The sequence below is a fragment of the Brassica napus genome, chromosome C2, assembly GCF_020379485.1.
Source record: "Brassica napus cultivar Da-Ae chromosome C2, Da-Ae, whole genome shotgun sequence".
NCBI classification, from domain to species: domain Eukaryota; kingdom Viridiplantae; phylum Streptophyta; class Magnoliopsida; order Brassicales; family Brassicaceae; genus Brassica; species Brassica napus.
Window position 1 is genome coordinate 9,205,247 of NC_063445.1, and position 67,794 is coordinate 9,273,040.

Genomic DNA, 67,794 nt, shown 5'->3' on the forward strand with positions numbered 1-67,794 from the left:
CATTAACATTCTTCATCTCGTTTACAAGAAAACAATAACAAAACCTCTCAAACCAAGAAAAATAAGCCCAAAGGTTCTTTCTCAATGATTCTAATAAAATCATTAACAACATCTTTCTAAATGTCTTTCTCGAGGCATTGTATGCATGAATTGCTCTTTTTCTTAGATAAATTTTATATAATGATCCTGCTCCTATTCTTGAGTGTGAGTCACCAATAAAGATGCATTGAAAACCTTTTTTCTTCACATTAGACCATCTTCTCCCACCAAGCCAAATGATTGAGATCAATTATCCATTTGCAAGAATTCATCTTGTATGTGTGTTTGAATAAATGTGAGGGTTGGCTAAGGAACTTGTTGGTTGAATGGTCATGTAACTTGTGTAAAGATAAAAGAGTCTTGATAGGCATTGAGAAGCTAGAGTGCACTAAGAGAGTTGCTCATGCTATTTGCTATGTTTTCCTTGGGATGTTAAGTTGAAGGTTAGAAAGTGTTCTTTTGGTTATGAGCTTCCATTTTCAAACTTCTTCTCTTTGGGTTCTTAAAAGTTTACTTGTTGACAAGTAAATGACTAGTGTGGCAGAGTTGATAACTTGTGAATTTGCATGATTTTAACATCTCTGTTAGCTCATTTTAATAATTCTAGGTTGCATTTAAGTCTTAATATTGCATTTACATACATAATTGCATAAATAGGGTCTAAAGTACACACTTGAGAAGTTTGGAGTCAAATCGCAAGGTTAATCGTGCAATTTACAAAGTTTATGGCCAAATTGAGAACTATCAAGAGGTGGAGGATCATTCTGCAAATGCGAGGGGTCTAATATGATCAATTGAAAGATTCTGGGTCAATTCGAGAGGTCCTTTGTACAAATCCAAATGTTTGGGGCTGAATTGAAAAGAGAGGAAACTCGACGGACCAAGGTCGCAAATTGATAGAACATCTCCATCAAAGAAGACGATCAAAGCTTGGTCACGGAGGAGGAGCCCAAGGTTGCGCCGGCGAAGCTTGTTCTCACGGCCAGGGAAGTCGGAGGTCGCGACGGTGCCGGTTTGTCGCGAGATCCTTGTCGACAGCGAGGGTACGAGCAACTTTCAGTGGCCGAGTGAGACGACGACCATGCAGAGAAGGTTGATTTGGAGCTTCCGTGCTATGGTTGCTCACGAATCGAACTTGTGACGGAGAAGGAGGCGTAGATGCGGGTTGAGCCAAGGTCAGGGTCGTCGGAGCTTGATACAAGTGACCAGACATTGTGGCCTGAGATCGTGAGAAGAAGCTATGAGTGTAAGTCAAAGAACACGTTTTTTTTTGTTGGCCGGTGATGGACAGTGAAGTAGAAAAGAAAGGCTAGAGTTGTTTTGTCAACAACTACTTCTCACCTACCTCTCAAACTCATCCTATAAATACATGGTGCTGCTTCACGTTCAATATTATCCCAAAAACAAAAGAAAGCGAGAACAAAAGAAGAAGAGAGTGCGAGAGAAAATAAGAGAAAAAATAATAATTTGTGAGAAAAAAATCTCTCTAAGAAATTAAGTGTAATTTCTTGAGTGTATTTGGGGTCGGGTGTGAGTTGAGAGCTTGTAAAAATTTCCCGGGTTGACAATAAAAGATCTGTAGCAGGTCCGCAGACGTATGCAAGATTGGCCGAACTCCGTTAACAATTTTGTGTGTGTTTTTCCGCTCCCGTAAATTCTGGTTTACCGCAAAATTTGACTGCATATTTCCTAACAACTGGTATCAGAGCTTGAGTTACGGTGATCGGTCAAATTTTTGCGGAGTTACTATTCACGTGAACAGTAATTCGTGAATAGTGAATTTTGTCGGTAACATTGGCTTGTCGACAAAAGTGTTCTAATACACGGTGGTTCCAGAAACGATGGGAGGCGAAGACGGTTCGGCGCACAGTGTCGGAAAATTTGACGGTACAGATTATGCATTTTGGAGAATGCAAATTGAAGATTATCTGTACGGAAAGAAGCTTCATCAACCGCTGAGCAAGAAGCCTGAGAAGATGGATAAGGATGAGTGGGAGCTCCTTGACAGACAAGTTCTGGGTGTTATAAGGTTAACACTGTCGAAAAACGTTGCTCACAACGTTGCGAAGGAAAAGACCACGGAAGGACTCATGAAAGTTCTCTCGGATATGTATGAGAAACCTTCGTCAAATAATAAAGTGTTTCTCATGAAGAAACTCTTTCATTTGAAGATGGAAGAAGGTGGTCTGGTTGCCGCACATGTGAACGATTTCAACACGATTGTCAACCAACTGTCATCAGTTGAAATCGAGTTTGACAATGAAGTGCGAGCACTGATTCTGTTGGCATCTCTGTCAAATAGTTGGGAGCCGATGACGGCAGCGGTTAGTAATTTTGTGGGTACTCAGAAGCTTAAGTTCAATGATGTTAGAGATTGTATCCTTTCGGAGGAAGTTCAAAGGATAGACTCTGGGGAAGCATCAACGAGCTCTGCTTTCAACGTGGAAAACAGATGGAGAAAACCAGATAGAAATAACCGGAGTAATGGCAGATCGAAGTCAAGGAATGGACGGGGTCAGTCTAAATTCAGGCAACCGGCAGAGTGCTGGAATTGTGGAAAGACAGGTCACATTAAGAAGAATTCCCGAGCACCACCGAAGAAGGAAGACAACACTAGAGGCGGAGCCAATGCAGTGACACGTGAAATCGCAGATGCATTGGTAGTGTCTGTTGATTCCCCGAGGAAAATTGAAGCTCGTGATGCAACTGCAAATACCACCAAAGCGTCAATCTCCTATATCGATAGTCCAGTCGATTCATGGGTGCTTGACTCAGGAGCGTCGTTCCACACCACACCGCACCATAACATCATTGAAAATTATGTTGCGGGAAATTACATAAAAGTATATCTTTCTGATGGATTACCTTTGGACATCGTTGGTATTGGAGATATCAACCTGAAGATGTCAGACGGATGTGTGTGGAAGATTACAAAGGTCAAACATGTGCCAAAGTTGATGCGAAATCTGATCTCAGTAGGTCAACTTGATGATACGGGGCACAATGTTAATTTTGGTGGTGGAGCCTGGAGAGTCAAGAAAGGTTCCATGGTGGTGGCTAGAGGTCATAAAAGAGGCACTCTTTATATGACGACGAGTTATCAAGACACTGTTGCTGTTGTCGAGAATGTCAAACAGATCAAGTTGTGGCATTGTTGGTTGGGGCACATGAGTGAGAAAGGGATGAAACTCATGGTGGGAAATGGCGCTCTTCCGGATCTGAAGATGGTGGATCATCAGATGTGTGAAAGCTGCATCCTTGGGAAAAAGAAACGAGTTAATTTCTGTAAAGGAGGAAGATAGCCAAAATCTGAGAAGTTAGAGCTGGTGCACACTGGCGTGTGGGGATTCGCTCCTGTTGCATCGCTGGGAGGTTCATACTACTATGTGACCTTTATCGACGACTCCACAAGAAAGGTGTGGGTTTACTTCATGAAGAAAAAGCATGAAGTGTTTTCGGTTTTCAAAATATGGAAAGCCACGGTTGAGATTGAGACGAATCTCAAGTTGAAGTGTTTAAGGTCGGATAATGGTGGAGGGTACATCAGCGATGAGTTCAAGAGATATTGCGCTGATAATGGGATCAAGATGGAGAAGACTATTCCTGGGACACCTCAACAGAATGGAATAGCAGAAAGAATGAACTGAACCTTGAATGAGCGTGCAAGGAGCATGAGATTGCACTGTGGATTGCCGAAGACGTTTTGGGCAGATGCAATCAACACCGCAGCCTTCTTAATAAACAGAGGACCGTCTGTACCATTGGGATTTAAGATCCCTGAAGAAGTTTGGAGCGAAAGAAAGTAAACCTTTCTTATCTAAAGGTGTTCAGATGCTTAGCTTATGTTCACATTGATGATGCTGCAAGAAGTAAACTTGACTTGAGGTCTAAGAAGTGTTACTTCATCGGCTATGGTAACGCAGAGTTTGGTTACCGGTTTTGTGATGATGAAAATGGAAAGATCATCCGCAGCAAGAATGTTGTGTTCAATGAAGAAGTGTTGTACAAGGATAAGCTAAGAGAAGGCTCGGAGAGGAAAGGGTCTGGAGCTGTTGACTTAGAAGATATCCTGACACCGAAGTTGCCACAGGATACCACAATAGCATAAGAAGAAATCTCTCAAGACGAGAGTGGTGAAGCTGAAGAAAGTGATGATTCTGAAGTGGTCCCATATACACCAGTCACGGAGTTACGACGATCAAGCAGAATCATCAAAAAGCCAGTAAGATTTTCTCCATCGCTCAGCTACATTCTGCTCACAGACAGAGGCGAGCCTGAATGTTATGAGGAAGCTATACAAGTTGATGAGTCGATCAAGTGGGAGCTTGCAATGAACGACGAGATGGACTCATGGTTATCCAATCACACGTGGGAGTTAGCAGATTTGCCTAAGGAGAAAAAGGCATTGCATAACAAGTGGGTCTACCGAATTAAAGAAGAACCTGATGGGAGTAAGCGCTATAAAGCGAGGCTTGTTGTGAAGGGATTCCAACAAAAAGAAAGCGTTGACTACACTGAAATCTTCTCTCCTGTAGTCAAGATGGTAACCATCATAACGGTTCTTGGGCTGGTAGCACAAGAAGATCTGCATCTTCAACAGATGAATGTGAAGACGACATTTCTTCACGGTGATTTGGATGAGGAAATTTATATGAAGCAACCCAAAGGCTTTGAGATCAAAGGGAAGGAAAGCCTTGTTTGCAAGCTGAAAAGGAGTTTGTACGGCTTAAAACAAGCTCCAAGACAGTGGTATAAACGGTTTGACAGCTTTATTAAAGGTGTCGGTTTCTTGAGGTGTGAAGATGACCACTGTTGTTACTTCAAGAGGCTTGAAGAGTCCTACTTGATATTGCTTCTATATGTCGATGACATGCTGATAGTAGGAGCAGACTTGCACGAGATAAATAGCTTGAAGACGAAACTCTCAGAAGATTTTGCGATGAAAGACCTTGGAGAAGCAAGACAGATTCTAGGGATGAGAATCAGTAGAAGCAAGGAAGGTCTTAAGCTATCACAAGAGGAGTATGTGAAGAAAGTCCTCAAGAGGTTTAACATGGATGACGCGAAGCCGGTCAGTACTCCCCTGGCAAATCATTTTCGGTTATCCAGAGAACAGTCTCCAAAAACGGAAGAATATATGGCATATATGGATAAAGTTCCATATGCTTCTGCTATAGGCAGCCTAATGTACGCAATTATATGTACAAGGCCAGACATTGCACATGCAGTGGGAGTCGTCAGCAGATTTATGAGCAATCCAGGAAAGGAACATTGGGAAGCCGTTAAGTGGATTTTCAGATATCTAAAAGGAAATCCAAGCTTATCACTATGTTTCACGAAGTCTGAGATGGGATTGCAGGGATATGTTGATGCTGACAATGGAGGTGACGTTGACAGCACGAAGAGCACAACCGGGTATGTCTACACCTTTGGCGGTACTGCAATTTGTTGGGTTTCAAAGTTGCAGAAAATTATATCTTTATCAAGCTGTGAAGCTGAGTATGTTGCGGTAACGGAGGCAACAAAATAGATGATATGGCTACAATCTTTTCTAGAAGAGGTAGGTCACGACCAAGGAAAAAGTGTGTTATACTGTGATTGTAAAAGTGCCATCGATTTGGCAAAGAATCCGGTTTACCATGCTCGCACGAAGCACATACATCGTCTGTATCATTTCATCAGATCGGCGTTGGAAGATGAAATGTTGGTGCTTGAGAAGATACCAGGAAGCAAGAATCCGGCAGACATGCTGACGAAGGTCGTGCCGTATGATAAGCTGAGGTTGTGTGCAACCTCAGTTGGCTTGTTGGAGTAACAAGCTGGGAAGACCTGCTACATTGATCAAGATGTGAAGACAGATTGAAATCAGTCTTCAAGTGGGAGACTGTAAGTCAAAGAACACGTTTTTTTGTGTTGGCCGGTGATGGACGGTGAAGTAGAAAAGAATGGCTAGAGTTGTTTTGTCAACAGCGGAGATTGACGAAGATGAAGAATCGTGGAGGAAGCTTGCACGGCTGTGGGCTACGGTGGAGAGCTTCCACTTGAGTTTGATTCAGCGAGTTCAAAGGAGCGAGGTGCTGTGGTCGCTGTATCTCAGACGCACCTTGGAGCGGACCTGCAACGCGGGAAGAAGAAGCTGCGCATACTTGGACAAACTCGATGTCAATATCAGAGCGGCTTAGTGAAACGGGATGCATAACCCGCTCGGGAGAAGACAAATACAAGAAATCAATTGGTTGACCAGTTATCTCCGGTTTGACCCGGTTTACTTCAACTGAACCAGGACGAATTTAGACCTCTTATAAATAGTTTTAGCCTCCAAAAACCCTAATTTATCTCATTTTCTCTCAAGACTTTGTCTAAACTTGTAAAAGCTTGAATCTTTTGATAATCTAAGGAAATACTTCATCTTATATTTGTGTTTCTCTTGCTCATTAACATGATTAGCCTTGATCCTTACATGGGTTTAAGGTTTCTCATGGAGATTAGTGAGTAGTGAACTTGTGATTCATGGGTTAGGTAGATTAGGGTGATTAAGTGGATATTTAGGAAGTTTATTGTTTGATTAACATTGTTCTATGCTTGATAAGTGTTCATAATGCTATATTAGACTTGATCACTCTCATCTAGACCTTAAGTTATTTTACGCCCGGAAGATGTTTGTTAAAATGCTTGAATGAACTTAGCATTGTCTTTTACATATTTGGCCAACGGCAGTTGATGTCCGAGATGTTTAATTGGTTAGTAGACTTGTGATTTTTGCATGCTTGAATGTGTTAGCCAACGGGAGTTGATGTAAGGGGAGGTTTGAGCGTCTGATATAGTATGTTGTTGTTATGCTCACAGAATCGTCCTCGTCTCCTTTTCACGTTCTATCTCAAAAATTCCTGGGAGAAATTCCTCTTCTCGGCTCCTGAATACGACGATGATAAATCCTCCAGTGTCTTGGCAAGATACGACATGACGATCTCGGATCTCGACGGTTTCGTCTGCTTTAGAAGTGTTGTTCTTTGAAACCCGTTCATAATAATAAGATCACCGTCTATATAATCCCACCACTGGACAGATTATGAAGGTGCCTGACGTTACATCCGACAGAAGATACGTGGACGCACTTATTGCGTATGATACAGTCGAGGATCAGTACAAGGTGTTATGCGTGAAGATGTTTGACCGTAAAATGCAACAACAACAGGAGCATTTCGTGTGCACTCTGAGTTCATCTCAGAAACAAGAGTGGAGAATGATCGAGAACAGGACATGAGATAATTACGAATGTGTCTTCTTCGGATATATATGCATTGATGGTGATCTATACTACAGAGTTGATCAGTCAAGAATAGTTAGAGCACGTACAACGCTGCTCCTTAGCACGTTCCTTAAGGTTAATCCTTAAGGTTTTGGATTAAACAAACATTAAAAAAACCGGACGAGCGAAGGATTAATCCTTGGTTAAGAGAACGAAGGAGCAAGTCCTTCATGCGCTGGCAACAGCTGATTGGTTCCGGTTTAGGGTTGGTTTGGTTAGGGGGTGGAAATAACGCGAGCCGCGTCATTATCGTTTCAAGCAGAAAAAAAAGCAGAGTCGAGAGAGAGGCGATAACATAGGCGATTCGCGATCGACTTTCTTGAAGGTGAATCCGAGCTTTTAGTTAATTTTTTTCCTTCTCTAGTTGATGCATGTCGATTTCATCACTCGAATGGGTTCAATTGTTTGGTTTTAATAGCTTTAGGGTTTCAAATCGGATTTGGGATTTCAATCGAAATTAGGGTTTTCTTCTGGGTTTAAAATTTTCTTCTTTTTCAATTCGCTTGTTTGTTGTTATCCTCGCGATTAAAGGTTAGAGATTGAAAAAATCGGATTGGGGATTTATATAGATTTATAGTTTTCTTCTCGGTTTGCTCTTGATTCTCATCTTCTATATCCTCTTGTCTACCATCTTTGCTGACCACTCTAGGTGTCTCTCTCTCTGTCTCTCGATTTTATTTGATTTTTTGATTTGCTTCTTATCATCATCGTTTATGTTTGATTTCGATTCGTCGTAGGTTTTGAACCCACTACCCGAGTTTAGGAATGTTTTAGTTCTTGTCTTTGTTACGGATTATAAGTGTTAGTTTTGCTTGTTGTAGTCATGTTTTACTTTTGCTTGTTGTGATTGTTGATTTTCTTTGTGATTGTTGTTGTGTATCTTCGCTTACATGATTTTTTATTTCAGGTTTAAGAAACATGGGCCAAGACTATAGCTACACCCAGCCTTCTTCATCAGATGAGTTTGATAATACATCACTTCTTCTTGCTGAAGCCGCTATGTACGCCGATGAAGCTGTAAGGATTCCAATTTCGGGATCACCATTGTACACATATTTTTCACAAGAATTCTTAACTATTAAAAAAAAAAAATTAATACTATTCTAATCCTAAGGATTCCACAATGGGTATCACCATTGTGGATGCTCTTAGATTCGATGTTAGAGCAGAGAAGATTGAGATTTTTAAAACACCCAAAAAGCCGCATCTCTCGATAGCATACAACTCAGCTCTAATAAATTACAATGGTAAATTGGGACGTTTAGTAGGTTCTTGCACAAACAATTTGGTGACATTGTGGGTTCTTGAGGATGTTGAGAAACGAGAATGGTCGAGCATGACACATGCCTTACCTTATCAGTGTGGATCTATTCATAGGGTTTTCGTAGTGTGTGAATTTGGGATGCATGCGGGCTCTAATATGATGTTTCGTCCACTATTTCGTGTTTGTTATTATGATTTTAATAAAAGAAATAGAAAAAAAGTGGAGATCCGAGGAATGGAGGATGGTGATCTCAGAGGTATCCATGGGTTCGGTGTACTAACTGGTTATACATGTCACATTGAGAATATTAGGTTCTTGTGAGCGATTTTTTTTTTATTATTATTATTATTATTAGAGATTTTTCATTTAAACATATGATAAGCTTCTCAACTGATGTCTATGAAGTGGATAGAAAGTTCCATACAAAACATATGCAAACTTACAATAGGTGTAAATATATTCTTTGTTTTTATTGTACAAGAGAAGAAAGAGAAGTGGGAGAAATCTGCCTTCGGCTTCTTATTTCATTGACGAAAATAAGGTTTATCCAAACAAAACAAAAAGACAAAAGTGTAACGGTGGATCATTCATTAAAGTAAGGGAAAACAAAACCTCCTACAACGATTCTGTGTGTGTGTGTGTGTGTGTCTACCTAATTTTAAATCTATAATATAGTAAACAACTGCCAATTCATTGGAGCTGTCTTAGATAGTGTCACATGGAAAAGCAATAGTGTTATATTAAGGCCCATTCGTTATCTGTTCTTTCCTCCTTTACAGATTATCCTTTGGACAATTTCATCAAAAAAAAAAAAAAGATTATCCTTTGGACCTTCCTGTAACCAAAACATACAATTAACAACATTATCAACACACATATTCTCAAATTGGTTATACATCCACTATATATGACTCACAGACTCCGAAAATGATAGTAACCAAAGCAACTTTAGTATTTAATAATCAAGTTACTAGTATATGCAAGTTGTTGGTCCGTATTATATGGAAACACTAGTATATAAAAACGATGAGGTGGGTTTTGTTACCTGATACTTGCAAGGAGAAAACAAATCCCAGAAGACGTTCCATTTAATACGTATATTTATATAAATATAACTGTATCGTAAGTATATATATGTACAAGTGTTGATAGTCTTCTAATATTAGCTATTTGAGTCTCTCTTGTAGAAGGATCTTCTGGTATCTGGTAAACACATTTTTACAAGCTGAAACCTGCCATTAGATTACCACAAACTAGCCCTGAGACGGATCCGAATATCCGGGAAATTTAGGGTATCCGGATCCGTGGATTTAATATCCGGATCCGGATTCGTGGTTTCTGAATATCCGGATTTCGGATATCCGTCTCGATATTCTATTATCCGCAGATATCTGGATCCGGATTCGTCAAAATAATTAAAAATAATTTTTTTAACAAAAAATACTAATTTTTTTAATATAATACATAAATTAAATATTTATAAACATATTTATATATGTTTATAATATTGTAAAAACTAAAATATAATATTATAAGATTAATTCATGTATAAATATTAATATATCAAATATAAATATTAATAAAATTTAAAAATTTAATGTATTTTAAAAATACGGATCCGGATCCGGATCTAAAAATTAAGATATCCGGATCCGGATTCGGTTTGCACGGATCCAAGATTTTATCCGGATTCGGATCCGGGCACCCCGGATATCTTATTTTCGGAACGGATCCGGAGCGGATCTCGGATCGAATCCGGATCTCGGATAATAAGTCTCAGGCCTACCGCAAACCCAACAATTAAAACCTTACAATTATATTTACTAGTCACAGTTCATTAAAAATAACCATGAGGCGAGTCTTAAATTAGGTGTTAGTGACATTGTCATGACCTAGTAGATTAGTAAAGCAATCCAATCCATCATTATTCACCTCACACGGTTCCCACTAGGAAACATTTCCATTTAGGAAAATGTGATTTATTCTTTTGAGGGCCCTATTAATCCTACTTATTCGTCACTATCTATTTTTAAGTAAATTATTTTAAGCATAAAAAGGTGTTAATCAAAATAAAATTTGGTCTTTTGGTTGGGAGTGAAAAATCAAACCTTCTAAATTGAGTAGTCATTTCCAAACCTATAAGCGACATACAAACTTCGAGAACCCAAATATGTGTAAATTTAATATATAAGGGCATGATTAGTGGAAGTCTCTGCTTTTGGATCATTAATACACATATATTTATATATATATATTATATATGCGTATATAATTGTGGGAAACCCAAACCGAAAGTTTCTTAATTAAGGAATTTTCGGTTTGAGTTTCCGTAAAGTTCTTACCCCGTAATTATAAACACATATATAGAATATATATATAAATATATGTGTATTAAAAATGCAAAAGCAAGATCCAAGGACAAGGACCCCAAATAATCATGCCTGATGTCACATGCCATTTCTGACCGAGTCTGGTTTTTATAAGTGGTAGAAGAAGAGCATCTCAGATATTTTTAAAATAAAAAAATACAAAATATTTAAATTAGTACTACTAATGTTTCTGTAACGGTAAAATTAATTAAATTAAATTGAATGACGAAAGAATAATCAAACGTTGAGAAACTTACGGATTCGATGTCGATCTTGAAGACTAAGATCTTTCTTCTCTCTCTACAACTCGTTCTGTACGCCACAATGATATGACCGATGGCTAAGACCCACGAACACACAAACAGAGCCACTTCCACTGTTCTAAACTTTCCTCCCCGTCTCCGACCACTGGCTCGCCGAACACAACAGCTGCCTTAAAAGACCCGTAGATTAATGAACATATCGAGCATATCATCGTTATGGTCAGATATGGTCCCCTTGATAGCTTTGGTCCGTCACAGAGCCCGTAAACACCTGTCATAAAAAAACATATAAAATAACAATTTTTAAGAACAGAGCTATGGGTTTTTGATAAAGAAGCTTGTGGGGATACTTACAGAGAATAATGGCAGATCTAATGATGGAGATGAGAGGAATATCGATGAGGGAGTATCTGAAATCGTAGTTGCTTATATGAGAAGAAACAGTCGACGGAGAAAGACGAAGGAGAGAAGAGAAGGATGAGAGGATGATGGAGGGTAGGACGGCGTCTGCGACAGAGAGGAAGATAGGAGCAGAGAAGAGGATAAAAGAGAGGAACATAGTGAAGAGAACGAAGATGGTCTTGATGCATCTCCAAAGAGAAGATGAGTATCTTCTTGTTTTGCTGATCTCTTCTTTGCTAATCAGACCCATTTTTGATTTTCTTGTCTGTGTGTTTTAATTTTTGTTATTTGCAGAGGGTTTGTATTTGATGCAAGTGTGATTTGCTTATAGAGAGAGGTTTTTGTAGAGAGGGTTTTTAAAAGGGTCGAAGAAAATAAAAAATTGACAATGCTGTCGATATAGCTGATGTGTAATTTGTGTCTTAAATAAATATTTTTGACCATTATAATGACATTTTCTGTTGAATTAAAACATTTGATATGATATGATATTGTTTTGGTCGTCTTTTGCCAGGAGATATTATTCTGCAGGAGAACTTTGGTTATGACTGAATGTCATTTCTAGAGTAAAATTTTAAGGTGGGAAATGTTTTATTCCTGGTCACTCAACAAAATTATTCATTTCGTCTGATTACTATTTAGATAAAGTAAAACATAGATACATATTTACTCTCTCTTCCATAAGAATAAACATATTTAGGTTGTAACTAGATGTTAATAAAAGGAATAAGTGGAATTAAAGGAATGATAATTAGTGAAATCTAATGGAATAGAATTAGTATTCCATTTGTTTCAGAGCTATTTTTACGTGGAATGATTTTTCAAAAGAATGTTGATTTTTTTTTTGAATGGAAAAGAATAATATGCAATGAGATAGAATATTCATTCTTTTTTTTCATTGCAGCTGGCGAACATTTTGTGGAATGAGAAAGAATTAATCATTCATGAGGTATCCATCATCAGAGAAGGAGTTTTAACTCTGATTCATTTCTGTTGATAACTCGAGTACTGCATAGCAGATAAATGTGAATTATTAGATAGATAACCACTAAAGAAACCTTCAATGAGATTCTGAGTTTTAAATTTTACTTACTCTCATGGGAACGAAGGCGGTTGAAGATTTCTTTGTAGACTATGTTCTTCACTTTTTGTTTGTGTGAGTCTTCGCCTTTGATGATTTTTAGTCATGCTTTGCTTGTTACACGTGAGAGGGCCACATAGAGTTGACCATGTGCGAAGACCGGTCTACGTAGATATAGGATTACCTCTTTTAAGCTTTGCCCCTGGCTTTTGTTGATTGTCATTGCATAACACAATCTGATAGGAAATTGTTGTCGACGTAAAGTGAATGGTAGCTTTGTTTCACCATGCAAGAGGACAATTCTTGGGATCAAAACTTTTTTTCCAATGTGTGAGCCAGTAATTATATTTGCCTTAAGCACTCTTTCGCCTATGTGGGTTAGGATCATACGGGTACCATTACATAATCCTTTTTTTTATTTATGTTTCGCAGAAGCATAATCGGGGCCCCAACTTTGAGAGTGAGTTTATGAGATGGCAATCCTGGAAACTCCATGGAATTGAGATTATATTGAGTTTCCGAAACCTCAAGGCTATCGTAACTGTAGTAGTCTCTTGACTCCCCGTCGGTTTGGAGATTGTATATGCATTGATTTCATCGACTGTATCATTTCGGGGTGTAAGTATAGCTTTATCAGTGTAGGAAATTTGGGAGGCCTTTATTTTGTTGACATCACCATACGAGGCATCGACAAGTTGTTTTAATGACTCATCCTTAGTCTCTTGGACCAATGAGTTGTCGACGATTACCATTTGGTCATGGTAGGCATCATCCTCATCTTCTTGTCCTGATTCTGGACGACCTTCCCCGACTTTGAGAAGCCACTCAGAGAACTCTTTCTCATCCTGATTGACTCGCATATTTGCTTTTAAAGAGAACTTGTGGCAGCTATTCCATAGATATGAATGACTTATCGAAACTAAGACAGTATCAGCTCTACTACCTTGTGGAATTACTGGTAGGATCTGCCTAAAATCACCACCTAACAAAACTGTTTTGCCTCCAAAAGTTAGATCCTTTGCAGGTGGAATTTTCATAGACATTATGTCCTTCAAAGTTTGTCTAGTGCTTCGAAAGCATGCTTGTCTGTCATAGGTGCCTCATCACAAATTATGAGGTCCGTTTTCTCAATTAGTTCAGCCAGCATTGTTCCTGGTGTGATTTTGAAGAGCTTATTTTCGTCGAGCTTCAAAGGAATATTAAAGCGAGAATGAGATGTTCTCCCGTTTGGTAGTAGCAATGCGGTTATTCCTGAAGAAGCAACCGGGAGAACGATTTGTTTTCTCGAGCGAAGTCTGGATATAATGGTTTGGTATAGGAATGTTTTTCCTGTGCCACATGCGTCATATACAAAGAATAGTTTTCCATCCTTTTTTTCAACAGAGTCTAAGACTGATTCGTAAATCGCACGCTGCTCGGCATTAAGTAAGTTGTACTGCCTGTCATGTCTTAGTGTTTCCTCGGCAACATCGTAATCCATTTCTTGGCTCCACAAACTGTTCCCCAATTCTTTTAGCAAAACATGTTTGATCTTTGGCATCTCTTTAATATCATTTAATGAGCGGTCATGCATGTGCATCAACTTTTCCACTTCTATTAACGTGTATTGCTCAAGGGTCTCATCATCCAGTTCCAAATTTGTGTGACCTAAGATCCTTTGCCTCTTGTGAAGTATGTTCTCGCTCATTGATTTCCATGAGTGTTCTCATAGGTCTTTAGGGCTTGCAACGAAGCAATTGGTTAGGAATATGACAAACATATCGCGGAGTTGGTATGGGGTGGCTGTTTTAGCACCCTCTGACATACTCTCGTGCCATTCAACATCATTGTCCAAATAGCCTCGTGCGTGGCAAACTGATTTGAAGTCAGGGTATTTCACGTCGTTAAACGTTTTTAGCTATTTATAACTTCTAGGACCCTTCATCTTATTAATGAGGATCCTCAGATAGTATCGATCTCCTGCTGATAGATGGACAGCCACGATTCGCCCAATGGTTTTTCCTTTCTTACGTTCAGACCAGACTTTGGTACTGTTGTTCCCTACGAAATATTCTGGTATTTGCACATAAGTTAATGTCCGTGCAAACTCTGACCTTCTGCATAAGACCATCCATTCAGTAAACATTGTCTTCTCAATACCTGGTTTGCGGATTACACGGCCGAGGTTATCAGTTGCTTTAATTGTGATGTTATGTTCGCCTTCTAAGTGAATGATAAGCTTCTCAACTGATGGCTTTCTTTTGTGTATGTGGAATGCGAAAATCCGCCACATAGACTCACAAGCTGATAAATACCGAGCATCGATGTAGTCTTGGATCTCATTCCGTTGCTTCATCAATATTTCCTTTGGCGGAGGCTTATCAAGACAATTTGCTTGTTTTTTGCTTGTGAGCTGAAAACAATGGAAACCATCACAAAACACCTGATTGTAAGAGATTAGAGAGCAAACCTGACTGTAATCTGCGAGACGCTTCTCTTGATCAGAAGTATTTCTCTATGTGTCTTCTTTCCGTGCTACGCGCAGATTGTGTATTCCCAATTTTGTTCGTTTACCTATTTGTTATATTTTTATTGATTTTTTTTGCATTAACATTTTTCTAACCTCTAAATTTGATTTTGTATTTCAAACAGTTGTTTCTGTTTTTTTTAAATAGTCGTTTCCGTTTCAGCATTTTCAACTAAATATTTTTATAAATTTTCTATTTAGTTTTAAAATTTATAAGATTGTATTTTTAATATTGATATCTTCTCAATTTGCATTGTTTTAACCATTCATTCTAGCATATGCTGACCATTTAGGATAGCATTTAGATATGTTTAGGATTGCATTGCATTACATATGTCCTTATCAGGTGATGGAGATTTCAATTGGTGACTTTGGAGCATTTAGAGATGGTTTGGAGGCAAAAAGGGGTGATTCTCGAGAAGGAGACGCATTGATCAAGTGTCCCAGCGGCATAAGGAAGTCCCAGCGGCCTTTTGGCCCCTCAAGAAGCCGCTGCCAGCGCTGAGAAACGGAGACCAAGTATGGGAGCGGCCTTACGCAGCGGTGTACCGAAGCCGCTGTAGACGCTCGAGAGATGAAGACTCGAGAAATGGAGACCAAGTGCGGGAGCGGCCTGACGCAGCGGTGTGACGAGACCGCTGGGAAAATACCTCCTTCCCTGCCGCGTTCGTACTTGTCGCAGCGGTGTACCGAAGCCGCTGTAGACGCTCGAGAGATGAAGACTTAAGAAATAGAGACCAAGTGCGGGAGCGGCCTGACGCAGCGGTGTGACGAGACCGCTGGGAAAATACCTCGTTCCCTGCCGCGTTCGTATTTGTCGCAGCGGTGTGATGACGAAGCAAGTAAGCCGCTGCGAGTGTCCCAGCGGCTAGGCGGAGCGGTTTCACGTGGCCGCTGCGAGTCAAGAAAGTCAACATTTTCCGGGTTTGACCAGATAATTACCAATTTGTGTTTTGGTTAACCCAGGTTTGTTGGGTTAAACCAGGTTCGACTTTAAGCTACTATAAAGGTCCTTCAGACCTAATTGTAGGATCTTATCTTGTTTTCTATCAAATCACAAAAGAACTTTGAGGTGAAAGATTATATCTTGATCATTTCTCTCTTGTGATTGCTTGATTTTCTTGATCTATTATCATGTTTAGCACCAAATCATCTTTGATTCTTGGGCTCATCATAGAGAGTAGTGAGTAGTCATCTTTGGATTCATGGGTTAGGGAGATTAAGGGTGATTAAGCTAGATCTAAGGTGTTTAGGTATAGATCAATCTTATTCCTTGCTAGTAGAGGGGTTTTAATGCAATTTTAGAGTTGGCCTCTCCAAAGTTGAGCTCTAGGCATTTCATACCCGGAAGGTGTTTGATGAAATGCCTGAACCAACTCTCCTAAGCTTTTAACATCCTTTGCCAAAGGGAATTGTTATTAAAGGTGTTAAGATGGCTAGTAGACTTGAGATTAATGATTACTTAGGTAACATTCAACCAAAGGAATTTGATGCTTGAGTTATCTAGGTAAATGAGCATTCATCTAGGGATAGAGTTTGCTTAGGATTGTGTCTAGGCCTAAGGAAGATATAAATTGGTTAAAAGTTGACACCTTTAGGTTGAATCTTGATCACCCAAGATCAGTTCCCATAGCCCATGAGTTCTCCCTTCTTATAAGAAAGAAAGCTTGTGCCTTTATTGCATTTTAGGTAGTAAGTTAGTTTCAAATCATCTCAAAAACTGGTAGCACTTAGATTAAGCATGGTCTTGCATTCTCTTTGCATCATAATCACCTAGGATTGGTTCGACAATCTTTTATACTACATTGATTTGATCTTAGACCCTTGAAAAGTCTTGTATCAAATTGGCGCCGTTGCCAAATTCTAAGTTGATTGTGACATTGGGATTTAGTCATTTGCTTGAGACTAAGTCAATTTTTATTTAATCGTGTTATTGCTACTCTTTGTTCTTCTCTCTTTGAATTTCAAGTGTATGAACACAAGGAGCAGAGGTCCCGGTAGATTCAAGAGACAGCTTTTGGAGCAATACAAGGCTTTATTTGAGAAACAAATGAGTGAAGTTCAGATTACTATGCCCATAATTGATGCCTTCATGCTAGTGCCTCAATACAGCAAGTTCCTCAAGGATGCTGTAACTAAGAAGAAGAAGGAGATGGAAGGCATGGTGGTTCTTACTCATGAGTGTAGTGCTATTATCCAAAGGCTCCATCCCTAAGAAGCTTGAAGATCCAGGAAGCTTTACTTTACCTTGTGCCATTGGGCAATTTACTTTTGAGAGGTGTCTATGCGATTTGGGAGCAAGTGTGAGCCTTATGCCTCTCTCCATTGCTAAAAGGCTTGGCTTTACACAATACAAGAAGTGTAGACTCTCTCTTGTGCTACCTGATCGCTCAGTGAAGATTCCCATTGGTATCCTAGAAGATATCCCTGTCATGGTTGGAAATTGTGAGATCCCTACAGATTTTGTGGTGTTAGAGATGGATGAAGAACCAACAGATCCTTTAATATTGGGGAGACCTTTCTTGGCTACAGCAGGAGCAGTTGTGAATGTTAAGGAAGGGAAGATTGATCTTCACCTTGGAAAGGGAAACATTCTTCACTTTGACATCAAGGAGGTGATGAAGAAGCCTATTACTCAAAGCCAAGCATTTTACATTGAGGAGATGGAGGTGTTAGCTGATGAACATCTAGAGGAGTTGGCACTTGAAGACTCTCTACAACATGCCTTAACAATTGAGAGAGAGGTCCAAATGGTTGAGAACAAGGAAAGTGATGCTTATGTGAAGATGTTGGACTCTCACAGGGAGATTAGTGATGAAGAACAGAATGAGGAGCTTTCATATGAGGATCACCATGCTTCCCCAGCTACTCAACAAGAGAATCTCCAAGAGGATGATTGGAGTGAACTCAAAGCACCAAAAGTGGAGCTTAAACCTCTTCCCCATGGTGTAAGGTATGCTTTCCTTGGCCCTAATGAGACTTACCCTGTCATAGTGAGTAGTGAGCTTAGTGAAGATGAATTGTCTAAACTTTTGAATGAACTTAAAAAGTATAGAAAGGCAATAGGCTACTCACAAGATGATATTAAAGGGCTATCACCTTCTTTATGCATGCATAGGATACATCTAGAGGATGAATCTATGACTTCTATAGAACATCAAAGAAGGTTGAACCCCAATTTGAAGGATGTTGTTAAGAAAGAGATTCTAAAACTCTTAGATGCAGGAGTCATCTATCCTATTTCGGATAGCAAATGGGTGTCTCATGTGCATGTTGTTCCAAAAAAAGGAGGAATGACTGTGGTTAAAAATGATAAGGATGAACTAATACCAACAAGAACAATAACATGACATAGGATGTGCATAGATTATCGAAAACTTAACAAAACATCTAGAAAGGATCATTTTCCATTGCCATTCATTGATCAAATGCTTGAGAGACTTGCAAATCATCCATATTATTGTTTTCTTGATGGGTATTCAGGGTTCTTCCAAATCCCCATGCATCCAAATGATCAAGAGAAAACGACTTTCACATGCCCCTATGGTACCTTTGCTTATCGAAGGATGCCATTTGGGCTATGTAATGCTCCAGCCACTTTCCAAAGATGCATGATGTCTATTTTCTCTGATCTTATAGAGGATGTTGTGGAGGTGTTTATGGATGATTTCTCTGTCTACGGATCTTCGTTTTCTGCTTGTTTGTCAAATCTTAGCAGGGTCCTCAAGAGATGTGAAGAGACCAACCTTGTGCTGAACTGGGAGAAGTGTCACTTCATGGTTAAGGAAGGGATTGTGCTTGGACACAAGATTTCAGAGAGGGGGATTGAGGTAGACAAGGCCAAGATTGAAGTGATGGTTGGGTTAGCTGCACCAAAGACGGTTAAAGACATTAGAAGCTTCCTCGGTCATGCTGGATTCTATAGAAGATTCATCCAAGACTTCTCGATGATAGCAAGGCCAATGACTAAGCTTCTATGCAAGGAGGCTGCATTCGTCTTTGATTGGGAATGTCTACAAGCCTTCAAGAAGTTGAAGGAGAAGCTGGTTAGCGCCCCAATTGTGCAGCCACCAGATTGGTATCTCCCCTTTGAGATCATGTGTGATGCTAGTGACTATGCTATGGGGGCTGTTCTTGGTCAAAAGAAGGACAAGAAGACTCATGTGATCTACTATGCGAGTAAAACTCTTGATGAAGCCCAAATGAAGTATGCCACAACTGAGAAGGAGTTGCTAGCCATTGTCTACGCCTTTGAAAAGTTCAGAAGCTACTTAGTTGGGTCAAAGGTCATAGTCTACACTGATCATGCTGCATTGAGACACCTCATGGCCAAGAAGGATGCTAAGCCAAGGCTGTTGAGGTGGATCTTGCTGCTATAAGAGTTCGACCTTGAGATTAGAGACAAGCCAGGAGTTGAGAATAGTGTAGCAGATCACTTGTCTAGACTGAAGATTGAGAGTGGGATCCCTATTGATGAAGGGCTTCCAGAAGAGCAGATCATGGCAATTGGAGCGGTGGTAGCAGTTTGTGAAACTGGAAAGAAACTTGAAGAAGTGAAGGCAACTGAAGAGAAAGGGCCTTGGTATGCTGATTTGGTGAACTACTTAGCTTGTGGGAGAGAGCCACTTGATCTTGAGGGATATGCCAAGAAGAAGTTCTACAAAGATGTGAAACGATACTATTGGGATGAACCTTACCTCTACATCCTTTGTAGAGATCAACTCTATAGAAGAGCAGTAGCTGATGAAGAAGTTGAAGGGATCCTCACACACTGTCATGGATCATCCTATGGAGGGCACTTTGCTACTTTCAAGACTGTCTCAAAGGTGTTACAAGCTGGGTTTTGGTGGCCTCATATGTTCAAAGACACTCAAGACTTTGTCTCTAGGTGTGATTCATGCCAAAGGAGAGGAAACATCACCAAAAGAAATGAGATGCCTCAAAAGCCAATTCTAGAAGTGGAGGTGTTTGATGTGTGGGGTATTGACTTCATGGGACCATTCCCATCATCTTTTGGCAACAAATACATCTTTGTAGCTGTTGACTACGTCTCCAAGTGGGTAGAAGCTGTGGCAAGTCCCACCAATGATTCTAGGGTGGTGATAAAGATGTTCAAAAGCACCATCTTTCTAAGGTTTGGAGTTCCAAGAGCTGTCATCAGTGATGGGGGTTCTCACTTCATCAACAAGCTGTTTGAAAGTCTTCTCAAGAAGAATGGTGTGAAGCATAAGGTTTCAACACCATACCATCCTCAGACAAGTGGACAAGTTGAGATCTCCAACAGAGAAATCAAGTCTATTTTGGAGAAAACAGTGGGGACTACAAGGAAAGATTGGTCCATCAAGCTAGATGATGCACTATGGGCTTATAGGACTGCTTACAAGACTCCTTTAGGAACCACACCTTTCAACCTTGTGTATGGGAAGACTTGTCATCTACCGGTTGAACTTGAGTACAAAGCATTGCGGGCTGTTAAGTTGCTGAACTTTGACATCAAGAGTGCAAAGGAGAAGAGACTTCTCCAACTCAATGAACTGGAGGAGATCCGACTTGATGCTTTTGAGAACTCAAGGATTTACAAGGAGAAAACCAAAGCTTTTCATGACAAGAAGATCTTGAAGAGAGAATTCAGTGCTGGAGATCAAGTGCTTCTCTACAACTCTAGACTGAAGTTGTTCCCCGGGAAGCTCAAGTCAAGATGGTCCGGTCCTTTCAAGATCAAAGAAGTTATGCCATATGGGGCAATTGTGTTATGGAACAAGGATGGTGGAGACTTTACAGTCAATGGACAGAGGGTTAAGCTCTACATGGGAGCCACAACAGAGGATGAGAGAACCTCGGTTCCTCTCTCCGATCCCATTCTCGCCTAGCCAAGAAGAAAAGAAGTCAAGCTAGAGACTTAAAACAAGCTCACTTGGGAGGAAGTCCCATGTCTATCCTTGTACATATTTTTATTTTTTTTTCTATTTCTAGTATGTCTTTGGCTATTTTTCTGTGTCTATCAGACCTTCAGGTCCAAGAGGAGAGATTGTGGCATTAAACGAGGTGTGGTGAGGTTCAAAACGATCACAGCGGCCAACCACAGCGGTCTACGCATACCGCTGCGACTAAACGAGAAGATGAGGAATATGCTTGAAGTCTCACAGCGGTATCTTGGAGCGGTCTCATCAAACCGCTGTGAAAATACTCTACCCCCTGCCCGATTCGTACTTGTCGCAGCGGTCTGTGAGATTTTGAGGCAATAAGCCGCTGTGAGAGGCGCAGCGGTCTTGCGGAGCGGTTTACGGTGACCGCTGCAACACTCAATTGCGCGTACCGGCGTCGATTTCCGGTTCAATTCAACTGAACCGGATCGAAATCACCAAAACCCGACGCGAGACGCTCCTTCTTCCTCTCCAAAATCGTATCTCTCTCTCTCTCCCTTATCAAAAACTCCATACTTTCATTCTCTCAAGCATAAGAACTCATAAATCTCTCAATTCTTCACCAAATTCGTTAATTCAAGTTGCTATCTCCGTGATTTAACTTCGACTTTTCATTTCCCTACTCTTGTTTATCTGAAACAAGCTAAGGTATAGAGAAATCGTCATCTTATTTTCGGATTTAAAATTTCCATTTTTTTTAAGTAGTTGCATGGTTGATTTCTTGTTCAATACTCGTTAATTATGTCCTTTTAGGCTTGATTGATGAGTTGGGTAGATGAAAAACATGTTTAATTGACCTGAATTCGAATTTGAAAAAGTTAGGGTTCATATTAGGGGTTTTCGAAATTTGAAATGGAGTGATTGTTTGATGTTAAAATTGAGTTTATTGAGTCAAAGAAGATGAGTATGAATGCCATTTGCTGTTTTTGAACTCATTAACTCTTTCCAAGCTTTAATTTGTTTCTTATTGATAATGTCACTTATACAATTTCGAGCTTGTTGACAGCAGGACATGGGGAAAGATCGCGGTCCCGGAACTGATCGCATTGTGGATGTAGGCACTTCGTCTCGAGCTGGGACAAGAACCAACCCACCACGAGCAGGTTGATCAAAGCCAAACCCACCAGCTCAGGTTTCCCGGCGCAGAGCTCCACAGCAAAGGGAAAAGTCGCCAGCTGACAGGGCGACATTAGAGGCAGAGATCGAAGAGATGATAGAAGAGGGTCTTAGAGCTGATACTGAAGATGAGGAGGAAGAAACACCTGCTCCCAAGCCAGCTAAGAAGCGGAAGAGAGTGCCTCCAACCAGCAAACCGACTTCAGCACAACTCTATGAGCGCCTTTATGATGATGTCAAATGGAACCCCATGAGATTTCCGGATGCTGAAGCTCTTCATGCGCTTGGGATCTATGAAGATGTAAGGATGATTCTCCGGAACATGGGCATGGAGTCACTACTTGGCATGAGCTACGGGGTTCACAAGGAGGCTTCTTGTAAGTTTTTGTCTACATTCTTCGTGCAATACCATTGCGATGAACATAGGACCGAGGGGTTTGGGCGCATCAGTTTTAAGATCAATGAGAGAACCTATAAGGTGGGTTTCAAGAAGCTAAGCTCAATTCTCGGTTTCTCGGACAACCGTGGGTCGTTTCTACCTGCTAGGTCGGCAATTGTGGATGACATATGGACAGTGATTACAGGGTGGTCGCGTACCGCGGGAGAGGACAAGAGCAATGACATCTCTAACCCGGGAGTGAGATATGCCCACAAGGTCCTTACTCACACCTTTTACTCACGGAGGGAACCGGACGGAGCAAACGATGATGAGCTCAAACTTCTAGCTCTTGGACTTCTCCCTATTCTTGAGGAAAGAACGCTACTCCACACCGATCCGGAAGATTTTGAGGATTTGGGACTTGTGGGATTGTTGATGAAGCGGTTTGAGTACTACCGAGATTGGGCTTGGATAACTCCGAATGAAAAACCGACGCTGTTTATCGGGAGCTTCATTACTCCGATCTTGGAAGCATTTGGGATAGATTTGGGACCTCAGGATCATGCTCCAACCTCCATTGATCTCGCTTACTTGAAGAAAACCCATTTCCTTACCGACCAATCTGGCGATCGGTATGGTTACCCCTTTTGGTCTACTGATCTCGAACCTGAGCAGCTACATATATTCCTCCCTTGTGAGAGATTGACGACGCTATCTGATCCTCGGCATGTACTCTTCGCTCCAGCTGCTCATGAGCTCATTCCCGCAGATTTTGGTGTACTCGAGACCATCACCAAAGCGCGCAAGAAGAAGACCAAGGCCAGTTCTTCTCGGGCAGCTCGTCCTAGTGATGCTGATGACGAAGGACCGACCACACCAGCCTCGGTCGTCCTAGTGATGCTAATGACGAAGGACCGACCACACCAGCCTCGGTGTATGGGACAGAGAGATACCACTTTCAGCCTTATGGTGGAGTTACACCGAACATTGCATTGCGCCAAGCTCTCTCTCAAAACGCCAAGTTGCTTCGGTGGAACAAGATGCAAGATTCCACCATCCACAAGCTGAAGAACTCAGTGAAAGCGCTTAAGAGACAGATGAAAAAGGTCACTGCACTTCTCTCTCAAGTGTCTATCGGTTCTGGTTGTCAACGGGATGAAGTGTTGGCAGCTGCTGGTCCATCTACTCTCCCATACCCTGTCTTCTATGGACCTCCTCGTTCCCCGGAGTACCGACTCCGTCGTAGATGCAGGAACACAGCTCCTCCACCCCGAGCCTCCTCCAACGAGTCTCCTTCAGTCGCTACTGACGACGACGACACGGAGGGAGCATCCTCCTTTGCTTAGCTAGGTTTCATCATCACCCTTCCTTTGTATATATCAGTTTTTCTTTGCATTTATTTCTCTTTTCGGTATCTCCTCCTACTTTCTAACACAAAGTCTGTGTGAACAAAGTTTGGGGGAGGTATCAAGTATTTGATCATGTTTTCTTTGATGAATTGAGTCTCATGCATCGCATTGTACATACATATATGCATAGAAAAAACCAAAAAAAAAAAAAAAAAAATTTGAAAAACACAAAAAGAAACATGTAGTTGCATCACTTGCACTTTTAAGATTGAGTCTAGAGCATATAGGTTGCATTCACTTGCATTGGGAATAATGATTTAAAATGCCTTGCAAAGAACCCTTGTCTAGAACTCAAAATGACACCCTAGTTAAACCTATCAAGTAGCTTAAGCATCTCTTGAAAACCTTGTACGCTTCGAGCCTTGAAAACTCTTCTTGAAACTTGTTTGCTTGCTTGATGTTAGCATTGTTCTTAAGATCAGCTCCAATCTAAACTTGGCTTGAATGAACTTAATCTCTCTTGCATATGGGCATTTGCATACTTGATCATGGATCTCATACACATTTGGGTTATCTTATTCCTTCATACCTATCTTTGTTAACCCAAATGGCACTCCTTACCCTAAAACCCTAACCATTCTTTGAGACCAAACATTGAATTGCATGAGTGAGGCCTCTTTTGATAGCTTGTCATGTGCAAAATCTTGAGAGTATTGGAGGCGACATAGGTTTATTCTCATCTCTTGCTAGCACAATGAGTTAGCATTTGGGGATGGTGAGAGGGGTTTGTGTTTTAAATTTCAATATCTTGGGTTTGGAGAGTGAGAAAGATGAGAGATATGAAAATAAAGCTCCTAGGGATATATATATATATATATATATATATTATATATATATAATGATAATAAGAAGCTCTTGATTATGCAACAAAGAACCTTCCCCCTAAAAAAAAAAAAAGAAGATCAAAAAGAAGTTGGGGAAGAAAAGAAAAGAAAGAAAAAAAAAAAAGGGTTAGAGCTTGTGGAAAGTGGATTAAAATCCCTAGTGAGTGGGTCATAAAAAAAAAAAAAGGGAGAGAGTTGTACATTGGGTGAGTGATGTGAGGGGTTTTAGATTGATTTTTGAGATGATGATAAAGAGGGTAGAACTTATGATCATTTATAACAAAATGGGGTAGAATGATGAGAATGGATCTATGTATGCATGAGTTGCTTCTAATCTTAGATAAATTTTGCATAATGATCAAGCTCCTTGTTTTGAGTGATAACCACCCTTAAATAAAAAAACATTTGAACCCATCTCTTCATTCATATTAGACCATTGCATACCTAGCCAAATGATTGAGATCATGTGCCCATTTGTGAGACTTCACCTTGTGTGTGTGTGTGTGAATCAATGTGAGAGCTGATTGAAGGGACTTGTTGGTAGAAAGTATTGCAACTTGAGTAGAGGAAAAAAGAGTATGGATAGGCCTAGAGAAGCTAGAGTATAATAAGGAGAATGCTCATGCTATTTGCTATGTTTCTTTAGGATGTTAAGTTGAGTGCTAGGAAGTGTTACTTTTGGCTATGAGTTCCCACCTTCAAACCTCTCTCTCTTATGAGGTCTTACAAGGTCACTTGAGGACAAGTAAGATACAAGTTTGGGGGAGTTGATATCTTCTCAATTTGCATTGTTTTAACCATTCATTCTAGCATATGCTGACCATTTAGGATAGCATTTAGATATGTTTAGGATTGCATTGCATTACATATGTCCTTATCAGGTGATGGAGATTTCAATTGGTGACTTTGGAGCATTTAGAGATGGTTTGGAGGCAAAAAGGGGTGATTCTCGAGAAGGAGACGCATTGATCAAGTGTCCCAGCGGCATAAGGAAGTCCCAGCGGCCTTTTAGCCCCTCAAGAAGCCGTTGCCAGCGCTGAGAAACGGAGACCAAGTATGGGAGCGGCCTTACGCAGCGGTGTACCGAAGCCGCTGTAGACGCTCGAGAGATGAAGACTCAAGAAATGGAGACCAAGTGCGGGAGCGGCCTGACGTAGCGGTGTGACGAGACCGCTGGGAAAATACCTCCTTCCCTGCCGCGTTCGTACTTGTCGCAGTGGTGTACCGAAGCCGCTGTAGACGCTCGAGAGATGAAGACTCAAGAAATAGAGACCAAGTGCGGGAGCGGCCTGACGCAGCGGTGTGACGAGACCGCTGGGAAAATACCTCGTTCCCTGCCGCGTTCGTACTTGTTGCAGCGGTGTGATGACGAAGCAAGTAAGCCGCTGCGAGTGTCCCAGTGGCTAGGCGGAGCGGTCTCACGTGGCCGCTGCGAGTCAAGAAAATCAACATTTTCCGGGTTTGACCAGATAATTACCAATTTGTGTTTTGGTTAACCCAGGTTTGTTGGGTTAAACCAGGTTCGACTTTAAGCTACTATAAAGGTCCTTCAGACCTAATTGTAGGATCTTATCTTGTTTTCTATCAAATCACAAAAGAACTTTGAGGTGAAAGATTATATCTTGATCATTTCTCTCTTGTGATTGCTTGATTTTCTTGATCTCTTATCATGTTTAGCACCAAATCATCTTTGATTCTTGGGCTCATCATGGAGAGTAGTGAGTAGTCATCTTTGGATTCATGGGTTAGGGAGATTAATGGTGATTAAGCTAGATCTAAGGTGTTTAGGTATAGATCAATCTTATTCCTTGCTAGTAGAGGGGTTTTAATGCAATTTTAGAGTTGGCCTCTGCAAAGTTGAGCTCTAGGCATTTCATACCCGGAAGGTGTTTGATGAAATGCCTGAACCAACTCTCCTAAGCTTTTAACATCCTTTGCCAAAGGGAATTGTTTTTAAAGGTGTTAAGATGGCTAGTAGACTTGAGATTAATGATTACTTAGGTAACATTCAACCAAAGGAATTTGATGCTTGAGTTATCTAGGTAAATGAGCATTCATCTAGGGATAGAGTTTGCTTAGGATTGTGTCTAGGCCTAAGGAAGATATAAATTGGTTAAAAGTTGACACCTTTAGGTTAAATCTTGATCACCCAAGATCAGTTCCCATAGCCCATGAGTTCTCCCTTCTTATAAAAAAGAAAGCTTGTACCTTTATTGCATTTTAGGTAGTAAGTTAGTTTCAAATCATTTCAAAAACTGGTAGCACTTAGATTAAGCATGGTCTTGCATTACCTTTGCATCATAATCACCTAGGATTGGTTCGACAATCTTTTATACTACATTGATTTAATCTTAGACCCTTGAAATGTCTTGTATCAAATATAAAGCTTATGTTATTGCAACACATATTTTCATTATATGAAATAAAAATGTAATGCGATTAACACAATAAAGATGAAGATAGTTTGAGGGGTTTTTGTAAACTTAATATATCACTTCTGTATACAGCTTAAATCATATTAGTTCATAATTTTACCATAAGTAAATGCGTGACGAAAAAATCTCTAATAACGAACTTCCAAGTATTGTTCTAGGTTTACGTCCACTTTGAAATCGAATGTTATATACCAATTTTATATGTGACTACTTTTACTAATACATATAATGGTTTTCTACTAAACTGAAAAAATAGTAGTTTATAACACTTGAACGAAAAAAATGTAGTAGTTTATAACAACAGTATGGATTAAAATATGAAAATACAATATTATTATATAGTGGTGTCTTATATTTTAAGTTTAAAGTAATTATTTATTTTTAGTGATTTTTATCATTGTTTAAACGTTTTTCACAGTTTTTTATCATGTTTAATTATTATAGTTAATTTTGGTCTAATATAATTTGCATGATGGTTTAACAAATAAGCTTTTTCAACTTTGAAGCAACCATTTGCTAACTCACTGTAAGAAAAAGTAGTGTACAAATCAATATATCAATGAAAACTAATCTAAACCTGGAAGGAAGGAAAAATAGAAAAACGCCAATGAAAATTCTGGAGACATATTATTCTTATTGATCAGTAGCCTGAACCACATAAAAACTCAAAAATGAAACATTGCCTATTTAAGATTGATGAAAGAGAGAAAATGAATAATGTTGTCGTGCCTTTAAACTGGGAATACGTCATTTTTTTATTTTTCATTCTTAAATGCGTAGAGAGAAACAAAATGCAATTCATAATAAATATATCTAGGGAAGCAAGACCTCTCTCAACGTTTCTGGAATTCAATAACAAATTTAAGAATATGTTGGGAAGCAATGAAGGGATTAAGGAAGCGAAATGAATCTGAAGGAAAACCAAAGGAGGATCTTAACCAAAATTCTCGAGAGGTGAAATTTTCAACAACTAAAACCAAAGGATCATATAGTAGCAAGGCAAGATTTTACAGAAACCTTTAAGAACAATAATCTTATTTCAAGACCTAAGCAAAATTCTCAACTACTTTCTAAAGAACATGATTAAATTATATCCGTTGACCTAATTCATATTAGGATTTGGTTCAGAAAATGTATCACTTGGTTTAGAAAAACTGGGTTTGAAGATTATTTCACTACATTATAGTATTCTCTCAGGACATAATTTATTATGGTTATAAACAAAATTATTTTCCAAAACTTAAAAAGCAGAGGAGGCTTGTCATAAAGCTCATACAAAGCAACAATAACTACATTGAAGACCACCACTGTGTTGGCATAAATCAAGTTATTATTCAGAACAGATCGTGTTTAACAAAACATAACTGTCGCAAAAGGTTAAGTAATGGTGGAATACAGAAAAAGAAACTACACTTTTGGTGAGAGTATCAAGAACTCCACTCCAATGGACTCGATACTTCGTGAAAACTTCTTTCTTGGCTTCCTTTTGTGACTCAAACATACCAAAATTCAGAATCTAATGAAACAGTAAAAGGCATCACCAGATCCTGTGAAGAAACGAAGATGGAAATAGAATAGGTTACACATATTATTCTTTCTTTATTTCATTCAGACAGAATGGAAAGTAATATATATATATACCAAACAAAATTTGATCTTTGATTTAATCTCTTATCTTGATGCATTGGAAGCTTCGGCCTATTTAGAGACTTGAAGGGTTAAAGAAAACAAAGCATTTTCTAATCACTCATTCCATCAACGTAGCTACCGAATACAAATGATCATAGATATCAGGATTCTTCATTTCAGCTAACAACGACAGACCAACTAAATAAATTTGGCTTTCAAGTGGATTCCTCCCCTGAATAATTTAATTTAAGATCATGAGCTCCTATGAAGTTGATAAACAGTGTTAAAACTCTAAATAAATAAAAATGGTCCATGATATACAGATTCATAAAAATGGTTTTCATCAAATAACAAAGTTATATAAGAGAGAAGACTTATGAAGAGAAAGAGAATAAACATACTGTATATTCCAGAATGGAATTATGCCAGACCAACAGAGGTAGTTGTTCACATGCGTTATATCGTAGACATTGAGATGAACCTGTGTAACGGCATCTCCCCTCTTCTCTTCACTCCCTCAATTGAGCCTGAGCTCAAAGTAGGCAACCACATTTTTACTCACAATTGTAACTTGTAGTATCTCAATTAACAGTCACGGTCAATTCATCCCTTTCTTCCTACGACTCACCAAGACCAAAAAGAAAAAAATCAATTTTGAAATTTCATCAAATTAGATAGAATATGTATTATCTCATTCGAGACAGAATCAAACTCGAATCTCGAAGTTCCTTACTTTAAGAACACTACATATCAGTGTGTCTGCTTCAGTTCTAAAGTCAGAAGTTGACAGAAGGAATCCAAAACTTTTTAACATATTTTTAGGTCTTTAAAGAAATACAAATACCTTAACGCAAAAACACACTTACCCTTCCACCGAGAATCCACGAGCTCAGAACTTATAGCACGTAGGAAGTTGTCGAGTTTGTAAACTGATCCTCGCTTCATTTTAGGCAAATATTTTTTAATACATCCTAGTGAAATGAATCCTTGAATAACAGTTCCCTGCGAAGAATAACATAAGCAAAACCAAAATAAGTAAGTGAGGAACGGTTTGAAGTAAATAAGTGGGAACTAAATAACTACGTTTTGGAGATTTCATGTACATGTTCGTCGATGAGCTAAATAAGTGGGAACTAACAATGTTTTATATGCAAACGAAAAAGTGATAAGCGATGAAGTAGATAGAGATAAAGCAAGAAAACAAACACCTCAGTGGTGGTCAAAGTTCTAAACACATTTATTTTCATCCATTTTTTTAAACAGAGCAAACAGATCATTGGTGGTAGTAATCTTAAACTCGTTTATATTCATCAAATCTCTAAACAGATAGATTATGAAGATTTCATGTAAGTGGGAACTAACAATGTTTTATATTAAATAAGTGGGAACTAAAAACCAAATTTTTTTAGAAGATTGAAGATTGGAACTAAGTTAAATAAGTTGGAACTAAAGGTAAAAAAAAATAAAGATTTCATATAACCTTTTCATCGATGAGGAGCATCTCCAGGCCAATAAGCGTCGGGGTTCCAAGCGTCGATAAGCTTTTATAAGCAAAAGAGGCAAAAAAAAATTTACATTTCCATTCCTTCTTTTTAACATTTTTGCAATTGTTAGTTGGTTTTTGTTGAAAAGATCAATGGAGTATTTGGATTTTAGGTATCTTATCATTGTTATTATTGTACATTGTTCAGGAACTTGAAGAAGAGGCAAGTGGGCCACCAGATCTTCCTGCCTTGCAAACGAGGATAAAAGAGAGTGAGCAACTTTTTCAAATTTTAAGATTCTTCCTAAGGAATCAGCCTTTGTTCATTGCTTGATGTTACTTAATATGTGTTTCAGTTGTTAGAGTGCTGTCGAATTTTAAGGACTTGAGGCCAGAAGGAGTCAAGAGGAAGAAGTTTGTTGAGCAGCTTAAGGCTGATCTTGGTTCTTATTACGCTATAATGAGTTTCTTATTGGAACTCTTGTTGAGGTTTTTCGCTTATCTCTGACTTCACTTTTTATGTTCACTCTCTTTCATCTAAGCGCTAGCTAATTTTGTTACTCACGTATGGTGAATTGGGATATTTTTGGCAGATGTTTCCTCTTGTTGAACTCATGGAACTAATCGAAGCTTTTGAAAAGCAAAGGCCTACTTCTATACGTACCAACACTCTTAAGGTGAACTTGGTTGTACAGTTATACTCTGGAGTGTCTTTAAGTAAGTGCTTCTCAGTTGTTGAGGTATATAATTATATGGTGGTGTTTGTTTTGAATAGACTCGGAGACGGGATCTGGCTGATGTACTTTTGAACAGAGGAGTTAATCTAGACCCATTAAGCAAGTGGTCAAAAGTAAGTTGTGTTTGAAGATTGTGTTCGTCCTATTTTGTGGACATTCTGTAACTAATCCTGTGATTAAAAATTATAGGTTGGACTTGTCGTTTATGATTCACAAGTTCCAATTGGTGCAACTCCTGAATATTTGGCTGGTTTCTATATGGTAAGTGTTTTCTTGATCTTTTTGTACTTCCAGCTCATACTTACTTTACGGGTATCATGTACTTGTTTTCTGAAGTCTGTTCTTGGTGCATTTGCAGTTGCAAAGTGCTAGTTCCTTCTTGCCAGTGATGGCTCTTGCTCCTCGAGAGAAGGAGCGCGTAGTGGATATGGCGTAAGTTCATCGTAACTGACCAAGTTGTACCTTAAGTTGATTTTCAAGTGCATGTTTGTGATTTATATCATGTCGTATAATTCAAGGTGCTATTAGAAACGGACTAGTCAATATGAATACTCCATTACGTAGGAGATGCAATTAGTTTAGTGTGATATATATATATATAACAAGGTCTTTATACTCTATGCCTGCAGTGCTGCCCCTGGTGGTAAAACAACTTATGTTGCTTCTCTAATGAAAAATACAGGTATGCATTCATTGGTTTCTTTGTCCTCTTAACCCTTATTTTTATTTTTTTTGTTGGTTATCCTAATGTTATGATGATAATGTGACCAGGCATAATATATGCAAACGAGATGAAAGTACCTTGGCTTAAGTCACTTACTGCCAATCTGCATCGCATGGGGATCACACATAAAAGAAAAGGAGGACGTCCACTCGGATCACGCAACAAACCAAAAGGTGTGTCATTACTCTTAAAATATAGTATTACCTTATCCAAAATCATAATATTTTAAATTATGAATGTATTTCGTAGTCCACCAGATATGCGATCCACCAACGTTCAAACCCAAGTTTTATGATTGTAAGTTTAAATAAATTATAATAATACACTCTTCATCAGAATATATTCATAAACTAATTTAGTTATCAAATTTAATCGTACAGGTGGCTGTGATAAGTGTGACATTTATGGTATAAGATTTTTTTCAGCCTAAAAACATTATTGTTCCTCAATGTCTTATGCTTATATTCTCTTAAATTGATTGCTTACAATTTAACCAGTGAGACAGAAAAACAGACGAGGGATGAGAAAAGCCATCTTGCTATCTAAAAGAACATCATCCCACAAGGTAACCATTTCTGGAAACCATAAAACACTTAAGAAACGATTACATAAACTTATACGTCTCATCTGCATATGTTATATGCATAGGTCTACGTGCTCCACCAGAATCCCATGGTTTACACCCTACAAGAACTGCGAAGAAAGGTATATATTTTAAATTAATATTTTAGATCAGTGTCGGGAATGAGCACAATAATTTAGAAGCCAATTCCAATAAATGTTAGGTAATTCAGATGATAAATTTTGGTTGCCAATAGCTTTCGATACGGAGTTCTACAATCATAAAAGAATTTTTGTTTTATGAGTTTTTCAAAATGAGTTGTTCTATGGCCATATAAATTATATGTACTTCTGGGCCTACATATTACAGGCCATCGAAGTTATACTATAATTCTTAACAAATATTAAATGCTGTTAATTATAAAATATTAAACACACTATGTATTAACAAATTGAACACATTTTAACACAGATAAATGCTCCATATCTAAAGCCGAAGATAACCCAATCCTTGCATGCACAAAATGTGGTGCATTAATGTGGACTTCGGAGAGCACTGGTACAGACTCCAGAACAGGTGAACCAACATTCACAATTTGCTGTAACCATGGCCAAATAAAGCTTCCACCGATCAAGCAACCCCCAGCCCTGTTAGAAGAACTTCTTCAGTATAGGTGGTTTCGAGATACCATCCAAGTCTATAATTCTGTACTGGCTCTCACTTCCATTGGAATGAAACTGGATTATAGTGTGGTGAATGCTCCCGGTCCTTACACTATACGGATCCAAGGTCAAACACACCATAGAATTGGCTCGCTTATACCGCGACAAGGCCGTGCCCCCAAATACCTCCAGCTTTATATATTTGATACGGGAAACGAAGTCAGAAATCGTTTAAATGCGATGGGCCAAACCTCAACAGAAGGTAATCTTGACGAGACAACCTTAGAGCGCCTCATTGAGATAATTGACGAGAATAATTTTTTAGCTAAGATTTTTCGACGGGCACGTGACTACTACGAAGGCAGCAGACAAGAGTTTAATATTAGGTTCCTCTCAGATAAAGGGAAAGGGAAAGAATATGATCTTCCGAGTACGAGTGAGGCCACATGACTTATCGTAGGGGATATGTCATCAACAATTGGAGTACGAGATATAGTGGTCCAATTCCAATCTGACACTTTGCAGCAGATACGTGACGATCACCCTCTATACATGAGCCTCCAATATCCTCTTCTCTTTCCACATAGTGAGTATGGATTTCACCCCGAGATCCCATTACATCTTGAGACAGGCACCTCGAGAACAAGACAATTCCTGACCATACGCCAGTACTACGCTGCTCAGATACAAACACATCTTAACCAAGGGATGACATTGGTTAAAGGCGGTCGTCTCCTCCATCAATATGTTGTGGACGTTTTTACGGCAATCGAAGAAGATCGGCTAAGATGGGTGAGGAATGATCAAGATGTTTTGAGAGCCGAGCTCTACAGTAATGTACTCGATGTTGTTAGCAAGGGTGACACTGATGCTAAAATTATTGGTCAAAGGTTCATACTACCGCCAAGTTCCACCGGTGGGCCCCGATACTTAATTGAGAAATACCATGATGCAATGGCTATTTGCAGAAAATATGAGAATCCAGATTTGTTTATCACAATGAAGGCCAATCCTAACTGGAGAGAGATTAAAGAACATCTTGAGAGATATGGTGGAGACTCCCCCAATGATAGACCAGATATTGAATGTCGGGTCTTTAAGATGAAGTTAGATCAGCTACTCAAGGATTTCAAAAAAGGAACTTTCTTCAAGCCATACACAGCAACTCTCCACAGAATAGAGTTTCAAAAAAGAGGCCTCCCTCATGCACATATATTATTTTGGTTTGGAAACTCTTCCAGAACACCAAGTTCAGAGGAAGTAGATGAGATTATTTCAGCCGAGCTCCCAAACAGAGAAGAAGACCCAGAAGCTTACAATTTAGTGACAAAACACATGATCCATGGTCCATGTGGTGTCTTTAATCAGAAGTCACCATGTATGAAGAATAATGTGTGCACGAAAAAGTATCATCGACCGTATAATGGCAGTACTTCGATTGACAAATCAGGGTATGTATTATATCGTCGCCGCTGTAATGAAAATGTGTCTGTGGTAAAGAATGGGGAAATCGTAAACAACATGTTTGTTGTACCTCATAACATTAAGCTCCTAAAGAAGTACAAAGCTCATATTAATGTGGAATGGTGTAGTCGTACAAGTGCAGTGAAGTACTTATTCAAGTACATAACCAAGGGTGTTGACAGAGCATCAACAGTTATTGAAAAAGGAAATACATCAACTACCTCTGACATAGTGGCTTCTGGGGAACCAAAGGAAAGAGTGATGAAGCAACATAATGAGATCCAAGACTACATCGATGCTCGGTATTTATCAGCTTGTGAGTCTACGTGGCGGACTTTTGCATTCCACATACACAAAAGAAAGCCATCAGTTGAGAAGCTTATCATTCACTTAGAAGGCGAACATAACCAATTGCAATAATAATTTGTCAGACGTAGAAATAGGCACCCTCCCTTCCATTTGTTGTTCTTGTTTAGTGGTTAAAAGTAATCATTTCAAATGTAGTTGGAGTAATAAAAACATAGTATTTTTTAGACAAACCTGGATGTCAAGACACATGAAAGTTGTTACTAGGAAAGCATTTTTGTTTTTGTGGTTTGTGATGGTTGTTGTTATCTTCGGCTGCATGTCCTGCACATATAAGAATGAAAATTATTTTGTATTGCCCATCCTTTATAATTTGTATATTTTTATGTGTGGTTTGAGATTTATTACGCGCGGAAAGTGCTTTTAAACTTTTTTTAGATGATAATCTACGATAACTTGGAGTTAGCTTATATTATTTTAATCTCAAACGCATATGTGATGATGCGTCAAACCTTAGCTTTAGGATTATTAGAATGTGGTCGCTTTGGTTGTTGTGATTAAAATCCTAAAGCTAAGGTTTGACGCATCATCACATATGCGTTTGAGATTAAAATAATATAAGCTAACTCCAAATTATCGTAGATCATCATCTAAAAATGTTTAAAAGCACTTTCCGCGCGTAATAAATCTCAAACCACACATAGAAATATACAAATTATAAAGGATGGGCAATACAAAATAATTATCATTCTTATATGTGCAGGACATGCAGCCGAAGATCACAACAACCAAAGCGACCACCTCGGACCACAACCAATAATCGTTAGGATTATTAGAATGTGGCTCATCACAAACCACAAAAACAAAAATGCTTTCCTAGGAACAACTTTCATGTGTCTTAACATCCATGTTTGTATAAAAAATACACTATTTTTATTACTCCAACTACATTTGAAATGATTACTTTTAACTACTAAATAGGAACAACAAATGGAAGGGAGGGTGCCTATTTCTACGTCTGACAAATTATTATTGCAATTGGTTATGTTTGCCTTCTAAGTGAATGATAAGCTTCTCAACCGATGGCTTTCTTTTGTGTATGTGGAATGCAAAAGTCCGCCACATAGACTCACAAGCTGATAAATACCAAGCATCGATGTAGTCTTGGATCTCATTATGTTGCTTCATCACTCTTTCCTTTGGTTCCCCAGAAGCCACTGTGTCAGAGGTAGTTGATGTATTTCCTTTTTCAATAACTGCTGATGCTCTGTCAACACCCTTGGTTATGTACTTGAATAAGTACTTCACTGCACTTGTACGACTACACCATTCCACATTAATATGAGCTTTGTACTTCTTTAGGAGCTTAATGTTATGAGGTACAACAAACTTGTTGTTTAGGACTGCCCCATTCTTTACCACAGACTCATTTTCATTCCGGCGGCGACGATATAATACATACCCTGATTTGTCAATCGAAGTACTGCCATTATACGGCCGATGATACCTTTTCGTGCACACGTTATTCTCCATACATGGTGACTTAATGACACCACATGGACCATAAATCATGTGTTTTGTCACTAAATTGTAAGCTTCTGGGTCTTCTTCTCTGTTTGGGAGCTCGGCTGAAATAATCTCATCTACTTCCTCTGAACTTGGTGTTCTGGAAGAGTTTCCAAATCATAATAATATATGTGCATGAGGGAGGCCTCTTTTTTGAAACTCTATTCTGTGGAGAGTTGCTGTGTATGGCTTGAAGAAAGTTCCTTTTTTGAAATCCTTGAGTAGCTGATCTAACTTCATCTTAAAGACCCGACATTCAATGTCTGGTCTATCATTGGGGGAGTCTCCACCATATCTCTCAAGATGTTCTTTAATCTCTCTCTAGTTAGGATTGGCCGTCATTGTGATAAACAAATCTGGATTCCCATATTCTCTTCAAATAGCCATTGCATCATGGTATTTCTCAACTAAGTATCGGGGCCCGCCGGTGAAACTTGGCGGCAGTATGAACCTTTGACCAATAATTTTAGCATCAGTGTCACCCTTGCTAACAGCATCGAGTACATTACTGTAGAGCTCGACTCTCAAAACATTTTGATTATTCCTCGCCCATCTTAGCCGATCTTCTTCGATTGCCGTAAAAACGTCCACAACATATTGATGGAGGAGACGACCGCTTTTAACCAATGTCATCCCTTGGTTAAGACGTGTTTGTATCTGAGCAGCGTAGTACTGGCGTATGGTCAGGAATTGCCTTGTTCTCGAGGTGCCTGTCTCAAGATGTAATGGGATCTCGGGGTGAAATCCATACTCACCATGTGGAAAGAGAAGAGGATATTGGAGGCTCATGTATAGAGGGTGATCGTCACGTATCTGCTGCAAAGTGTCAGAATGGAATTGGACCACTATATCTCATACTCCAATTGTTGATGACATATCCCCTACGATAAGTCTTGCGACCTCACTCGTACTCGGAAGATCGTATTCTTTTCCTTTCTCTTTATCTTAGAGCAACCTGATATTAAACTCTTGCTCGCTGCCTTCGTAGTAGTCAACTGCCCGTCGAAAAAGCTTAGCTAAACAATTATTCTCGTCAATCATCTCGATGAAGCGCTCTAAGGTTGTCTCATCAAGATTACCTTATGTTGAGGTTTGGCCCATCGAATTTAAACGGTTTCTGACTTCGTTTCCCGTATCAAATATATAAAGCTGGAGGTATTCGGGGGGGACGGCCTTGTCGCGGTATAAGCGAGCCAATTCTATGGTGGGTTTGACCTTGGATCCGTATAGTGTAAGGTCCGGGAGCATTCACCACACTATAATCCATTTTCATTCCAATGGAAGTGAAAGCCAGTACAGAATTATAGACTCGGATGGTATCTCGAAACCACCTATACTGAAGAAGTTCCTCTAACAGGGCTGGGAGTTGCTTGATCGGTGGAAGCTTTATTTGGCCATGGTTACATTAAATTGTGAATGTTGGTTCACCTGTTCTGGAGTCTGTACCAGTGCTCTCCGAAGTCCACATTAATGCACCACATTTTGTGCATGCTACGATTGGGTTATCTTCGGCTTTAGATATTGAGCATTTATCTGTGTTAAAATGTGTTCAGTTTGTTAATACATAGTGTGTTTAATATTTTATAATTAACAGCGTTTAATATTTTTTTAAGAATTATAGTATAACTTCGATTGCCTGTAATATGTAGGCCCAGAAGTACGTATAATTCATATGGCCATAGAACAACTCATTTTGAAAACTCATAAAACAAAAATTCTTTTATGATTGTAGAACTCCACATCTAAAGTTATTGGCAACCAAAATTTATCATCTGAATTACCTAACATTTATTGGAATTGGCTTCTAAATTATTGTGCTCATTCCTGACACTGATCTAAAAAATATGTACCTTTCTTCGCAGTTCTTGTAGGGTGTAAACCATGGGATTCTGGTGGAGCACGTAGACCTATGCGTATAACATATGCAGATGAGACGTATAAGTTTATGTAATCGTTTCTGAAGTGTTTTATGGTTGGCAGAAATGGTTACCTTGTGGCAGAGATGATGTTCGTTTAGATAGCAATATGGCTTTTCTCATCCCTCGTCCGTTTTTCTGTCTCACTGGTTAAATTGTAAGCAATAAATTTAAGAGAATATAAGCATAAGACATTGAGGAACAATAATGTTTTTAGGCTGAAAAGAATCTTATACCATAAAGGTCACACTTATCACAGCCACCTGTACGATTGAATTTGATAACTAAATTAGTTTATGAATATATACTGATGAAGAGTCTATTATTATAATTTATTTAAACTTACAATCATAAAACTTAGGTTTGAACGTTGATGGATCGCATATCTGGTGGACTACGAAATACATTCATAATTTAAAATATTATGATTTTGGATAAGGTAATACTATATTTTAAGAGTAATGACACACCTTTTGGTTTGTTGCGTGATCCGAGTGGACGTCCTCTTTTTCTTTTATGTGTGATCCCTGTAGAAGTTTCTAAATGAAAATTTTTGGAAGGTGTTAGATTCTTTTTTTTCAAAAAATCTTGAATTGATTTTATTTTAGCGGGGAAATTCTTTGTATTGTTATCTCATGGCAATGAAATAGGGAATAACTGGTTGTGCATGGTAGAAATCAGGTATTTTATAGTTGTTTTCTTTTTCTCGAATAAGTATATTATGAATTTGCCTGCTCCAAGGCAGTTAGGGGATTTGGGGTTTCAAGCAGCAGAGTAATGGCATTGTGTAAAACTTTACAAACAATTTTTAATATTGTTTTATTTTTTCATGATTCTAAACTAAGTAAACCAAATATTGGTAAGTGGAAATATTCATATGATTTTCATGAATTTATTATAGTAATGTTGATATTACACCAAATTGTTGATAATATGAAAACTACAGTTTACTTTTAAGGTTTTGGAGTTTAATACTACAGCATAATCCACTTTAAACACTTTTTCTTGTAGGTAGATAAATGTTTAAAAAAGAGTCAATAACTAAGAGATTGTAAAAATCAACAAACTGGTGTTCTGAAAGAGCTAACCTATAGTAATGAAAAGTGCTATTCTTGTTCTATAAAAATGTATAATAAAATCCTTAAAGTATTTTTCTAAAATACGAAAATTCTTATTGTTAAATTTTAAGCAAGTAAAAATATTTATAGATGGTTATTAAATAATGTATTCATAATATGTGAGTTTTTATAAAATTTAATACAGTAATAAATAGTGAAAAAAATTATTTTAAAAAGTTTATCATATATTAAAAATTAATATTTAGTTAATTATTAAATATGTCATAAAAATAAAATTATTCTAATAGTTTTTTAATTGATAATATATCAATATACTATTTTCTGTAAATTATTAAGCCCACAAGTGCGGGAAAAACACTAATCGTTCATACAAATAAGAAGAAGTTCATATGATATTACAGTTGTCTTACCTACAAAACTTCTAATAGTAGAGTTAGTTAACTTTTTTAATATGAGTTTTAGTTCGTTTAGTATATAGATAGATATTCTACATTTTCTTACCACGTTATTATTAAAAAGAGAATTATCTTATGTTTATCAAACCATGTACATGTTTTTTTCCTTATTAACACTAACTCTTATAAAAATTGAAATAATAATATATGAGAATTCCAGATTCTATTATATGTAGTTAATAAAAAGATACTAAAATACAGTTCTTTCTATAGTGTACAAATAATTCCACGAAAATAATTTATGATTTTTTAATAATTGATTACAAACATTCTTTAGTTTTATTAGATTTGTGGAGACCAGTGTCATCCCATCAATAATGCAATTCTCAATTTTATAGTTATATGTAATTATACTACAATATAATTGAATTCCATTTTATAGTTTAGTAAAACCATATATGAGTTTTGAATTTTAAAAATATTTGCATCATTTATATGGTTTTAGTAGAATCATCTAACAATACTCCCCAAATTCTCCAAAACTCTTTATAGTTTTTATAACAATTTAGAACACATTAATTTGTCTCAAAAAAAAATCTGTCAAGCTGATCAACGTTGACCAATTTGTTGCTCAAAAACAAAAAAAAATTGGGTGACAGCCATTTGTATTATAAGTGTTGTGTGGGTGGAATTACGTATGGTTACTTAAAATATATGAACTATTTTCAATTCCATTCATAAAAGACATTACTTTCTACAGATGTAAGTATTTTTGTACCTGCAGTTTCCAAAGGGAGCGTTGGAGGTGGGTTCTCCATCCTAGAAAAAAACGATTGTCAATTACAGAGCTGGATTAAGATTTGTATTTTGTTGGCTTGTAAAAGAATTTCTTACACTTACACAGTCTTTCGGTGTATTGCGTTGGTTTGAGCTTGGTAGACAGTTCCTATGGTGATTTCAGTATTGATTTTGAAAATGGGAAGTTGGGTTTTTTTTTTGTTGGGGTTCTACGTCAAGAACGGAACCTGTAAATGTAAATTATTGAAAATGAAAATGTAAATCCTAGAAGGAAAACGGAAGCCTCGATGTTACTCTGACCATTAACGCTTTAGGAGGAATATTTCCCATTTATTGACTCAGATACTCTTGACCATTAAACCGAGAAATTTATTGATTTAGATATGAAAATATCTTTCTACGTTACTGGAAGGATTAGTTGTTGATCATGCATATGAAAAATATGACAATCTTTCGAACTCATGCATTGACAATCACGTAAAAATATGAAAAAGATTACTTGTTGATCACAATATTAATTTACACTAGTAAATAACTAAATATTAATTTACACTATGCGGAATGTAAGCCTTACCTGTCATATATTTCCTCAAACCTATATCATTGTAATTAGCAAAGATTTCTAAATAATTAACTAAGCAGAGTAATCCTAAAAGCAGAGTAATAGTGCATAACACATGATTATTAACTCGTAATCATTCAAAGTTAATAATATTTTGCAGAGAAAGAAGACTCTGAAAAGTCAAACTGAAAGGAAATCATGAGTCAATAATAAAACTGGAAACAAACACTTAAACTGCAATGAACCATGCAAGTTTTAGAGTACAGAAGCTCTAGTTACCACACCTATGGCGTTTAGCTTTCTCTATCTCATCACTGTCACAAGTCCTCTTACTCCCCTCTGCAGAATCCATACGGCTTTTGAATGTTTCCTCCGAAGGTGCAGTAGTGTGGTTTCCTTCCGAGGATATTGTGGCTGGTGGAGTGTCTAGAGGGATGATCTTGGTCACAGTAAGAGACCGGGTCTTGCCTGATAAGTTGTCCTCTGTCACTTTGACACAAAACTTATGTCTTTGGCCGATGGTGCTGATCAGAGCTTCCGGTACAGGTGCCTCATGGTTACCTTCTTGGCTTCCGTTAGCCTGACATTCAAGTACAACAGAGTCAGGTCAATACGTTACCGAGCATTGTCGGATGAAAATTTACCTCAAAATAGCTTCTAACTAATTCTGATGCGGGCTTCCCAGTCAACTCACGACCAGCATCACCAAGTAGTACAAAAAAAGCTTGATCACTGTTGTCATAAACAGATATCTTTGAACGGTACCTGTTATGAAAGAATCAGAAGCTAATACCAATAAAGCGTATTTGAATATTCAGGCGAGAGTTCTTACTGTGCAGCTCCAGCCACGTTAACCTTCCCACATTTGTTGTTTGTACAAATCATCGAAGTTGGGCCTTTGGTAACCTTAGTATGGCACCCACTGCATGCAATGTAGTACCGAACAGAGCCATGCACGACGTCATCGATCGTAGTCGTGCACTCAAAAAAGGCATCATGCGAGAGTGTATAAGCATATAAGCTTTTCTTAGTGATTAAAGATATATAGATTGAGTTTTACCTTTGCAGATTCCTGCTTGATGTAGGAGAATATTTCTCATATAGTCATTGTCTCACGTTTAGTTACCACCTCTGCATTAACCTGCTCAGCAATATCTGGATTAGAGCCCAACCCGAGACAGAGTAGAAATCATTGATTCAGTCAGTCACTGCAATGAGGTAACTCGGGCACTTCATTTAGTCAAAGAGTAAATGCAAAACAGATGAATATTTACCAGCCGAAGTAATCTATGGTAGGTTGGACATCGTAGTCAATAAATACATGCGAGGAGGACATTGAGGTCAGGGCAAGAGTACCTATTGTATCAAGAAAAACCCATTAAAGAACACAAACTGCAGATATGTAAATGTAAGAAACCTATTTTAAAGATAGAAATCTGAACCTTCGAGAGTCTTTGTGTTAACAGTCGTGACCAGTAACATAGTGGGTGTTTTTCCGTACGACTTAAACTTTTTGCAGAAGTCTCTTGCAGCCTGGTCCCAAAGTTAGAGCTTCATCACAAGTCAACTGAAAAAAATGATTCTGAATGGTTAAGAGGAGTAAAGAGAAGTAGTGTTTAAGAAATAATGAAAACCTACTCATGTGATTGGACATGAATCAGAAGACGCCTCGCCTTTGCTATCTCCACTTCGTCAAGAACGGAGGCCTCAACGATACTCTGACCATTAACCAACTTCATGTGGCCAACAATATCTATTCCATTGTTCATCAAGAGTGTAAGTAAGATGACTCCAAATAAATAGTTTAAAGTACTCAACAGATCAATAAAATCCAAGAGCCGAGTGTAGTAAGTTCTGATACCTAACGTTACAAACCGAACAAATGAATTTCATTCATCAAAATTTTATTCTTTCAAGACTGACTTCAGAGAACGACTAAGTCAAACCAAAAAATGTGATTCTTTCAAGACTGACTTCAGAGAACGACTAAGTCAAACCAAAAACTCTTAAAACGTTAACTTCATTCAAAAACATGTGCCTTTTATAACAGTTAATTCATTTAAGTCGAGATTTCTGTATCTAATCAGCAAGAAAGGCTAAATAGTACATATAATCATCAAGCAATGCAACTAAGAAAACATGTGACGAATTACAGAGATTACCGTAGATGTCTCCTTTGAGATCACAGTTAGCTTGAAATTCTTCATACGAATGAAACCGGAAACTGTCTTCATCAAAAGGAGTGTGACAGTCTTGAAGAACCGACAGTTCTGAGTTCCATGAGAACGACACGGTCGCGGTATGATAAGAAACCCGGAACACTGATTTGTTTCTGGATCCATAGAAGTTGTTGAGTTTGTAAACAGATCCTCGCTTCATTTCAGGCAAATATTTTTCAATACGTCCTGGGAAGATGAATCTTTGAATAGCTGTTCCCTGCGAAGAATAACATAAACACAACCAAAATAAGTAAGCAAGGAGCGTCTTGAAGTAAATAAGTGGGAAGATCTATATATTTATATAAGCTTAGTCTCCTCCGATTATTGTACCTGTTCATCGATGAGCAGCATCTCCAGGACAATAAGCGTCTTCTTTAGTGGGTTCCAAGCCTCCAAGAAATGGATGAGCCGAAATCGCAACTGAGATTCGTGGTGACCCAGTGAGACATCTTTGAAGAACATGACTTTGTCGTCGTAATCAGATGAGACAATTGACTTCCCATTTGGTTTCATCGCCATGGATCGAGGTTTGAGCGTTTTTAGGATTTTGATTTGTACACAGGAAAGAGAGCAGTATATAAAGAAGGAGGAAAAGAGGGAGATGAAACGAAACCGTAAAGAAGAAATTGATTGTGGAGTATTGATGGATGGATTAGAACTCAGTCGAAATGGTTTCACGGGGAGAAGACGAAGTGGTAGAGGAGAAAAGAGAAGACGAAGTGGTAGAGGAGAGAGCCTCGTGACTTCCGCGTCGGCGTAGATTGCTAGGTTTTTAGATTTAGGTAAATGGAAAAGAAAGCCCCAATGAAACCAAATAAATTCACACACCCAAACTCAGAGTATTGAGACTCAAAACAAAAATAAAATGTTGTGATTAGATGATTATTTTTGATGACGTGGATAACTTAATATCAAAGGATATCTGGCTTTTAGTATTGTGATAATACATTAACATTCTTCATCTCGTTTACAAGAAAACAATAACAAAACCTCTCAAACCAAGAAAAATATGCCCAAAGGTTCTTTCTCAATGATTCTAATAAAATCATTAACAACAAATATTACACATCTTTCTAAATGTCATCACCCTAATTGCAGTATAGTGCTATACGTTTTTATACGGATTCATCAGAGAACGCGAACGAACAAATAGGTGAACCTCGAGGAGTGACAATTTTCTCCGGCGGCAACGGATGCGGCTGCCATTCTCCGCCTTTTATCATATCAGCTTCCGACCGTCCGATGCCAGACTGCCTAATCTCTTTAAGCATTGCCACAATATCTTTCATCATAGGCCGATCGGCTGCCTTATTGCTCACGCAGAGGAATGCGACCGCTAACGTTTGGAGCATCTCGTGCATTATTGGATCTGCTCGTCCACGTAGTCTCGGGTCTAGAATCTCTCCTGGAGCCTTTTTCTCGGCTAGATGATCTCTCACCCATTGAACCAAATGTGCACCTCCCGGTAGATCCGGATCCAATGGATGCTTTCCGGTTAACACCTCTAATAATATCAATCCGTAGCTATACACATCACTCTTTTCTGTTATACGTTGCATGGAGGCATGTTCTGTATACATATAAAAATATCATTATTGAATTCTTTATTTTACTGAATATATTTTTATATTTTTGAATTTGGCAATAGCAATGTATAATATATGAATTTGATGGAATTTACCTGGAGCCATGTAACCGTAAGAACCAGCAAACGGAGGCCGGTTACTCGATTTCGACGAATCTCCATCGGTATTTACGGTTTTGGCAGAACCGAAATCGGCTAAGTAAGGTTCGAACCGGGAACCCAATAAGACATTCATAGCTTTAACGTCGCCGTGTAGAATCGGAGGTAGACAATCATGGTGGAGATAAGCTAAGGCATGCGCAACACCTAAAACGACATCGTATCGAGCCTCCCAATCAGCCCTTCCACCTCTCCCTTTACCAGCACCGTGAAGCAGAGAGCTTAAACTCCCGTTGGGGAGATAATCGTAAAACAGTAGTTTCACGTTCTTGTTAGAACACCAGCCCAAAAGACGGATTATGTTCCGATGTCGGATCGATCCGAGCGCGTTGATCTCCGAGTTAAACGCTCCCGTTTCTTCCTTCGACCACATCTTTTTCACCGCCAGAGTCTCTCCGGAGGGGATGGTGACTCTGTACACCACGCCGGAGCTTCCGGTTCCGATCACGTTGGCCGAAGTCAGGTTTTTGACGATGTCGTCGATTGAGAAATCGAGTTTCTGGTAGAGCGTCACTTCCCACGTGTCTAGCTCCTCTGTTTTTCCGGCGACTCGTTGCGCTTTGACGAGGGTGTAAACCGCCATGAGAACGAGAACGACGCTTGCCGCGACGAGGATCGACATGGTTAGTCTCACTGCGGATCTGTGCCGGGTTTGGGTCTCGTTATTGGGCCGGGCCGAGATGAAGAGGCCTTTGTTGGATTCGAGAACAGAGAGTGGCAGTTTCTTGAAAAACAGAGTGTTAGGTAACTCGCCGGAGAAGTCGTTGAAGGAGATGTTGAGTGAGACTAAGTTCTGGAGATCAGCCAAGACGTTTAGGTTTCCGGCGAGTTTGTTGTGAGAGATATCGAGCGATCCGAGATTCACGAGGCTGGAGAATCGCGGCGGGAGCTCTCCGGTGAAGGAGTTACAGCTCAGATTGAGAGAAATCGCGAGTGTAGTGATTCGTCCTAACTCGTCTGGTATCTCTCCGGTGAAGCTATTGTCGCCGAGGTTGAGAAGCTGGAGACTCCGACAAGAGGAGATTTCTTTAGGGATTTCGCCGGAGAGACGATTCTTCGCGAGGTTAAGCTTCGTGAGTTCGGTTAACGACCCGATACCGGATGGTAGAGAACCGGTTAGTGAATTACCGGAGAAATCGATTAACTGCAAGCTCTTTGGAAGCGTACCGGGTATCAAACCGGTTAAACCGTTGGAATGCAGATCAACGAATTCGAGGCTTACGCAACCGGAGATAACCGGAGGATTGTTTCCCATGAGACGGTTTTCGCTAATATCGATAAAGTTGAGGTTTTTCAAATTCCCAATCTCACCCGGAATATTCCCTGTGATTCTGTTTCCGTTGAGTCGAAGCCGGTAAAGATTCGTGCAGTTCCCAATCTCCGGCGGTATGAGTCCAGACAAGTCGTTATACAGGAGAAGAAGCTTCGTGAGGTTTCTTAGCTCGAAGATTCCGCTAGGGATCGAACCGGTTAAACCGTTGTAAGAGAGATCAATCGCTTGAAGCTCCTCGCATTGAGAAAGACTCTCCGGTATATTCCCGGTTAACTGATTAGACCACGCGAAGAACATCGTCAAGCTCGTTAATTCACCAATCAACGGCGGAATCTCGCCGGAGATTCGGTTGTTGTCAATCTCCAAATGCGTCAGCATCCTGCAGTTCGCTAGCTCTTCGGGGATGGTCCCAGAGAGCTGGTTAACGCTGAGCTGAAGCTCTTGGAGACTGAGAAGGCTCCCCAAATTTCTCGGGATGTTCCCGGTAAGGAGATTCTCCAATAGATCGATTAGGAAAAGCTCCGGGCAGTTCCCGAGCTCGTTTGGGATTTTCCCGACGAGATTGTTCTGCCACAAGAGAAGACTTTGAAGCTTCTCGAGACGCCCCAGCGCGGTCGGAATCGAACCGGAGATCGAGTTTTGGTACAAGTAGAGGTTTCGAAGCTCCGTGCAGTTCCCAATCTCGTCGGGGATTGGACCCGACAAGAGCGACGTGTACAAAGCTATTGTCCGAACGTGTTTGAGGTTCCCGATCGAGGCCGGGAGTTTACCGGAGAGACTCGTCTCGGCGAGACCTAAAGTCACGAGCCCCTCGCAGTTGCCTATCTCCCAAGGAAGCTTTCCTCTTAGATTCTTGTTCCCGCCCGCACGGAATATCTCTAGATTCTTGAGTTGTCCGATACTCTTTGGAATCTCTCCACCGAGTTTGTTGTCGAAGAGAGTGAGCTCGAGGAGGCTAGTGAGGTTCCCTAGCTCCGAAGGAATCACACCTTCGAGGTTGTTGGTGTTGAGAGACAGAGTCTTGAGTTTCTTGAGCTTGAAGATTTCGACAGGGATCTCGCCGGAGAGAGAGTTATCAGCTAAATCGAGAACTTCGAGCTCAGGCAAGTCTCCGAGCTCCTTTGGGATGGAACCAGTGAGATTCACGGAGGTTAAACTGAGTGAACTCAGCGACTTTAACCGCCGGAGATCGGTCGCCGGTAATGGGCTTTGGAAGTCCATGACTTGGAGTTGTATCTCCGAGACTTGGCCTCTCGCGTTGCATTTGATTCCGACCCATTTGCAAGGATTTGATGCTGCGGCGTTCCAGGAAGATAAGGCGTTGCCGGAGATGTTTAGCTGAGATTTCCATGAGAGCAGAGCTTGGCCTTGTTCGTCAATGGAGAAACAGGGGATAGAGAAGAAAACAGACGAGTTTAAGAAAAGGAAGAGGAAGAAGCAGAATCTAGGGTTACGTGACATTTGTGAAGAGAGGGAGGAGGAGGAGAAGTGATAGAGAGAGAAGTGCGTTGGGATTGTGAAGCGAAGAACCCCATGGATTTGTTTTTTTTACGTTGGTTTATAGAAATATACAGGGAAAAGTGTCTTTTTCTACCCCAACTATTTCCATTGTGCCTTTTCATACTCAGATTAAACATTGGTGCGAAAACATACCTGAACGAAGTTTTTCTTTAAATTTTCAACCCAAACTTCGATCCGTATCATTAAAACCTACCCTGACCAACTTACCGTTAGTCTAACGTTAAATCTTGTATAATCGGATAATACGTGGCATTTAATTTATTCAAACACAAGAACAAAACGACGTCGTTTGATTCATTAATCAAAACGACGTCGTTTTGAATTGAGGAAAAATTAAAATTAAAAACCCCTAGCTCCTTCTTCTTCGACTTACGCTCTCGAGTCTCTCTCTCTGTTAGATAAGAACACGAAAAATCCCAGAAGCTTGAAGATCCTAAGGGGTTCTGTGATCCGAAGGTCTTTCACGACGAGTTTGCGAGTGTTGGATCATCGAAAGGAGTTAGCTACTGGAAAAATGAGGTAATTTATTTCCTCAGAAAATGTTTAGATTGCTGATTGTTAGTGATTGGAAACCAAAATTGGTTTCGTTTCTTGACGTTTTGTGCTTTTCTTTTGCAGAATGTTCGAGATTGTAACATTTAATGTTAGTTTCGGTGGATATTGGGTGAAGAAAAGAAGCGGTGATGTTGGCTATATTGGTAGAGATGTGAAAACAATTGAATGCAAACCAGAGGAGTTGTTCATATCTTTATTAGATGAGTTTGGGGAGGGATTATATGTCCAGAGGTTGTGGTACACGCTTCCTTTTGAGAATCACAAGGATAGAAAGAAACTGAGCTATGTTAGAGATGATGATTTCAGAATGATGTGTAAAGCGGGTGAGTGGAAAGGAGTTGTTAATTTGTTCCTAGTGAACTCAGTAGATCATCCCGACGAAGAGCAGGTTCAGGAACTCCGCGAAGAAGAGATCCGAGTAGAAAGAAATGTTGATGGATTTGTTGATGAAGATGAAGATTTTGACTATCATAACACACCTCCCAATTCTGATGGTGAGGAAGAGGAGGATATGCTGAGGTTCAAACCAAGGAGTGGTCACCTAGAGCTAAGGCAAGTGTTTGACACAATTGAAGATTTCAAAGATGCATTAGTTGAGTATGCTTTGAAGGGAGGGTGGAACATTAAGCGGAATAAATGGGGGAAAATTAAATGTGGGGCTGTGTGTGGGTCTAAAGACCAGTGCTCATGGAGAATCTATTGCTCTTATGAAGAGAGATATGGGAAGTGGATGGTGAAGACATATGAAGATAAGCACAAATGCCAAAAGGACGGGTATTGTAAGATCCTAAAGTCGGGTGTGATTTTGAAGCTCTTCATGGAGGAGATTAGGAATGATGTTGAGTTGAAGCCTAAGTATATGCAAGAGCAGATTGAGCAAAGGTTCAACTTGATAACCACGATTGACAAGTGTGAGAAGGCGAAGAATAAGGCTATAACCATCATCAACCGTGAGCAAGAAGAGCAGTTTAGTAGGCTAAGAGACTATCGACTTGCGATTCTAGAGTAAGTTAAAAAAATTTATTAGTTGCTCTGTTTTTAGTAATTTAACTAACATTTTCATTTGTATTTTGTAGTACCAATCCAGGATCAACTGTGGAACTAGACATGGTCTTAGATGATGATGGAGCTGAAGTGTTTCACAGATTCAATGTGTGCTTTGCAACCATCCGATCCTTGTGGAGTATTTGGTGTCGGCCCATCTTTGGATTAGATGGTTGCTTCCTCAAATGCACATTAAAAGGTCAGCTCTTGGCAGCTGTAGGAAGAGATGCAAATAACGGAATGTACCCAATTGCTTGGGCCGTTGTTGATGTAGAGAATGAGGATAATTGGACATGGTTTCTACAGAAACTGCAGAGTGATTTTAACCTACAAAAGGTCAAAATTGCACCATAATATCTGATAGACAAAAGGTATTACTTGGTTTGGATGAGTTAGAATTTTATTATCTTTGTTTGAGCTCTGATTTTTGTTTGTTTTACATCATCCAGGGCTTAGTAAAGGCTGTCGAGATGATTTTACCAGACGTTGAACACAGGATGTGTGCTCGCCACATATATGGTAATCTGAAGGAACTCTTTCCTCGCCAAGCTGAGATGAAGGATTTGTTTTGGAGAGTTGCTGAGAGCACCACAGTCCGTGAGTATGAAGCTAGTCTTGAGGCGGTTAAGAGGTATGATATACGTGTGTTTGAAGCCATGATGGAGAAAAATCCTAAGAATTGCAGTCTCGCTTTCTGTTCTCTAATGTCTTCTTGTTTGGACGTACACAACAACATCTCAGAGTCATTCAACAACGCCATTGATCCTGCGAGATACATGCCGATGGTTGAGATGCTTGAAACTATTAGAAGAGCAACTATGGTTCGTATCGATCTGAGAAAGAGGATTGCAGCTGAGAGTGCTAGTAGGTTCCCTTCTAGAATCACAAAGCTCATAGATGCTGAGCAGAGAAAGCTGAAATTCTGCAAGATAATCCCCAGAGAAAGCTGAAATTCTACAAGATGATCCCCGGTGGTGATGGCAGATGCGAGGTGAGAGAGCGGTCATCAATCACAGCGTGAATATGAGGCTGCGGACATGTGCATGTTGTAGATGGCAATTAGGTGGTATTCCTTGTCGCCATGCCTTACGTGTCATCACCGAGAAGAAACTAAATTATGAAGATTAGATTTCTAGTTGGTTCCTCAACACAAGGCAGCAACAAATTTATAGTGATTCCATTAGACCGGTGAATGGAATGTGTTTCTGGGACCAAACCGGTTCTGTTGTGCTTCCACCTCCTAGCTTGGTGGAAGAAATCGAGAACAGAAAAGGAAGGAAGCCAAAGCCAAAGAGAAAGAAAGGAAAAATGAGTCACCCACAAAGAAGAAGGTCGACCGAAGTAGAAGAGTGATGCATTGTGGTCGATGTGGCGTTGCTGGACACAATGCAACGAAATGCCCAAATGTCGGAGTGCTAGTGAATAGACCAAAGAAGAAGAAGGCGACGACGATGGGAGAGGATGAGGAAGACTTCATGTCTTGTGACTTTGGTGAAGGACCAAGTCAAGTAACACAAGCATAAGTTAAAATATGAAGGTACATAACTTTCTCTTTGGCTCTGTTTTGATGTTCTTATGCTCGGTTTTGATGGTTTTTTGGATCTGTTTTTCCTAGAAGCATGAACCATGAAGGTGGTTTTTGATGGAAACATGGATCATGAAGGCTGTTGTGGTTGCATATTTGTCTTTTTTGTTGCTATGTTGCTTTGTTAAGACTTATGTATTCTCAGCTTTGTTGCTTTGTTATGACTCTTTTGTTGCTTTGTAATGATACTTTTGGTGATTCAAGCATGGTTTTATGACACTTTTGGTGATTCAAAATGACAACGACATACTCTTTTAGTGACTCAAAACGACAACAACAAACTCTTGATTAAAAACGACAACAACAAACCATCACAATGTCATTACAAAACACCATCATTGTTCATACAACATTAGATCAGACATGTCAATTTCACTACAACAAACCATACATAAGCTTCATAAGGTTCTTATTACATCATCAATACATGAACTTGAAGAAGAAAAGCATGACCAAAGCAAACACTACCATGTTCTTTAAGCTTCGGAGTTGCATTTTACACTCTCGGATCTCCTTCTCAACAACAGCTTCACATACCCGAGTTTCCATTGTCAATGTTTCGATCTCAGCTTCACAAGTGTTCACTCCTTTTTGCAATGTGATCGAAGCTCCTTCAAGGTTATCAACTTTGTCAATCAAGTCTTCAAGCTCTTCATACATACTCACATCAGTCCATTTAAAACTATGATACCAATCCTGTAACATAACAATATTGATTCTCATACAGGAAGGGGAAGCATCAAACAATCTACATATTGACACTTACCCCATCTCTTCCAAAAGAACAAGAATGAAACAATCTACCCGGATTCTTCACAGTTTTTGATGTATTCATTACTACAGCTTCTCCACAACGACATATCTTAGGAATTCCTCTTCCTCGCTCACCCATTTCTGCCAACTGTAAAATTCATCAATTTTAACTCAAATCACAGATTTCATCATATATTAGCTAACTAAACAAACTTTTCTTACATAACACAAGCTATGGAAGACTTACCTTGACGAAAGCCCATAGGATCTTCAAGCTTCTGGGATTTTCGTGTTCTTATCTAACAGAGAGAGAGACTCGAGAGCGTAAGTCGAAGAAGAAGAAGGAGCTAGGGTTTTTTAATTTTAATTTTGCCCCAATTCAAAACGACGTCGTTTTGATTAATGAATCAAACGACGTCGTTTTGTTCTTGTGTTTGAATAAATTAAATGCCACGTATTATCTGATTATGCAAGATTTAACGTTAGACTAACAGTAAGTTGGTCAGGGTAGGTTTTAATGATACGGATCGAAGTTTGGGTTGAAAATTTAAAGAAAAACTTCGTTCAGGTATGTTTTCGCACCAATGTTTAATCTGGGTATGAAAAGGCACGATGGAAATAGTTGGGGTCGAAAAAGGCACTTTTCCCTAGAAATATATAAAAGAGAGTAGTAGCATACAAGGAAAGAGAGAGAGAGAAGAAGAAGTAGCAAAGGAGGATCTGGATCCAAAAAAGCTTTCCGTTATCTTATATATTAAAACAGAAGTCACAACCTTGATTCATATGTGATATTTTTAAAAATGGATTTAATGAAATTATTCTTAAAAAATCATGTTACATTTAATCTCTAATCTTATCATTTAAATTTTGGGCATACCAGAAATTTTTATTGGGCTATCAATAATTAGATTTAAAAAATAGATGATCCATTGAATTTATAGATAGTATAAATTAAATATATATAATTTAATTTTGTAACATTATACCTTCATATGTTAATTATTTAAATATTTGTCGATGTTACATTTTAAAATTATAAAAAAAAATTAAATAACAAAAATCATAGGGAAAATTTGGATAAATTCACTTCAATAAGAATATAATTTGAAAAATACACCTTTGTTTAAGTTTTTTGAAAAATACACTTATCTATATATAATTTACCAAATTGCTCAATCTTAATAGTTATCAATTCCTATTAAACAATTTAAAAAAAATATATTTTAAAAGAAAATCGTTAGAGATAGGGAATTATTTGTGAATCCACTGTTCAGAATTTCTTCCAACTCTTTCATATACACATGAAAGTAATCTTTCGATAAGACTTCAATGCAAGCAACACCATATGTTTTCTGTAACTTTGAAATGTTGGTATGTGTTTGTTCTTCCTCTTCCTTTCTTTTTCCATTACTTCCTTTTTGAATCTTGTACTCCATATCTATATAAACAACATAAATTAAAAAATTTGTAAGATACACGAACCAAATCATTGGCTCAAACAGATTTATTGGATTTTCATGACACGTGAAAAAAGAAGAACAAACCGATGAATAATAATCAGTGCAATTCTTTTTCATATTCAAAATCAAAAAAAAAAAACACATATCCGAATACATCATATTAGCTAGAACTTACTTGGCTCCAGTAGAGAAGATAAAATTTTTGTAGAGACAAACGTGACTTGCTTTTCTTTTTTAACAACGTGACTTGTTTATGTAAGTTAAAGAAAATAAAATAAAGGGAAACCTGTATAAACATCACGATAAAGTCAAAACAAGTCATAATTCACATGTTTATCTTTCTTATTGTAAAATTTAAATGGTAAAATAACATATTTATCTCAACACACATATTTTTCTAATTTTAATGATATTATTTTATTAGTTTCGAATTTATATACTAATTTCGAATTATATCTTGGGTAAAAAGGTCAATTCATAATTAAGGAAGTATATTTTTCAAAAGTTAAAATAGAAAATGCAATTATCAAATTTCAAATCCTAAATAAGGTATTTTGCAAATTATTCCAAAATCATATTATCTAACAATGATTAATATTTACTACCTTAAACCAATGAAAACAAATTTTAAACTATATAGTTTATTTTAAAAATTAAACAAAAACTAAATGTTTAATTTTTTAAAAACTTTATAAATTTATAAAATGTTACAATATTTTTGAATATGACAATAAAACAATATTTTACTAATCTTTATATATATTAACGATTTTAATAATGAAATAATAATCCGAAAAAATATATATATAAGAAGATACAAATACATGTGAAAGTTTGAAACAATCTATTCAATGAGAAAAAATATACCGTAAACTTATTATGTTTTAAAAATTGATAGACACATATATATTATAATATATACCAATTTAGAATTGAAAACAAAATGTTTATAAAAAATAAATGAAAAAAAAAACTCGTGCAACCATATTAAAACAGAAGTCACAACCTTGATTCATGTGTGATATTTTAAAAAATAAACTTAATATACCTATTCTTAGAAAATCATGTTACATTTAATCTCTAATATTATCATTTAAATTTTGGCTCTACCAAAAAATTTTATTGGGCTATCAATAATTGGATTTAAACAATAGATGATCCATTGGATTTATAGATAGTATAAATTAAATATATATAATTTAATTTTGTAACACTATACCTCCATATGTTAATTATTTAAATATTTGTCGATGTTAACTTTTAAAATTATAAAAAAAAATTAAAAATAACAAAAATCACATTATCTAACAATGATTAATCTTTACTACCTTAAACCAATGAAAACAAATTTTAAACTATATAGTTTATTTTAAAAATTAAACAAAAACTAAACGTTTAATTTTTTAAAAACTTTCTAAATTTGTGACATGTTACAATATTTTTGAATATGACAATAAAAATATTTTACTAATTTTTATATATATAGTTACGATTTTAATAATGAAATAATAATCCGAAAAAATATATATAGAAGAAGATACAAATACATGTGAAAGTTTGAAACAATCTATTCAATGAAATAAATAACCGTAAACTTATTATGTTTTAAAAATTGATAGACACATATATATTACAATATATACCAATTTAGAATTGAAAACAAAATGTTTATATAAAAATAAATGAAAAAAAAAACTCGTGCAACCATATTAAAACAGAAGTCACAACCTTGATTCATGTGTGAAATTTTTAAAAATAGACTTAATGGAACTATTCCTAGAAAGTCATGTTACATTTAATCTCTAATCTTATCATTTAAATTTTGGCTCTACCAGAAATTTTTATTGAGCTATCAATAATTGAATTTAAACAATAGATGATTCATAGGATTTATAGATAGTATAAATTAAATATATATAATTTAATTTTGTAACACTATACCTCCATATGTTAATTATTTAAATATTTGTCGATGTTAACTTTTAAAAAAAAATTTAAAAAATTATAATAACAAAAATCATATTATCTAACAATGATTAATCTTTACTACCTTAAACCAATGAAAACAAATTTTAAACTATATAGTTTATTTTAAAAATCAAAAAATAAATGATTAATTTTTTAAAAACTTTCTAAATTTGTGAAATGTTACAATATTTTGAATATGACAATAAAAAAATATTTTACTAATCTTTATATATATAGTTACGATTTTAATAATGAAATAATAATCCAAAAAATATATATAGAAGAATATACAAATACATGTGAAAGTTTGAAACAATCTATTCAATGAAAAAAATATACCGTAAACTTATTATGCTTTAAAATTGATAGACACATATATATTATAATATATACCAATTTATAATTGAAAACAAAATGTTTATATAAAAATAAATGAATAAAAAAACCGCGCGATTGTGCTGATCGAGATCTAGTTAGTTACTACCTCTGTTTTTAAAAGATGCATATTCTATACTTTTCACATATATTAAGAAAACTCATTAAATATGCATTGTTTTTTGTGAATAACAATTTTTCATAATTTTTAGCCAATAGAAATTCAATAAACACCATTAATTTTTTTTAAACTTACAATTTTTCAAAAAATCATACATTGAAAAAGTAAAAAAATGTATCTTTTTGAAACAAATTTGTTTTCCAGAACATACATCTTTTAGAAACGGAGGGAGTATTATTTTTCAATTCTTTTTTTGTTCGCTTTTGTTTCCCACCATTTATTTCTCGGGTTAAAATGGTTTTTTTTTTTAAAAACTTCAGGTTAAAATGGTTGTAACATTTTGACGTCCGGTTCTCGGGAGCAACATGTGTCAAGGCTCACAACGTCGGAGTGGTCAACCGGCGAAGTTAACCTTACGACGGCACGTGGCAGAGGCTCTGCATCCCAGCGCCGGAGAGGACGTTCTGTTCATAACCAGCGGCGAGAGTTCTGCACCGTTGGAAGCTTTGGATTTGCTGCGGTGCCTGCTAGCGTTCGTTGTCAAAGTCCGTTTTTTCAGTACGGACACGTCTGTCCGTTTTGTGGCTGAGGATCGAGTCATCGAAATCCGGAGATGTGAGCTGAGTTTCAAAGATGCACCTCTGGCGAAGTTTGTTGTTGGTACATGAGCTACACTCCTATCTTCTGGAACCAATAATCTGGTTATAATTGTGTTCGAATTAGGCTTGTATCTTTCGTGTGAGTAGATGTCTTCGTATCATTAGGTCGAATTAGGTGGTTTAATGGGACGATTTCATTCCGTGTTGTGGGATGATTTACGTTCGTTTGGGTTTAAAATGCAATGGGATTAAGTCGGGTAGCGTTGGATCCTCTATAGTGATTCAGGGTGATACTAGATCCCCATTTGCATATGCGGTGAAAATCTGTTGTGTATTGTACTGGTTGTACCCAATCTTTGGATGAATATAAGTTGATGATGAGCCAAAAAAAAAAATGGTTGTAAGCAGATTACTTTGAGGTAACAAACTGAAAATATTGGCAAAGTGGGTCACTTTCGAGTTTATAATTCGGGCTTTGGGCCGCGCGGAGTTTTAATTCGGCAAATGGGTCGCGTGTATTTGTTACCCTATGCGACTTGAAAGCAAAAGACGAAACGATCCTTACTCCAGCTGCGGAATATCGGAAATGCCACTCCTCTCTCGCACGTGAGAATTTCGGCGACATTCCCGGTTCCCGAAAAACCCGGGTCATTAACTTCGTCGTCTTACCTGCACTGGGCGGTAAACGACCTTCTGGTAAATTCATTTACTGTGAAAGTCTGAGAGGACGATTCGTCTTTAGACCTAGATCCACCAGTGTTCCCTAGCCTGTCGCAGCCGTTGGAGAATCTTCCCCGGCGATAATTAGACCCCAGACGACGCCTGCAGTGATGAAGAAGTCCAAGCTAAGTCAGACAACCGTTCGTCGTCAGCCCAGATCCTCTGGCGAGGAGCTCCCGGAGCGCCCTCCTGCGAAACAGCAGCGCTATCCGGGTATGTATTTCGTCCACCTCCGTTCATGTGGATTCCGTATTTGCATGTCATCGGACAGATTCTTTAGTAATGATTAGTCGACACCGTTTTGTGTTCGAAGCCATTTATTTGAGTTATCGATTTTTCTTCTATTTGTAGATTCTTGATCTGAGGACGGCCCCGGTGGTGGTGATTCCTCCGGGGGACAATTCTCTGATGGGGTGCCCTCATCTATGTTGCCCCGAAGACTGTTCGCATATGGTGCGTACCCGACAAAGTTGCGAGTAAACATCTACTCAAAATCACACGTCATCGGTTCTGTTGCTGCTGCTCTAAAGGGGACGGATGCGATGGACACTTTGATGGCTTCCCAGTTTCGGGGGCTGTTTCAGCTTCCCGTTGTACGCTGCTAGAACTCTACGAAGCTCATCGGCTGCCTCCTCAGCCGACAGCTCGTTACGGCTCGCAGACACGAATTCTGGTTCACCTTCGGGCCCGATCCACTATGTTTCTCGCTGGATGAATTCCGAGACGTTACAGGTTTGAACTGCGGAGCTTTCGATGTTCAGGATTCGGAAGCATCTGAATCTGTTCCTCCGACGATGTGGAACAAGCTCTTTGATACGGCTGTCGGTAAGTTAACAGTCCTGAGTGTACTGCACATGTTGGGAAATGAATATCTAGCTGTGGAGAAACGGCTCCCTTTGGCTCTGATCGCGTTGGTTGATGGTGTTCTCTGCCCCAGTAACAAAGATCTTAAACTAACGCCCAGGTACGTTGAGATGCTGTCAGACGTTGAGAGCTTTTTAGCGTATCCGTGGGGTCGAGAGTAGTTCTTGGCGACCGTGCCGCGTTTCCTGCCTCCCCTTGTTGTCGCACCAGGTGAGAACCCACTGCAAGTTATGCGTGATCGGCTATCGCAAAAGACAACAGTTTGCTATGGGTTTCCACTTGCTCTGCAGTTGTTCGTATTTGATGTTGTGCCTCTGTTATTGGAGAAAATTTTCGACGCAGGGAACACCGCCACTTTCATTGATTCCCCCGGAGCTTGCTCTTCGCCATCCACTATTCTCACAGTCAACGAAATAGTTGCTGTCGAAGAAGACCCAGACGTAAGTTTGTTTTCCCTTTGTTTTAAATACAGCGGATGCAAAAATACAGTGAAGTTAAATGGTTACGGCTTTTGTGGTTAACGTGTCTTCCAATGCTTTTAGCCTGGCTGCAGCTCTCTGTCCACTTCACCGTGATTCCTGATGAGGAACGGCTGCTGTTGGTGGACCAGAATGAAGATAGGCAAGTTACTTCTTTGGTGCAGAAGTTGCTTTGTGGGGAAACATTCAAACCTGAGGACTTTCCAGGTGGCGACCAGTCATTTTCCCCCAAGTTTAAGGTTCCAGACGCTGCCCAGGGGGAGGGAGCTTGTCCCACTCCCGTACGCCAGAGAAATTTGCGACCGCGTAATACAGCGCCCATTGAAGTTGAAGATATTTCTTCTTCTGGAAACAGTGGAGAAGAGAATCGTCAATGCTCAGAGAGGTGTACGCATGAAAATTTAAAACATTGGATATCTCAGCGGTTTGAGGGGATGGAGAACAATATTGAAGAGTTGCGGACACTGATTTGCAAGAGTTTGGGTCTGCCCGAGGGGAGCAAACGCAACGCTAGGAAGAGGAAAGCGATGGATGATCCACAGGTGCGACGCACTCCGTCTCCTGATGATAGTATTGTGAGTGAAACCGAGGGGCAAAACAGGTAGGGGAAAAAAAGGAAAACAGTTGGCACTCGTGATGCGGTCATCAAATCAGTACCTGAACCAGAGGCCAAGCAGTTGCACCAATCAGCTAACCAAAGGACTAACCAGGATATGTGTTCAGTAAAACAGGCGTATCTTACCAACCATGACGAATTTTGCCATGCAACCAATTTTCATGCATTCTACACTCAACAGGGAGTCCATAAAAATTGGAATAATCTTCAAAGCTACTTGGACCAAGAAGATATGAATTTTACAAACTGGAGGTTCTCCAGCCCGTCCATCTGCGAGCATCCGAGTTTAGAAGTTGTTTCAAGCCCAACCAATAAGCGTTCCGACCCAAACCAAGGCATGGAATTCAAGATGGATCTATTATCAAGCCAACAAGCCCAAGAAGAGGAGAAAAGACCACGGAAATCTCAAAATACAATCATTTTACCAGAACCGGTCAAACCGAGCAACTTATGGAAAGATTGGACAATCAACTGATCCAATTGTTTCCAAACCGAGCTCAACCAACCAGGACGTAATCTACATGATCCAAGGCTTCCAGAATACACATACAACCGTCCAGAAGAGCCTCCCCTTATATTTCCCTACACCAGCAAGCATAGGATCAGCAGGATCTTCATTTACAACAACTTACCATATCGGTATGTTTTCCCAAAAAGAAGCTCTGAAGACCAACGGCTCTATTGCTTCGACTACTGCCTTCTGAACACATTCAGAATGAATCTAGACGTCCCAAGACATCAGATTTTTCCCACAAAACTCTCAAGACTCAAGAGAATTATCACCTTCCTTATTTTTGGCCAAGCAAGCCATTTAAGGCCTAACGGCTACTTCCTTTTATTCTTGATTCTCTTTCTGATTTTTAGCATAGTTTTATTGTTTCTGAGCATTACATAAGCTCATGGTCGTGCATTGTAAAAACAACCTTTCAATCCTTAAGAAATAATATTCAGTTTATCTTTTATCAAAGAGTTTTCTTTGCTTAAAAAATCTGTTCTTTAGTTTCTAAGTGTGAGAAACATTAGAAGGCTATTGAGCTCGTGGTTCATAGGTTCTTTGTGTGATACAGGAGCCTTGAGACACAGATTGAGAGAGTCAATCAGCACCCACGGATTTAGAGAGTCAATCATCATCTATCCAACATCATCTATCCATCTTCCATCATCAAACATCTATCCATAAACCATTCCATCCCTATTATCTTTTAGCTTCTGTGATTATTTTCATTACTCATAAACTCATTGTTTCTCTTTGTTTTCAGGTTAGTTTGGATAGAAAGGGCTAGCAAGTCGGCCATCTTCACCATCTTCCCAGCCGGTCTCATCCTTACCGATAAGATCGACCCATCGCCCATCCATTTCATCGACCCAGCTTCCCAGCCTGCAACAACTCGGCATGTTGGAAAAAAAACGTTGCCTCGGCGTCGCTCTGGAGGTGGAAAGGAGGTGACAAAGGTTGTACGCCAAAGTTATTTTTTCGCATAATATACAAACTCGTGGTCATTTACTGTCCTGACACCTTTGCCGTTTTCCAGGAAGTGAGCAGGAAGAACCCACCCTCATCAGAGAGAGAAAGTGGTCACCAAAAGAAAACGAGTCTGACAATGCACGTTTTCCACCATCCGGCTGAAACAAAGGCGATCAGGTAATGTGATAGATAGTTTTATTGTTGTGTTATTGCTTAGACTTCTAACCCAGCGCTGGGGGGGGATGGTCAGCAGCAAAAAACACAATCGAATGCCCTCGTCCTGTTTGGAGATGTATAAGATGTTGAGCCTGAGTCCTATGTGTTACCAGCAGAGGTTCGTTTGCATCTTAATTAGTTGTGTAGTGTTTGGCTAAGTAGTTGTAATAACAATAGTTGTGAATATTTGCGGATTTCTTCTACCTTCCAGCATGCGGTAACCTCCCCGGGGGCATGGCAGAAAAGAAACCCAACGTACCGGTATGAGCAAGGCTCCCCAGTCGCTTGGGAGAAAACAAAGCCGAACTGTTACAGTTCGGTTGGTAGTGTACGCTCCTTTCATCCTTCATGGGATAGAAACCCCTCCTCGAAATCTAAGGTTGCATCAACCGGAATTGAAACGTGTCTGCTACTGATTATATCATAAACAGTAGTTATATCTGTCACATTAAGTTTGGTCTGTTATTGTTGTACATTACTTGAAGTGCGTTATTAACGGATCTGATGCAGGAAAGAAGTGCTCCAGAAGGTGGGGAGGGCCATCAAAAATGGGTAGGTGCTCCACTGGTGGGCTATGAGTCCGGTCAAACATCAAATCAGAATGATGGAGAGGGGCTTGAACAAATCTCTGCTCCTATGGGGTTTGTTGAGGCACTTGTGAAGGAGATCAACTCTGAAATCCCGGGGGCGGATGAGGTAGTTATATCTTAGGCAATGGTTTAGGTCTGTTGTTGTTCGACAATTCTCAATTACCGGGTAATTAACTGATTTGAAATTACAGAAAATAAGGGCAACGAGGGGTGGGGAGGGTGCACAGCCAAAAGAAAACGAGTCGGTAGCTGCCCGCATGACACCAACGGCCGGGATTGACTTTGCGCAGGTGATGTGCATTTTATTATTGGTGTACACATTCACATTTAATTTTGGGTGTACACCTGTTGACATAGGTTACTGACTCCATCTAGAAAACGGGTGCCGACAACGGTGGTGAATCCGGTCAAACATCAAATCAGAATGATGGAGAGAGGCTTGAACAAGTCTCTGCTCCTATGGGGTTTGTTGAGGCACTTTCGAAGGAGATCAACTCTGAAATCCCGGGGGCGGACGAGGTAGTTATATCTTAGGCAATGGTTTAGGTCTGTTGTTGTTCGACAATTCTCAGAGAGCGTAATGAACTGATTTGAAATTTCAGGAAATAAGGGCAACGAGGGGTGGGGAGGGTGCACAGCCAAAAGAAAACAAGTTTGTGGCTGCCCGCATGACACCAACGGCGGGGATTGGCTTTGCACAGGTGGTGTGCATTTTATTATTGGTGTACACATGTACATTTTATTTTTGGTGTACACCTGTTGACATAGGTTACTGACTCCATCTAGAAAACGGGTGGCGACAACGGTGGTGAGTTCGATGAGGAGGATCCTGACGGTGGTGAAGAAGCAAGGACGGCAGACAAACAGCCCCAATCTGTTGACTCCATTGAAACATCAAATATGGAGTTTCCAAAGCCTGTGGAGGCGGTTGGAAAAGTTGATCCTCCCAAGGCGGGTGGTGAGGCAAGTGTTAAGGAGATCAACGCTGAATTACAGGGGACGGAGGACGAAGAGAGATATGACAGTTGTAAAGACGACATGTCCACTGATAGCCAGATACAAGAGAACCCACGTGATTTGTGTGGTGAAACGGCATCGCATGAGATCCAGCAAGATTTCTGGAGTGTACACCCCTGACCCAAGGGTGAAAACGTTGTTTAAGAGCGAGGAGAAGGTTGAGTATAAGCCCATTGCCAAAACGAATCGAACACAGTTTAAGAAGTTTGCCGAAATTTTGAGCACTTGTTCGGCTTATGTTTTTTGCTTCCCCCTGATGTAAACAATAAAGTTGGTATAATTGGAGAATTTACTATACGTTACTGAAATTATTGTTCAAAGTCAACACCACAGTCTTACCGGTATCTCTCATGCGGACAGTTTACGTTTGATTCCTGGTCTTCCCTTCTTTCGTTTGGTCGTTGGTGGATAAATATCAACCGTTAGTATTTCGGCTGGCACTTCAACATCCTTTGGATCCGGAACCGGAAGTATGATACCCCTAACTGTTTCAGCCCATGTCTCTTTGAGATGGTGTTTGCAAACAAACATGGTGTACTACATATTACGGCAAGAAGCAGCAGCAATGGCATGTCGGCATGGCAAACCAAGCTTTTGGAATTCGAGGCAAGTGCAAGTTCGTTTATCCAGATCAACCGTGAAACCAAAATTAGTTGGCCTGTGCGTAACTTCGAATAACCAAGTCGAACATGGCACAACTAGAAGGCCCGTTGACAGCACCAGCTGTTTGACCAGTATCTTTTGAATATTATCTGGAACATTTCCCTTCATCTTACTGATCTCGGTGCGTCTGCTCACATACCAGGTACACAGCTTCCGGCGAATAAACTCGAACAATGCCATTATAGGACTATCACGAGCGGGCAGAAGAGCATTATTCAACGATTCAGCAGCGTTAGAAGTCATCACGTTAAATCTCTCCCCTTCGAAATGTGAACGTGTCCATAGCTTCTTGTCGATCTTCTCCAAATAATCTCAGCATCTCCAATCCGTCAGTTTAATAAGCTCCATTATCTCCTTAAACTCCAAAACTCTGAACGCATCCCCAACTCTGCCAACCATTGTTTTCTGTTGCAGCCCCTTAAACTTATCATTAACGTTACGCTGGAGGTGTACGAGACAAATACCATGGTGTGCACGTGGGTACCATTTATCTTTCGCTGCGAAAATTGCTGCGCATCTATCTGATATTATACTTAAATCAGAACCATCCTCTACAATAGTAGATAACCTCTGGAAAAACCATGTCTAAGATTCTGTGTTCTCACTTTCCACTACTGCGAAAGCAATCGGGAATACGCGGCTGTTAGCATCTTGTCCGCTGGCACTTAGCAAAACACCTTTGTACTTTCCAAACATGTGGGTGCCGTCCACCACTAGCACCTTCCTCAGGTACTTCCATCCATCGATGCATGCTTTCAGGGACATGAACGCATACTTAAACCTTGTTTTTCCTTCTTTGTCTTTTTCTGTTTTAATATCGGTGATTGTTCCAGGATTTGCTAGCTTGAGTACATGGAAGTACTGTGGTAGTATCTTGTATGAATCCTCCTCTGTTCCTTGCGCAGATGAAATCGCTAGTTCTTTCGCTTTCCAAGCTTTCCAGTATGAGCATGTATAGTTGAATTCCGTTCGCATCATTTCCGGAAGTTCCATAGCACGCGGCCCAGAGTAGAGCCTCTCGTATTTCGAACGCAATAGAGCTGCAAGCACTTTGGCTGTACCATGTTTTTTATACTTCCCTCTAACGTCGGCTACGCATCCATGATTCAGAATTGCCTTTTTAACCAGATAAGTTGGAGAATCACCGAGTTGAACAGCCACTACTCTCCACTTGCATTCTTTTTCGTAGCATTTCACCATCAGTTGGCGTTTGCAATGCCTGAGCTTAAACGTGCACACCTTAGCAATTGCGTAGATAGCCAACATCAACTTGCACTCCGCTTTGTGCTTGAACGTCCTTCCCACGTATATGTCAGAGTCCTCCTTGCTGAAGTTAATGTCAAGAGGGTTGCAGCTGCTTCCATCCATTTCATTATACACACCATCTACATCATTATATCCATACATATCTGGTACTTGTATGCCTTTCATGAATGCTTCTCCACCCTGAACTTGTCTAGTTGCGGTGACAGGAGGATCAATATCGTCCTCATCTTCGAGCTCACGGTTGTGCGTGTTATATTGTTTTGGGGGAGTTTCGAGACATATGTCACCACTTTCAACGGCCTTTGTTGCTTGATTGGGCGCACAACCAACGTCTGTAGGAGTACCACTCACATTATCTCCGGCTTTCGTCAATACTTCTTCACCCTGAAATGCGGCCGGCTGGGGAATAGGAGTGTCACCAACAGCATCATCATCATTATCTTCAGTCACCCGGGTGTGTTTGTTTTTAGATTGAGGGGGCGTCACAAGAACAACATCAACACCTACCTCGGTCTCTGTTACTTCTGTCTCCAATCTGGAGGGTGATCCAACATCTCTTGCTAGATCGGTGATTTCCACAGAATAATCGTTATTTTTGGATATATATCCACCTCCACGTGATCGTTACTTCTTACCACACGCCGATTTTGCAGCCCCTGTGCCACCAATACCGCCAGGACGCCGAATACCCTTCCCACCAGACTGTCCACCACTTCTTCCTTTGCCTGGACCTTCTAAAAAATTGTCGTCGTCGTCCGTCACGCAATCGTTTCTACAATAATCATGCCAGCCATTGTAGTCGTAATCGCTGTCATCGCCTTCATCTTCTGCAGCAACATCTTAGTGAGCTCCTCCGTTATTTCCATTCTCCACTGAGACCTGTTCAACACTTAGCGTTCTCGTATCTTCTATGAGACAGATTTGTTGAGGCAGATTATCTGGCGCCATTTTTACTGCGCCTCCTTCTTCGACTTTGCCTTCTTTATTCTCTCTATTATCCACTGCCAAGTCATCTCCACAAACATTTCCCTTTTCTTGCTCGCAATTCTCTGAATTAGCCCCACTCCGTCGGCAAGAGTTTCTCCGCTTTTGTCTTGGTCCTTTGACGTAGCAACCATGCCGCCAGACTGAGAGTTGCGTTTGTAGCGTTCTTTGATTTTCTGTACTTCCATAAAAAAAGCAACATCTTCATCAGGAGGTCGAACGGGTGCATTCATTTGGACCCGTATTACTCGTTCCGACCTTAGAAATATCATTTCTCCTCCAACACTTTCTCTTAATGTTACGAAGAGATTGACGGATTTGTCTGCCCGGTGAAGCGCCTTGAAAATCTTGAAATCTTTGTCCGTTGCTATCTCGACGGGAAAAGCCACTAGGCCCACCATTTCACTCTCTCCATCATTCAGCCAATACGACATCTCGGCTAACACTTCCCTTCCCAATAGCCCATACGCAGCTACAATACACGTTTTTAACTCCTCAGCACCTCTAATTCTGGACGAATCGACGGCTCTACCCATTTTATCATTGTCTATCTTGAAATCCCAAGCTCCATTGTCAAACATTATCCACCTCCCAGCCATAACCACAATGCAAGAATTACACAGACCTACGGTCCAAGCATGAGCACCTGTTAGTGTCATTTGCCAAATAGAGGAAGCACACAATTGTAAAAACAAAAACAGAAACTTAGAGCTCAAACTCTGTACCTTCGCCGGTGTTGGTCCTGATTTCCTTACTACCTGTGCCACCACTACTTGACCCGATGTTCCGACCACCGCTAATTGTTTCCATCCTTTTCAGTTACGGTGGATAAGCATCGACGGCCTCAGAGGATGGGAATATCTTCTTATCGTAGGGTTGCTTCTTTTAGTTGTACACCAGTTCTTAGCTGCTTCTCACCATTACCCAGTTAGCGTTTTATAACATATTAGTTTAATTAATATTACCACAAATATCATAAAACAGTGAACGGCGGGAAAAGGAATGGTTAATATTACCTTTAACCTTTGCTACCGGTCACCCAAAAAAAAAAAAAATCTCGAATTTACACGTGCGGAAACTTCTGGGCCGCTTGGGTCGCTAAGTCTTAGGGTCGTTTAGACTGGGTCACTTTCTAGAATTTCATGGGTCACGGTCCAGAACATTACGGGTCATAAGGCCAAATTCGTCACCGATTTATTTCTCTCCCCTAGCAGTACGTTTCGACAATAAAAACTTCAAGCGACCCACTTGACCAATTAAAAACTTGAAGTGACCCTATGTCACAAGCGACTCGTAAAAAACTAGCAGACATTTTGGTGATATTATTTTTTTATAAATGGTACTTATTTTCTTCATTTTGTGCATAACTCATGATGTTACTTTTGTTTTCGTCCTTCTTTGTTAATGATAGAAAATACGGTGTACTGTTCCAGTACAACTTCAATAAATTTTAAGTGTAATAATAACAAGAGCCATAAATGCTGAAAGAACAACAAAATTGATACACGTAGGTTATAATAACAAGAGCCATAAATGCTGAAAGAACAACATAATTGATACACGTAGTGAGAAAAATGACATATTGGTTTGTCAAAAACAAACACCGAGATGACCCTTTTGTTTTGTTATTACTCGAATCATATTACCAAAAAAAAAGATAAAAGAAGACAACATCGCTAAAATCAATAATGTTTAGTTTCGTGTTACCAATAATGATATATTGAATACAACTAACCTTTAATTGTGTGATGTATTTGTTAGAAAATGCGGTGAAACTAGAGAATATAATCTATGTTTCTGTATTATTCATAAACATAAAGAATCTTTTATATATAGAGAATTACACCGTCATAGAATAATGGAAAGATTATAAAAAGGAAATACAAATATAGAAAGAGTACAAATCATAATCTAATAAGGAAAAGACCAGATGCCGATTATCTCTCTCTCCTCACTGTCGTCTCTCTCTCTCTCTCTAGCATTGGGCCGGTTATGAACCGGACCGGTTATGGACATCCATAATATGATTTATCACACTCCCACTTGGGTGCCATAACCATACAGTGATTGTAATACGCTTTAGATGTTGCCTCATTAAAACCTTACCAGAAAAACCCAGTGGGACAAAACCATGGTGAAGGAAAAAGAGTACAACACGTATTACTCCACATGTTCTGACCAACTCGCGGCTGGCCTCATGAACAGCCAAGATCTCCGAATGGTTTGAAGACGTGGCCGCGATCGTCTGCTTCATGGAACGCCATGATATGGCCGTTCCACCATGTGTGAAAACATAGCCTGTCTGTGATCGAGCATTGTGTGGATCCGAAAGATAACCTGCATCAGCAAAATCAACTAAACCTTCTTTGTTTTGGTTAGTATAAAATAAACCCAAGTCTTTCGTTTAATCCTGTTCCAGTGCCTTTGGGTTGGACAAGAGCTTAATCTAGACAATAGATTCACAGCAAAACATATATCTGGTCGTGTGACTAGC

General features: G+C 39.1%; 6 protein-coding genes and 2 pseudogenes across 6 annotated transcripts; 2 read left to right on the forward strand and 6 right to left on the reverse strand.

Moving 5' to 3' along the window:
- Positions 1-6,864: 6,864 nt before the first annotated feature.
- On the forward strand, positions 6,865-7,623 carry LOC125581524 (annotated as a pseudogene).
- A 1,484-nt stretch (positions 7,624-9,107) lies between these two features.
- On the reverse strand, positions 9,108-12,409 carry LOC106380864 (annotated as a pseudogene).
- Positions 12,410-13,146: 737 nt separating this feature from the next.
- On the reverse strand, positions 13,147-13,770 carry LOC106377841. The gene has a single exon (XM_013818073.1). The coding sequence runs from the start codon at positions 13,768-13,770 to the stop codon at positions 13,147-13,149; it is 624 nt and encodes a 207-aa protein (XP_013673527.1).
- An 8-nt stretch (positions 13,771-13,778) lies between these two features.
- LOC106377842 (ATP-dependent DNA helicase PIF4-like) lies at positions 13,779-14,414 on the reverse strand. The gene has a single exon (XM_013818074.1). The coding sequence runs from the start codon at positions 14,412-14,414 to the stop codon at positions 13,779-13,781; it is 636 nt and encodes a 211-aa protein (XP_013673528.1).
- A 29,913-nt stretch (positions 14,415-44,327) lies between these two features.
- Positions 44,328-47,977, reverse strand: LOC106380865 (leucine-rich repeat receptor-like serine/threonine-protein kinase RGI4). Its single transcript, XM_013820708.3, has 2 exons — positions 45,104-47,977; positions 44,328-44,992 (listed from the first exon to the last, which is right to left on the reverse strand). Exons 1-2 carry the CDS (start codon positions 47,898-47,900, stop codon positions 44,538-44,540), a joined length of 3,252 nt encoding a protein of 1,083 aa, XP_013676162.1. The 5' UTR covers positions 47,901-47,977; the 3' UTR covers positions 44,328-44,537.
- Positions 47,978-48,474: 497 nt separating this feature from the next.
- LOC106377846 lies at positions 48,475-50,509 on the forward strand. The gene is made up of 4 exons (XM_013818077.2): positions 48,475-48,479; positions 48,579-49,520; positions 49,592-49,895; positions 50,009-50,509. The coding sequence occupies exons 1-4, from the start codon at positions 48,475-48,477 to the stop codon at positions 50,507-50,509; spliced, it is 1,752 nt and encodes a 583-aa protein (XP_013673531.2).
- Positions 50,510-51,564: 1,055 nt separating this feature from the next.
- LOC106377847 (uncharacterized protein At1g43920, Chloroplastic-like) lies at positions 51,565-52,036 on the reverse strand. The gene is made up of 2 exons (XM_013818078.2): positions 51,911-52,036; positions 51,565-51,840 (listed from the first exon to the last, which is right to left on the reverse strand). Exons 1-2 carry the CDS (start codon positions 52,034-52,036, stop codon positions 51,565-51,567), a joined length of 402 nt encoding a protein of 133 aa, XP_013673532.2.
- Positions 52,037-62,924: 10,888 nt separating this feature from the next.
- Positions 62,925-63,293, reverse strand: LOC125582149. Its single transcript, XM_048748694.1, has one exon. It carries the CDS (start codon positions 63,291-63,293, stop codon positions 62,925-62,927), a length of 369 nt encoding a protein of 122 aa, XP_048604651.1.
- Between the last annotated feature and the right edge of the window lie 4,501 nt (positions 63,294-67,794).

Coding starts and splice junctions, on each gene's coding strand:
- LOC106380865 (XM_013820708.3), bottom strand. CDS start 47,900: ATGTCACGTAACCCTAGATTCTGCTTCTTCCTCTTCCTTTTCTTAAAC. Junction 44,993..45,103: donor TTACGGTTACATGGCTCCAG/GTAAATTCCATC, acceptor ATATGTATACAG/AACATGCCTCCATGCAACGT.
- LOC106377842 (XM_013818074.1), bottom strand. CDS start 14,414: ATGAGCGAGAACATACTTCACAAGAGGCAAAGGATCTTAGGTCACACA.
- LOC125582149 (XM_048748694.1), bottom strand. CDS start 63,293: ATGACTTCTAACGCTGCTGAATCGTTGAATAATGCTCTTCTGCCCGCT.
- LOC106377846 (XM_013818077.2), top strand. Junction 49,521..49,591: donor TATCGACTTGCGATTCTAGA/GTAAGTTAAAAA, acceptor TGTATTTTGTAG/TACCAATCCAGGATCAACTG. Junction 49,896..50,008: donor GTGATTTTAACCTACAAAAG/GTCAAAATTGCA, acceptor TACATCATCCAG/GGCTTAGTAAAGGCTGTCGA.
- LOC106377847 (XM_013818078.2), bottom strand. CDS start 52,036: ATGGGTGAGCGAGGAAGAGGAATTCCTAAGATATGTCGTTGTGGAGAA. Junction 51,841..51,910: donor GTTCTTTTGGAAGAGATGGG/GTAAGTGTCAAT, acceptor GTTATGTTACAG/GATTGGTATCATAGTTTTAA.
- LOC106377841 (XM_013818073.1), bottom strand. CDS start 13,770: ATGTCTATGAAAATTCCACCTGCAAAGGATCTAACTTTTGGAGGCAAA.